The following is a 72089-nucleotide window of genomic DNA, read 5'->3' as shown; positions in this document are numbered from 1 at the left end:
TTTTGAACATGGTTCCCTCAAAAGTGTTTCAGAAATACCTTACGAGTTATGGAGAGGACATAAAGGTAGTTTACGTCACTTCAGGATTTGAGGATACCCAACACATGTGTTGGTGCAAAATCTAAAGAAATTGGAATGTCATTCAAAAGTATGGCTATTTATAGGCTATCCTAAAGAGACAAAAGGTGGTTATTTTTATGATCCTCAAGAAGATAAAGTATTTGTATCGAAAAATGAAACTTATTAGAGGAAGACCACATTAAAAATCATCAACCTTGCGGTAAACTAGTATAAAATGAGATATCTAAAGAAACTACAGACAGGCCAACAAAAGTTGTTGATTGAGTTAGTCCTAAGAGTTGTTGATGCAACTGGTACTTCACATCATTTTCAGCATTGAGAATGCCTCGAGGTAGTAGGATGGTTGTTTAACAGCCTGACCGTTACATGGGTTTAATAGAAATTCAAGTCATCATACCTGATGATGGCTTAGAGGATCCATTGACTTTCAAAAAACAATGGAAGATGTGGATAGAGACCAATGGATAAAAGCTATGGACCTTGAAATGGAGTCAATATACTTCAATTCAATCTGGGAACTTGTAAATCAACCAAATGGGGTCAAACCTATTGGTTGCAAATAGATCTACAAGAGAAAACGAGACTAAGCTAGTAAGGTACAGACCTATAAAGCTAGACTCGTGGCAAAAGGGTTTACCCAAAGAGAGAGGGTAAACTATGAAGAAACCTTCTCTCCAATTGTCATGATTAAGTTCATTAGAATATTCTTGTCCATTGCTACCTTTTTTTAATTATGAAATCTGGAAAATGGATGTCAAGATAACTTTTTTAAGTGGTTATCTTGAAGAGAATATCTATATGTCTGGGTTTATTGAACAGGGTCAAGAGCAAAAGGTTTGCAAGCTTAATATATCCATTTATGGGTTAAAATAAGCATTTCAATCCTAGAACATGATATTTGACACTGCGATCAAATCTTATGGCTTTGAACAGAACGTTGATGAATCTTGTATTTATAAGAAGATTGTCAACAAAACTGTAGCTTTTCTGGTTCTATATGTTGATGATATTCTCTTCATTGGAAATGAAGTAGAATTTCTAGCTGACGTTAAGAACTGGCTAGCTACGCAATTCCAAATGAAGGATTTAGGAGAAGCACAATATATTCTTGGGATCCAAATAGTTCGGAATTGCAAGAACAGGACGCTAGCATAGTCTCAGGCATCTTAACGTCATAAAAGCAAATCTAAATTGAAGAACATTAAAATAAAATCTAAATTACATCAAGATGCAAAGAAAACATAGAATTGAAGAACATTAAATTCATTTAAAGAATTCTCGAGAAATTAAACATAGTCCTCTTATTCGATGAAATTATATAGAAATTACCTCATAAATTCATAGACAAATTCATGAAGAAAATTTGATCCATAGATTACAACCTAAAATAAAAATAAAAGTCTAACCTAAAAATGCTTAAAAGATAAAGGAAAAAGAAGAACTAGGAGTCACTCCTTGGTCTCCATCAAAATCAGCATCCCCCTTTGACCTAAATTGAAGAAATATATATATAGAAATCAGGTACAGCGTTGCAACTCTCCCTAGTGTTGAGGTAGCATTGAGACATTGGGCGCGACGCTGCCTTGCACGTGCACGGTGGAAGCACTCCGTCAAATCTCGTAGTGTTGCAATGCTCTTGGGTAGTGTTGCAACGCTGTCCTGCATCCACGCATTATGTCTTTCAGCGTTGCACGGGAGCGTTGAGCAAGGGGTGCAATGCTCCAATCAATGGCAGACTTGTAATTTTTGGTCTTTTTCCTATTTGGTGCACCCAACCTCCAAATTGGCTCATTTTTTGCTTGTTTTTCTTCTAGTTAATTTCTTTGCCTCCCGAAATGAATTCACCTACAGAATAGGATAATTAACATTAAAAACCCACTTACGAGCCTAAATTAAGTTAGGAATTATAGCTCTTCTTTAAGCTATCAGTATAAGGGGAAGAAAATTAGGAAACTGATTGATACAATGACGATTTGGTCCATATTCCCTATTTAAGCTCATGATTAGAGAATAACCCCAAAATCATAAAAGAGCTAAGTTCATATGTTTATATCATTGCACAAAAAGAGGGTACGACATAAATTATGAGTGCCAGAGACCTAGCCATGTCTTAAAAAAGATTTGGTTAGATATTCCATGTAAGGTCAGATATTTGAGAATGATCTTGGAAAAGCCAAGTTCGATATGGCTATACCAGCGTGAAAAAGTTGGTACACCATATAATGAGAAGGTTAGAACTGTTGGATCAACACCATCAAGTAACGGAAGAGTTCAGGATCCATAAGCACTTTAATTCATTAATTTTGGTTGAAAAAAAATGCTAAAAACAGAGTATAATGAGTTTCAAGAACATACCTTGGCCGAACCAACGAAAACTCCATTTTCAGCTGCAAAATCCTCTGAATCCTTATATAGACCGCCATAAGATCTTCCCTACTATCCTCTTGGTGCTCTAGATTGAGTTGTGGGACTCAAAATAAGCTGGAATCAAATGGAGTATAGAGAAAACTCACTGAACCAACCCATTGAAGAACACCTTCTTCATCCGAATTTTTCAGTAAAAATTCAGTCCGTTTTCCATCCATTCGTCACTCCAATCTCTTCAATGTATTGCACACTATCATGCAAAGAGATGTTCTGCATGGGATGCAGCTCATGCTTGGAGTAAACCAAAAGAGAAAGTGGGTTCCTTGTAAGCTATTTTCAAGATGACTTGAAAAAAAAACCCATTTTTTCAAGTTTATGTGATTTTTCAATTTCCAAAAATCCAAAAATGATTTTAAAATCATATTTTATTTCTAAAATCAAGATTTATTAATTTTCTAATAAAATTAATAAATAATTATTTAAACAATTTAAATAATTCTAATTAATTTAATATCCAATATTAAATTAATTTTTACACAAATTCATCTTCATATATTATATTTAAATCATATTTAAATATATTTTCTTCAATTCCATTAGATTCTAATTTGAACGTTTCAAATTAACTTATCACACTACTCTAGAGCTAATCCATTTCCGAGCTAGTAGGGGATCTCATGGACCTACAGATCATGGGCTCCAATGATCCGAGATTAATCGGCTAAACTCATTAGACCGATCTAACCCCCATTCGTTAACTAATGGGTCATTCTACTAAAGTCCATAGTTGAACTCCCCTCACTATAGATATATTATGTCCACTCAATATAACGATGATTAGTAAGTTAACCCTTCACAGGTTGTTCGTAATAACGGCTGGGTCAAATCTCAGTTTTACCCCCGAAATTACCTCTTGTTCCTTAAGTCCCCACTGATCCCCTAATGAACAATTTTTTTGTGATCCAATCACAAAACCGAGTCCCTCTCATGCCAAATGAGAGAGCGGGATCCCTTGTTCAAGCCTTAGAATCAACACTTAAGGGAACAACCTCTCTACTAATTCCCTCTTGCACCTTATGTTCCCAACGGTATATTCAGCCTCACCCCTGAAATGGTAGTCATATTGAGCCGGCGCTGTTGAGCCAACCCTCACCTATGCAAATCTAAGGGTAATCCCAGATAAACAAGAGTTCATAATTAGCTCAGAATTAAGGTCAAGTTACCTAGGTCATCGCTTTGAAATAGTCAAACTTAAACGGTAAACAGCGTATAAAGTAAGAGTGACTCATTTCGTGGTCTGATTTTGTACAAACTCTTTTGCACAAGGACACCCTCACTCCTCATGTCCAACATGAACGAATTAGGATCACTTTGTTTGTAGCACTTTACAACTCCTTTAACAACTACAGAGCAGGTCGTATCCAATAGTGTTACTAGAATAAGGTACCCAACCTTATCCATGTACTATAGATCATTTTGACTATTAACTCGAACTTGATTCACCTTTATGTCTCCACATAAAGTTCAAGTACTCATCCAATAGTCAAGGGACTTTTAGGTTCATTGGATTTCTATTTCAATAACACCTTTATTGAATTTTCAGAATAAGCTTCATTGTTTACATACCACGAGTTTTAAGACATAAAACCCAACAAGAACATCTAAAGAAATTACGTCAAGGGCAAGAGTAATACTCCTAAGTTTGCATCAACATACACGACTAATAGGTAGCTGATCATCAAAACCAAACTTAGAAGTGGAGACTAATGTTGTGGGTGAATTTTGGTTTGGCAGAATAAAGCCAAAATCAAGATAAGATAAGATTTGATCTAGCTTGTTTAGGATTAGGAAAAAACTGATATTCTAATCTTAGGAGGATTAAGTTAAACCCTAGGACAAATCCCCTATAAATATAATATTATGGCTCCATATGAGGTAATTTAAAACTTTTGGCCTCTTCTCCATTCTAAAATTCTCATCTCTGATTTTGGTATTGGAATTATTTTCTTTGTTTCGTAGGTTCTCTCTTCCGACAATTATAAATTTACAGTTATTATCACGTGAAGGTGCCTTTTCTCCTATCCAAAATTTAGCATCAACGATCTTAAATATGAATGAAATGTATTTTGGCCTTCTGTTAAACAATTTCATAATTTAACTATTAAGATGAATTTATTTAAAAGTCTATGGTATAATTTAAACCTACTAGAAAAGGGATTTTGGTTTAACCCTTTATATACATTTTATAGTATTTGGGAATTTGCAAACTTTGTATGTAATTTCAAGAATTTCCATAAATAAGAATAAATACTACGAATATTGCCACACACAACATTATTCTCAATGACTTAAAATAAGAAGAACAAATATATAGAACCGAAAGATACTGTCAAAGTCTACTAAATAAATAAGTGTCACTGTCTCAACTTTATTAATTCTCTTAGAATAATCATAATGAAATATAATTTGGTATTTATAGGTATATTACAAAGTCATCACACCAATAAGCTTGGAGTATTGTGGCTTGATCCACATCCAAAACGAACCTTAAAGTTGTCTTGTTTGAAAAGACTTTTTTAATATCTTTAATTTAATTATATTTCCTATTAATTAATCTAAAATGCTCTTCATCAAACTTCAGCCTCCTTGATAATTATTTAGACCTCGTTTGATAATATTTTATTTTTTATTTTTATTTTTAAAATTTAAATCTATAAACATTACTTCCATCCCCAAATTTCTTTCTTTATTATCTACTTTTCATCAATGATTTAAAAAATAAGCCAAATTTTGATAACAGAAAAAAGTAGCTTTCAAAAAGTAGTTTTTGTTTTTTAAATTTGGCTAAGAATTCAAACATTGTACTTAAGAAATATATAAATTATTGTAAAAAATGTGGATGAAATAAGCTTAATTTTCAAAAACAAAATAGTTACTAAACGAAGTCTTGATTTTTTGTTTTTTTTTCAATTAAGCTTATAGATATTACTTCCACCTCCAAATTTCTTATTTACTTTTTTCCCAATAGTTTAAAAAACCAAGCAAAATATTTAAAAACTAAAAAAAAAAAAAATAGCTTTCAAAAACTTGTTTTGTTTTTTAAATTTGTCTGCGAATCCAACCATTGTACTTAAGAAGATGCAAGAAAATAGACTTAATTTTCAAAAACCAAAAACAAAAAATGAAATGGTTACCAAACGAGATCTTAATAAATTTGAAATATCCTTTGTTTCTTTGTTAAACTTCTTATTGAGTCATTTAGTTTTGTGGATTGACTTTTTATCTACACTCTTTCTATATTTGAAGATACTTTTTCTAAGCACTTAAAAAAGATTTTTTTAATTAAAAAAATAAAAATATAGTGGAATGAACAATATTGACAAAAATAGGATTGTAAAATCGTAGATGTCGTAAGCAAATTACCCTTGGTCCCTTACCTTCCCATGGCACCACACGTTTTATTTTTGTCGGTTTATGATGCCAACTTGAATTATGTGAACGGGGTCCATGAGTTCATGCTTGTCTAGTAGTTGGTACATATTTCTATCTTTTCTTCCCAATTGTTTCCGTCCAACAGCCGCGGCCGTCGAGTTTTCCACCACGTGCCGCTGCCCACCGCCCGTTCTTGGACGCCACCTCTCTTCTCTCTCTCTCTTTTGTAATTTTGTAATTATTTTTTGTTTCTATTTCAGATCTTTCATTGTTGCCATTTTCTCTGCTGGTGGTTCAATTCGGCACCTCTTGCTGATTTCTAATTTCTAAGAAACGGGAAATTTTGGAGTTTCAGAGTGGGAGGGAAAGTTTGAAAAAGAAGGAGAAGACGAAGACAAAATTTCCGAAGACCTTCTTGGGTGTTTGTGGCAAAAATTATCTTAAGATTATGATAATCACTTCTTGCTATAATAAATACTATTTCGTAGTCTCCAATTAACTACAATCAATATTATTTCAAAACTATTTGTTATAGTCTTTACTATTTTACCTTCATCATTCTTTTATTATTTGCTACGGTGTTTATTATTTTCTTCTCAAATTAAAATAGTTTACACCTCAAACACGTACTATTATAATCCAAACTAAAATAATTTACCACCCAAACAAAAACTACAATAATCCAACTATAATAATTTAGGACTATAATAACCAATTAATTGTCCCAAACGCCCCATTTATTTTTATTTTGGATGCTTAGAAAATTGTGTTTGTCTTGAAAGTTGTGTGTCGTGATTTTAATCAGATTCTTTTAGCTTCACAAGTGAAAATTGTGTACTAGACACATGATTTTCCTATCCTTATTTTGTCAATAGTTTATCATTGAACTCTAAATGAAAAATCTATTTTTTTAACAATATAGTTTTTAGAAAAACTTTTGATACTACTCTATTTTTGTCATTCCTTAAAAAAAAATACATTATTCTTGAAATTGGCCTCCTAAAAAATCAATCTAAATAGACTATAACATTTAGGGAAAAAAATATTCCATATAACATTAACACTTTTACTAAAAAGAGTGTTATAATTTGACACTATAGAATAATAGTCAAATTGTACTTGTACGTTTAATCTCTTAACTTTGAGATTCAGGTTTGTTTCTCAATTTTTAAAAGTGTTGGATAGGTGTCTTGGTTTCTTATCTTGCATCTAATAAATCTCTAAACCTTAAAAATATTTAATAGATCTCAAATCTTTAATTTTGCGTATAAGAGATCTTTGATATATTAAAAAAAAATTTAAACTTAATTGATCTACTAAATATAAATTTGAATTGAGACTCTAAACTTTTGATTTTATGTCAAGTATATCCTTGAGTTTTATCGATTAAACCATCAAAAACACATTAGACACAAAATTAAAAGTTTAAAGACTTATTAGATAATTTTTAAAGTTCAAGGACTAGATACATAATTAAAAGTTTATAGACGAAAGAGATACTTTACAAAGTTTAAGAGACAAAATAAGCATCAACTTCAAAGTTTATAGACTAAACTGGTAACTTAACGTAGACTAATTTGCCAAATTTATTAGTATTCTTTTACATGTTGGCAAATACTAGGAGTTAAAAGACTTAATGTGTGTTTGAGGTAAAGACTATCGTAAGATTATAATAACACCTACAGTAAATACTATTTTGTATTCCCCAATTAGCTACCGTCAACACTAATTCAAAACCTCAATTTGCTACCGTATTTACTATTTGATATAGTTTTTACTATTTTACCTTAATCATTTTTTTATTCTTTACTATAGTATCTATTATTTCTTTCTCAAACTAAAATAGTTTACACCTCAAATACATACTATTATAACCCAAACTAAAATAATCTACACCCCAAACACAAATTACGATAACTCAACTATAATAACTTATGATTATATAATAATTAATTTTTTATCCCAAACTTCTCGTTGGGATAATATTATTTATGGCCTTTTCACACATCTTAATTATACAATATCTTAAAGCCTGATCTCTGCCCAATTAATAATATCTTATTTTCTTAGTTATAGATTTGTTACTTTATGTTTTATTAAAAGAAAAAAGATTCCATAATTATATAGTTTGTTTATAATATTGTTAGTTTAATCATAAAAGAAACATTAAATTGAAGCATCTACCTTCCATCTTCGAAGTTGCTTTATATAAAAGGCTTTGTTGACTAAAACTTAAACCACAAACCTTCAATATTTTAATCTTTTTCAATCACATCGATTAGTTTTTAAATACAACCACTCAAATGAAAGTTGCTCTTCAGCCAATATTTTGCTTAAATTTATTTGTTTAATAATTACTTTATAAAACTGATGTTTTTCTTTACTTCAAGTATTCACTAAGGTAAAATCATTCAAGTTACGGGTATGAATCATGAGGTAGATTTACCTAACAATTAAAGGTCCAAAATTCATTATATATATATATAAACTAACTGCATTATTGATTTCTAGAAGTTACATTCTTGCATCTCACATATTGTAAAAATAACTCTATAAAACATCACAATTTAACGATGGAAATATGTTTCGACGGACAGTCACGTTTTTTGTCTCACTACAACTATTTGAATCAAAATGGTTACATGACGAAGTGATATAATATTCTTTCACGTGTGGGTGTGTATGTTTGAATGATGGACAATCGAATTATTTATCTTTTAAAATCTCAAAAATTCATTTTCATAACTTATGGATTTTCCTTTTAAACCAAAAGCTTCCCCACGGAAGTCTAAGGAACTTTACCGATATAGCAATTAAGGAATATTGTATGTATAAAAAGTTTCCGATTCTTCCACTCAAATCATCACTCTTATGTTATAATAATAACAATAATACCAATAACTACACACCACAAAAAACAAAATGCCCTTTTATAACTAATTTAATCCCAGTTCTTGGTTTTTAAAAAGTAAACTTATCCACTAGCATTCTTTACAATCCACTTTTCAGTTTCCAATAACATTTTACAAATTATAATAATAATAATAATAATAAACAAAGAAGAAAGAAGAAAAGCTAGCCACTTTGTTAATAAAAAAAAACTTACTACTAACCAATATGAATCCACCTCAGGGCTAGTGACATGTACTACTTTCAAGTTTGGATGATATAGATTAAGTCATCTTATTCATGTGTCGAAAATTACAATAAATTGACGTTACAATAAAATGAACTCAGGTGCATATGAAGCTTCAATTTGTGCAAATCAAACACTAGAAAACTATCTTTCATATTACATCAAGTGAAGATTCGATTACACATGGAGATTACAAAGATGTTATTCAAAGACTTAAAATTTTGAATTTATGATATCTCTTGAATGTACCTTTATAGGTATTTTTATTTGCTTTGTAGGTTACATTTATATAATGGCTTATTATGATCATAAATTTGTAAGGTTACAACTCTTAAAAACATTATAGAAGGTCTTGATTTAATTTTGAGGCTATACAATGCCATTAATTTGTTTTTACAAGAAGATTCGAAAACATGCAGTAAAATAAGCTTTGATCTTCCTTTTGGCCCTGAGTTAAGTTTCTTTGCAATTCTATAAAGTTTAGTCTACATGTTTAGAATCATTCAAGCTTAATTTTATTTATTTATTTATTTATTTTTAGAATAATAGGAATAGAAAGATTTGAACCACAAATCTCTTAGCCGTTAACACATTCTTATGTCAATTAAACTGTTTGAAGATCAAGAATTGATGGAGTCAAAAGTTTTTTTTGATCCCTCATTTATTTGATTATCTAACTAATTTGTAATGATTTGAAATTCTCACACCTCCACATTTATTCTACTCAAAATGATAGTAATATTCTTCTTACTAACTATTCAAAATTTGGTTGTATATATTTAACTGAAAACATTTTCTTATATGCATTCTCTCTAGTTTCTCATAAATCACAATTGGTTTTATATGTATGAGATTTTATGGTTGGTGATATAGGACTATTTTCAAATAGAGAAAAATGAATTAACTTATTTATAAATATAGTAAAATATCGCTATCTATCAATAATAGACAATGACATTTTGTTATATTTGAAAATATTTCCAACGATTTTGTCATTTAAAATAAACACCCGATGAGATAGGTATTGTTTCATTTTATGCTTATCAATAATTATATTATATAAGAAAACTACATTTTTAGTCCCTAATTTTTTAGGAATAGGTTCATGTGGTCTTATAGTTTCAATTTGACCATTTCAGTCCTCTATTTTTTAAAAATAAGTTTAAATGGTCCCTATTAATATTTTCTACCAAATTAAGAATCTTTTTAATTATTTTAAATACAAATTTAAATTAAAAATATAAATTATTTTTCTCTCTCTCAATCTCAATCCCCTCTTCTCTCTCCTCCCCTCCCTCTACCATTTTTTTCGATGAATGATGTACTAGTTATGCTTCCTGTTGGAGATGATGCCCTAAACCCTCGTGTCCTGTAGTTCGTAAACACGGTTTTGAACAAGCGTTTGTGATGTATAATATATGATATTTTCTTCACTTATTGTCTATGAACATTAGATGTTCTATTTGCTTTACCACAAAACTAATGAACTAAAATCTCTTGTTGTCGTTTATAACTTAAGCATGTATGTGGAGATATACAAGCGGATCATGTCTTAAGTGATAACCAAAATGGTTTATAGTATATGGATATAGGAGAAAAACCTTATCTTGGTAACGCTATGGATGCGACCCACTTTGTAGAATGGTTACAAGTGTTGTGACTTGCTACAGATAGTTTGATCCTAATCATTCATGTGGGGACATGCGAGCGGAGACGTCCTATACAAAGGAGTTTGTATAAGACCAGACCACGAAGTGTTATAGTCTCGTTATATAACGTCGTTCATGACAAATACTTCACTTCACTAGGATGACCATATGTAACATGACCTCAATCCTGAATGAGTTGGAAACTTCTATCTTTGAGGGCGGTCCTTTGATTTGCATGAGTGTGAGTGGCCAGATCGCCTACTCAAACCTACCACTTTGGGGATTCGTCTGATTGAGGAGCTGGGAACTCAACTACAGAAGATGGAATTCACACCTTCTCATGGCCCTAAAGATGTCCACACATAGTAGGACTATGTTGTATTGTTCATTAGAGGGATCAGTGGTACTTAAAGAGTTAGGTGTAACTATAGAGGCAAAACGGTAAATTAGCCCAACTGTACTTACGAGCATCTATGAAGGGTTATTGTACTGCTAATTGGTTATATCCGATGGACACTGAAATATATCTGTGGTAAGAAGAGTTCAGCTTTCGGTCTTTAGTGGAATATCTGGTAGTTAACAGATGGTGGTTCTCGTGGTTAAAGAGTTTAGTCAGATATTCACGTACCATTGGAGCTTCGAGTCATAGGTCCATAAAGTCCCCTTGGTAGCTCAATGGATTCAAGTTGAGAATCAGTTTTTGGGTTAGTTTGAAGTATTCAAATTGATAAGAGAAAGTTTGATCATATATAATATGATTGAACTGGTTATTATATATGATATGATTGACATTATGTATGAGATACATTATTTGGAGGACAATGATATAAATATGATTTATATCTGGTGGAGTAGAAAAGACTATGGTTAATGTATTGCATATGATGTGATATTAAACCATAGGTTAATGAATATAATATGATTATATATTATTTTTTAATTGGACAATTATAGGATAATTGTGTCGACATTTTCTCCGTAACCGTGTGACAGTGGGAGGTTTCATTCAGTTTTTGTAACTGAAGAATAAAATGAAAATCGTTTTTATTTTGCAAAAGATCAAAGAATTCACTCACGAGTTAGGTACAGCCTATCACATAGCAAATCAAGAACCTAGCTCAACGTTTCTATATGATCATATACACGCGCGCTTCTTTCTAAATGATCGCATAAGATTTGCTAAACGATCGTCTAGCTTTTCCTAAACGATCGCGTACCCAAGCGTTACTAAACAATCGTCTATACGATCACAACCTTTTTCTAAACGATCGTGTACCGCTTCCTAAACAATCAAGCATCATCTATACGATAGATATCAACCTTCTCCCACTTGTTTGGTTGTGGTATACGATCTTCGCCTCCTCCTTCCCTCTGCCAAATCCAACAGAGCCTACACCTCCTAGATTCTCATACCAAGAATATCGAGGGTTCTAAGTAGTGGTGTCATTCCCATTGTTGTGTTCGTATGGAGGTCATTCGTGGGTAGATGACCGGTGATTTGGTGAACGATTGCTTGGATGTTCTAGCGAGAGCGAGAGGAGCAGTCCCTATTCGAGAGCGAGTTGTTGGGTGAAGAAGAGTTCTTCGACTGGTACGTATTTCATTCTCTTGTTATTTAAGTTTGAAAGCATGCCTGTAATGAGTTGTTAAATGCATATCTATTCCGTTAGATTGTAAATGCAGTAATTTTGTCCTAATGAGTTTGGAACTATCCGCTTCCACTCAGAGGTACTCTTGTATAGAGTACCTTCACTTCCCAACTTTCCTTTATGTCTCAAATTGGTTTCAAGCTTTTTTTCCCCCTCTAGTTGAGAATGTCAACTGTAGATTGGTCATTTTTCCCTCCTTTACAACTGGCCATTTTTCTCTTTTCTTCAACTGAACCGATGGCCCACGATGTAGAAGTACTTTTTTTTTTCGTACAAACGATGTAGATGTACTTAGGTCTTGTGAATGGCGGCTATCACCAACGGGAGAGAACCGATGAAGGATTTAGGCATGTGTCTTTGTTAACTCACAATAGAGTTATTGATTTTTGGTGAAATTGTTTGCTTCTTGGTTCATGAACATCCTGTGAGGTGTTTGATTATCTAATTAATTTGCAATCTAGTCTACCTTGTGATCAATTGTGGCACTGGATAGAAATTTGTGGGTGAAATCCGACGGAAATTCTACTGAGAATTAAAAGAGAGAAAAATGTGGGGAGGAGAGAGGAGATAGGATTGAGATTGAGAGAGAGAAAATATTTTTATTTTTAATTTAAATTTGTATTTAAAAATAATTAAAAATAGAAAATATTAAGAGAGACCATTTAAACTTATTGTTCAAAACTAAGGACTAAAATGGTTAAATTGAAACTATAGGGACCATACACACTTATTCCTAAAAATTGGAGAACTAAAAAGGTAGTTTTTTCTATTATATATAAGTAAAAAAGCTACCATTTTTAGAGTATAATTAATAAAAAAAAAGTTTAATTAGTTTTTTTAAGTATTGATAAATAATTCATTTTACTACTTTAAGTTCTATGTTATTTAAATGTATAGTGTTTTATTTAGAATTACTTTCTTTTTTAGTGCACGTATGGTGCACCAAACTTTAAACCTCAATATACTAAAAAAAAAAAAAAAAAAGATGAGATGAGTTTAAACCTCGAATACATGTAAATTAATATTGAATTAAGCTTATTTTGACGTTTAGAATTACATTTTTATTTATAAAATTGTGAAACTTGATAGATCAAACTTTTGAGATTTTTACACAAAAAATCTTTTCAACACCATGAATTTTCTAAATATCCTAAAATTAGAATTATTTAATTAAGAGCTTCTAGCTATAATTTTGGACTAAATTAATCTTTTCATTTTAATTTCAAGAAATTCTTAATATAAATTTGTTTCCTTATTACATTTTTTTGGTATTTAAGAATTTCTTTTCTATTTATTTAATTCAAAAATTTTCATAATTACATTTTCTTAGAATTCATGAGATATTTTTCTATATCATTATTTTTTTCCATTTAATGCATAATCTTCTTTTTAAAAGGGATCATATATCGCAGTGGAAGCGATTTATCGCTTTTGTTTCGATTTGGAAAGATGAAAATACATAATTAAAACTAAACATACAAATAACACATGTTTTACATTCAATATTAGGTTAAGCATAAAATTGAGATTAAGAAGATTTACCTTTAAAGACTTTTTTCAATGAGCCCCAACAACGATTCCTTTACCAAATTTATTTTTTCCTTGTTAAGGATGTCTCCAAAATGCCTTCCTTACTATGACTCTAGTAAAAATTGGCTTGTGAGAGCCTTTTTGAAAGATTGAGAGAATTGAGTGGAGAAAAATTTTCATGCAGAGAACTTTTTCTCCGTGTCTAATAAGGAGAGTGAGAGAGTGGATTTTTATGCATAGAGCAACCCTGCAAAGCATAGAGATCTTTCTTTGTATTTTAACGTGAAGTGAGATAACTTTTCACTTCAATCACTCTCCCCATTCCCCACTTCCCAACAGTCCTTGCAATTTAGGGAAGTTAATTAACTAAATATTTATTTAATTAAATAATATAATTAATTAAAATAATAAGTTTATTGATTAGCGACTCAGGCTACTCTCCCCTATGTTAATCAAAGGACGAGTTCTCATAGACAAGAGTTCATAAGTCATTGAGGATTAAGATCGAGTTACATATGATCATCTAGTGAAATATTAATTTCTTCGATCAACAAAGTTATAGAGAGAGATTAATTATTTCATGTTTCAATCTTATACAAACTCATTCTATAGGATACCTCCACTCACATATCTCTACATGAACGATTTGGATTACATCATTTGTAACAATTATAAAATGAGTCATATCCATAGTGTTACTAAGATAAAGTACCCAACTTTATCCATCTATTGTAAACCCTTTAGGTTATTATTTGAACATAATTCATTTTATGTCAACTACATACTGTTCAAGTTTAATGCAAATAACCTTGGATTTTGCTTTATTGGATATAATTATGCAAATTGAAGACATCAAATAAAAAAATATTTTATTAATCATCATAAATTTCTTTATATATTTACAAACCACGACTTTAGTGCATAACATCCAACAATCTCTCACTTGACTTAAAGCTAGTGAGACTGTCCAATATAATAAAGTTAGGGCATACACCATATCCCAATTACATCTCTCACTTGTCCTAAACAAGATGATGTATATCTTGTAGTCCTATACCCTCCAAATGACTCTTAAGCATTTTAGCCGTGAGAGCCTTTGTAAAATGATCAACAATGTTGTGCTCCAAAATAATTTTTGTAACAATCACATCCTTGCATTGCACGATTTCTCTATCAGGTGATATTTTCTTTTCCTCTTTTATGGCTTCGAGGTTCTTTGGATTCTACAATACCACTGTTATCACAATAAAGTTTAATGGACAAAGATATAATTAGAACGACTTCCAAATCAATTAAGAACTACCTAAGCCAAACAGTTTCTTTAACAGCTTCACAAGTAGCTATATATTCAACTTCCATGTTAGAGTCTACAATGCATCATTGTGTGATGTTCTGCCATACTATAGCTCCTCTATTCAAAATGAATATCGATCTTGATGAGGATTTCCTAGAATCCTTATCAGTTTGAAAATCAAAGTCAGTGTGTCTTGTAAGAATCAAATCCTTATTTCCACACACAAACATATAGTCTCTCGCTCTTCTTAGATATTTGAGGATTGTTTTAACCATTGTCCAGTGATCAAACACGCATTGAATTGATATCTATGACAATCCCCACTGCATAACTTATGTCAAGCCTTGTACACAACATGACATACATAAGACTACTCACATATGAAACATAAGAAATATGTCTCATATCCTTAACTTCTTGAGATGCTTAGGACATTGTTCCTTAGACAAAGTAATTCCATGTTGGAAACGTAAATTACCTTTCTTGAAATTCTGCATCAAATATATGACAAGTATTTTATCAATATAAGATGATTGAGACAAGACTAACATTTTGTTCTTGCGATTTCTTATGATTTGATTCCTATAACAAATTGTGCTTCCTCCAAATATTTCGTTTGGAGTCGAGCAAATAGTTAACTCTTAATATTAGTTAGAAAACCTGCATCATTCCCAATTAGTAGTATATTATCCACATACAACACAAGAAATGAGTAGCCATATGGTTGGCCATAAGGAACAACCAATGCCTAATTATACACGTTATAGGGCAATACATGTGTTTGAATTCACCAATGAAGCAATCTCGATGATTTATAACGATCAAGTTAAATTAGCAAGAATCCAATTAATGACCCAAGAGATTAATTGACTAAGTGATTGACCATTATAAAACAACAAGACAATCAAGGTATACTTTGAATTCTCTATTTCCTAACTTTCTACCAATTTTGTTACTAATTTGATACACAGACTTGTAGCTAAACATCACACTAATGTAAGATTTTTCTCTATTTTACAGAGTGATCATTCGATTTTTCTCTCACTCTTTTTAACTTGTTATTTGTTAACGGGGATACACATGTGAAAGGCTATTATTTTATATCCTACGTTTAAAAGGTAATGAGATACACTATACATAATAATGAGGATCCACTAATCATAAAAAAGCAATGACCAACAATTCTACATGCAACAAGAACAACAAAAACACACTTACCATGTGATCCACCAAAATGAAACACTAACAAAAACAGAGCTCACAAACTATATGATATCATCTTCTTGCAATACACACACATCATATACTAAAAAACAATCTGACTACCACATACATTTCTAAATGTCTTACTCGCATTAAATAATCTTTAGTGATACGCCTAAGGAACAGCAAAAGCCCTAATCAATAGATATATCAATATGAATAATGTTGACAATTTGAGGTCAATAAGAGGAATGAGCTCATAGATAGAGAAAATAAGGTGAAATAAGGTTACACTTATAGATCTCATTACTTTTCTTCAACTATAAAAATTATTATTGTTTTTGCCAACGTAATAAAACTTTTTCTTTACGGCAATGAGTTTCTCTTCACCAATAATAATCTATTTAGCTCCATTGGTGGAGCCACCAAAAGTTATACCAAACATTAAAAAAAAAAAAAAAAAAAAAAAAAAAACTTTTAGGATTTGATATCACAAATTATTTTAGCACTTTTTTAGAGGCCCTCATCGACAATATAATATGATATTTTTTGTAAAATTGCAAAAATTTGAAAGTTTTAATAAATGAGTTTTATACTACTTGCGTTGCACATATTTTGTAAAGTTCAAAATGATCTAAAATTGAAAAAGAAAATACAAGTTCAGTATATAAATGATAGGGTTTTGCTTCTTGATTAACTTGTGGGATAATAGATGGTAAAGTAAAGATGTCGGAAATTGAGTTCAGAACGGACAAAATATTTAAATAATTTCTATAAAGATATTGCATATTCTTAATCTGAGAAATCTAAATGATACAAAGACTTGTTTTTGGTCTAAATTAAAATTAAATTAAAATTTGAGATGGCTGGGAATTTGAAAATGTATGAAAGAAGTTAATATGTGTTTGGTAGAATCAATTTTATAAATAAAAAAAAAAGAGTACGGAAAAGAAACATTATTATTATCATTTTTTTATACAAAAACTATACACATTGTAGAGTGTAAATTCCTTAATTGAATCTGTTCAATTTGGTTCAGGTCAAATTTTTTTTTATCTGATATAGAACTGAATTGAATCAAATTGAACCAAATCAAATTAATTTGGTTTGATTCAGTTCACAGTTAATCTCATCTTAAATTTGATTTTTTTTTTTTTAAGATGTTGAGATTTGAGGTTTTCTTCATTAAATTTTAATTTTTAAGTTTCTTAAATTTATTGTTATATTTTATTTTAAGTTTGATGTCTATGTTACATATAAGATTTAAGTTGTTTGTTATTTTTAAGCTTTGTTTTGTGAGTTTCTTTTTTTAATATTGTTTTAAATTGTAAGTTAGTAGTATTGGTTGGGTTTATATCCTTGTCCTATACAAGGGTGAGCGACCATGTATTGTAAGTGTCACAAATCACATTTTGTGTACCACCATTTTAAGTATCACCATTTTATATACCACATTTTGAGTATCACATTTCTTATACAACATTTTGTGAATCACCATTTTTTTTCCTACTTCAATAAGAAGTTTGAATTTCACTCTCATTTTCATTTTTCTTCTCATTGTTTAACAAACATTGAGATATTGATTTGCTTCTGCAACATTTATTTTTCCATCAATTTCATTTTCTCAAAGTAACATCACGACTACTTTGATTTTTGCAACAGTGGTCTCAGAGTTATTATGATTTTGCAATAGTGATATCAGAGCCTTAGATTTAAAGGCGTGTGATTTTGTTTGAGAGTGTTTTTTTTTTTTTTTTTTTTTGTATTTGAAAAATGTCTTCCAATTTGGTGTTTCCTCTCCTCCACATTTTAATGATGAAAACTACCAGTTTTGGGTTGTTAAAATACAATCTTATCTCAAGGCACTTGGCCTTTGGGAATCAGTTTCAACTGATGTTGATCCTCAACCACGGGGAGAAATCCAACGTTGAATCAGATCAGAATACATGAAGAGGAGAAATTGAAAAAGCCCAAAGCTTTAACCACGATTCATGCCGCTTTATCAAATCCTATATTTTCTAGGATTATTGATTATAAAAGACAAAAGAAGCTCATGATAAATTGTACGAGGAAGTTGAAGGAAGTGCAAAGGTGAAAGATGTCAAACTGTTGACTCTCAAAGAGAGTTTGAGATGCTAATAATGAAGGATTTATATTCTATAAGGGACTACACAACAAAGTGATGACCATTGTAAACCATATAAGATTAGCTGGTGAAAATTTTCCAGATCAAAGAGTCATGGAAAATATAATGGTCAATGTTCCTGATAAATTTAAGTCAAATATCTCAACCATAGAGGAGTTTTCTGATCTAACAACTCTTTCTATAGCTGAATTGATCAGCAAATTACAAGCCCATGAACAAAGGGGTACAATGCGTAATGAGGAGCAAGTTGAGGGTTCCATGCAAAGTTTAAAGACAAGAAACTTGTTGGAGAAGATGATAGATATGCAATTAAAAATCAGTGAGTATGGAAAAAGGAGAAGCATCAAGAAAAGATGAATTTTCTCTTATTGTTTTTGTAAAAAGACTAACCATGCTGAAAAGAATTGTTGGTTAAAAAACAAGCAAGTCTATCATCATGATTATTGCAACAAGGACGGTCATACAGAGAAATTTTGTTATAGTAAACAAAACCAAATTCAAAATTCCCATCAACAAGCAAATTGCGTAGATGACAATGAAGAAACAAATTTTTTGTTTATGGCATCTCATTTCGATGAAAAAGTATCAACCTCGTGCCTTATTGACAATGAATGCACTTCCCATACAACAAAAGATGTAAATCTTTTTAGCCATATTGACAAATCTACCCAGTCTAAGGTGATTCTCGGACATGGTGAGACAGTACTAACTGAAGGCAAAGGTACTGTTGTCATGCATACTAAGTAAGGTGAACATAAAATATCTAATATTTTATATGTTCCATTGTTATCTCAAAACTTGCTTAGTATTGCTCCATTGTTGCATAATCAGTTTTATGTGATTTTTAAAGATCGAGTTTGTGTCATTTATGACCCTCAAGGAGAGAGATTACAAGGGTCAAAATGGTCGAAAATGCATTTGTTTTATGTGGTGACTCACTCTGTCAATATGCTTGGTGACATCAATGCTTTGGACACGAGGACGACAAAGCTTTGAAAATTTTGCATTCTTCTAATATGGTTGATGATTTTTCAAATTTTACCTCTATAAGTTTTGCAACAATTTTTCAAGGAAGATGCACGGTCTACCTTATCTAAAAGAAAGACTTGATTTGGCTGCTAGTGTCTTCAATTTGGTACAAGATGGGAGAATAAGATACATCAAAGTCAAGATTTTATTTATTGAAAGAAGCAGAGAAAGAAAGTGAAATCATCAAACAATTTTTCAACATTCTCACAAAAGCTCTACCACATAGGCAATTTATGTTTCCACACCAAAAGTTGAGTGTGACGAAGAAAAACCTCAAGGAAGAGTGTTGAGATTTGAGGTTTTTCTTCATTAAATTTCAATTTTTAAGTTTCTTAAATTTATTATTATATTTAATTTTCAGTTTGATGTCTTGTAAGATATAAGAATTAAATTGTTTGTCATTTTTAAGCTTTGTTTTATGAGTTTCTTGGGTGTCGAATTAGTTTATTAGTTTATTTATGCAAGAAATCTCATTATTAAGTCTCAATACTAATCTCTATAATATGACTAATAGTGTATTTGAAATGTATTTTCAAGTGTTTAATTTAAAAAATAAGTAATTTTAGAAAAAATTCGAGTGTTTGGCAACACTTGAAATAAAGTTTTTAAAAAATGATTACTTTTTTAAAAATATTGTTTTTTAGGTCAATCCAAACGGGCCCTAAATCCTTGATTTTAAAGTACAAACAATAAGTTGTTGCACAGTAAAATTCAATGATTAAATTGTTATAAAATTAAAAATGTGTTACTTTTACAAAAGCTTAGACACTGAAATTGATTTTTTTGGCTAAATTATAAAAAATGCTTATGAACTTTAGCACTTTGTACCGAAAATGCCCTTAAATTTTAAGAGTTTCAAAAATACCATAAACTTCCAAAGTGAATTAAATATATATATATATAATTTTATATGGAAACTGTTAAAGTTTTGTTTCAAAAATACCTCTAAACTTTCAAAAGTTTCAAAAATACCTTTAAACTTTAAAAAAAATTAAAAAAAAAATTCAATATTTTTCTCCCTTCCCTTCCTCAATACACTCCCCTCCCTTCTTCTTATAAACTAATTAAGAAGAAAGATAATAAATAAATCACCAAACGATTTTAAGACTTGCATATTTTAACAAAATTGTACTATAGTAGTTGTGTGTTAATAGTCAAATACTTTTTTTTTTTTTGACTATTTATCGTTTTGGTATATTTCAAGAGGAGATTTTGTTTTGGGAATTTTATAAAATTTTGTGGAATTTTATGTTTTAACTTAAAATTTTGGTTGTAGAGAAAATTGGTCTAGGCTAATAATTGGAAAATTAAGTGAAATATAAGAGTATCTATATGAAGAAAATAAGGATTATAATTTGTTTTAAAATTGGTTCTTTTCGAACTTAAGAGAACTTCAAACAAACTGATCACCATATTAATGGTAGAAGCATTTTTTTTTTTTAATTTTTAACGTTATTTTTCTCATGAGGAATTAACGGTTTCTGTTTAAATACTAATGGTGGAGGTATTTTTAAACTTTTATTAAGTTACAGATTAGTTCAAACGCTCGGGATCGAAGGGCGTAGCAGTTATTTCACAGGGAGTGAATCTAGCTAGAGCTATTTTTTACTCATAAGAATCTCCTGACCCTTATGATGTCCTAGTCTTCAATTTTTTATATCGGTGGAATTCCACCTTTCAACAAACCTCAACGAAGAAGTTCCTCTGCGATCTTATGAGGATGAGTTTTTATTTACTTTTGGTGAGGCTATCCCCTTAACTTCTCAAGATAGTCAGTTAATTCTTATGAAAGATATCTATGGCAAGGTGTGTGCTGCTGTATTCTTTCCTATACTTTCCACTTTGTAGGTAAGAACTATCGGTAGACGAAAGAGAACTTATTCAGACGAAAAGTGTGTAGTGCCATTAGCTAAAGAAACCCTACATTAGCTATTTAGGTGGAATCAGAAATAAACGAAGTCTAAAAAGACCGAGAAGGCCTTGGGAGAAGGTAGCGCACTAATTCGATTCTTAACGAATCCCCATGGAGGCAGTCTCAGAAAAAGTTGCCAAAGCTTCTCTCCCGCTTATTTCTTAGGGTGAGCTCAATCACGTCGAGCTTTCAACTACCATTGATAAAGGAAATCTTTAGATTATTTTTTGAAACTTTTGAAGGTTAAAGGGTATTTTTGAAATAATTTAATGGTTTTCATCCAAAACTAACGACAATGATATTTTTTGAATATTTTTTTTAAAAAATTAAAGGTATTTTTGAAACTTTTGAAATTTTAGAGACATTTTTTTACCCAAAATGTAAAGTTCATAACATTTTTTTTTTTTTTTTTTTTTTTTTTTTTTTTTTATAATTTAGCCATTTTTCTAAAAAAGTATCTATCTATCTATCTATTATATATATAGTAGGCCTGGGTGAGGCGCAGGCTTTTAGTTTGAGAGAGAGTCCAGTCCAGACTGGGAGTCAAAACCCCTTTTTACTCCGGTCTCTCTTTCTAGGTTTAGTATAAAACCTTGTAACAAACAAAGCCGAACCACCTCCCACCATCTTCTTCTTCTTCTTCCTCCTTCTTCAACCTTTCCCGCTTACACATTAGCGCCAACTCTTCTTCTTCACAATGAAGTACGTTTTGGTCACCGGTGGCGTCGTCAGTGGACTCGGCAAAGGCGTCACCGCCAGCAGTATTGGCCTCGTCCTCAAAGCCTGCGGTTTACGGGTCACCTCCATCAAAATCGGTTCTCTTCTCTTCTTTTCACTTCTTCTGTCTACTTCTTGTTTTCGTTTAACAACGATGTATCCTATCCTCTGTTATTCTGTTCTTCGCCTGCTGTTTTTGATTCCTGCTGCATTTTCTTCCTCCAACAGTATAATGTTGTTGCTTTTTATGAGTTTTCCCCCCTCTCTAAACTTGTTTGGTTTATTGTGCATGCTTTGGATTCTCTTTATTTGATTTTCAGCAGTGTTCTTTTCCGGATTTCGGGAAATTTTCATATGCTTGTGTTCTTTTAGTCTATGATGATTAGTTCTTCTCGGTGGCGTGTTGATGACGAGTCTTTTGCCTACTTTTTTTTTTTGCGTAGTTTCTTCTTATCTTTCCTATTGTTTCTCAGTGGTCTGGTGATGGTATGCATGTCTGTTTCAGTTTAATAGTTGATATGAAAAACGATTATGGTACGGTTTCTTGCATGTGTCTGAGACTCAGTTGGTTCTTAATGCCTTGTTGCGTTTGAATTTTCAGATCCGTACTTGAATATGGATGCTGGTACCATGTCTCCTTTCGAACACGGGGAAGTCTTTGTTCTTGATGATGGCGGTGAGGTATCTTCCATTCCAGCCATACAAAAATGACACTGTATTTTCCTTTGAGACATGGTGGAAAATTGATTGAATAAATTTCACCTTTCAGTTTTAGTTGAGGTATGATCGTTCTTATATTTATCGTTTCAGGTTGATTTAGACTTGGGAAACTATGAACGTTTCCTTGATTTAACGTTGACGAGAGAGAACAATATTACTACGGGAAAAATTTATCAGGTTATTGGAGTCACTTTCGTTTCAAGTGCATATTTTTATGTATGATAGGTTTTAGCTTGCTCATTGATTCTATCTATGCAATTATCAGTCTGTTCTGGAGAAGGAACGAAGGGGTGATTACCTTGGGAAGACAGTTCAGGTTGCTTCCTATGTCTCATCATCATGGTGCCAGTTTTCCATGCACAGATGTGACTCTTGACCTTTCCAGACTAAATTTTATTTTTATAATTTCATTGAACTCAGGTGGTTCCACACATCACGGATGCCATTAAAAATCATATTGAGTCAGTAGCTACCATTCCTGTGGATGGCCAAGAGGGCCCTGCAGATGTTTGCGTGATAGAATTAGGAGGGACTGTAGGTAACCCTAACAGCTACATTTGTCAGAAACTTTTCCCTATTAGTATCTTGATAATGAATGTTTTGTTCCATGAAATAATATTTTAATTGTCTTTTTTAGGTGACATAGAATCAATGCCATTCATTGAAGCTTTGCGACAACTGTCCTTTTCAGTTGGTAAGATTTTTCTCTATGTAGATTAGCTCTTGAGGCTAGTCGTCCACAATTCTTATGTGTACTGGTTGTTGATCAAGCTCTTACGAACAATAGCTTTTAATCATTTCACTTTTACTCTTAGGTCCGGACAACTTCTGTCTTATCCATGTGAGCTTAGTACCAGTATTGGGAGTCGTTGGAGAGCAAGTAATAATCTGTCTTTTTTATTCTACAAATAGTTTGTATTAAGTTTATGCTCTATGCTCGATATCTAGGATGGTTATAAATTTTCTCTCTATTTACGATAAATGTAGTTCTCACTATCTGTCTTAAAACACAGAAAACAAAGCCTACACAACACAGTGTTCGAGAACTTAGAGCTTTAGGCTTAACTCCACATCTGCTGGCATGTCGATCTGCTCAGGTACATTTTGATACCAACAAATACAAATACTAAGTTTGTTATATTTTTGAGGTGTTTGGCTTTCAGTTTGCCCTTCATAGGACTTGCAATGGGATGATTGAGGAGTTCCCTCCTCCATCCTCCATCTGGAGGTGGGGGTAGTTTTTTGTGGCAAGTTGGGTTGTGTGGATTGTTGAGAGGGATTTGGGGGAGAGAGACAATAGGACCTTTTGAGGAGTGGAGAGGGACAATAGTGACGTTTGGTTCCTTGTTAGGTTCTACGTTTCTTTGGCCGTCAGTGTCAAAATTCTTGTTGTCATTATCATTTAGGTCTTACTTTTCTTGATTGGAGTCTTTTTTCTTTTGCGGGGTTCCTTTTTGTGGGCTTGGGTTTTTGGATGCTCTTACAAAAACCCAAGCCCAGACTGTTAATTTGATTATGACTTTTTTTTTTCCTTTGGCCAACATAGTATGTTCAGAATGATAACCTTGATTCTTCTCTTTTTCCTCTCTTGTACTACAATATGTGCTGGTTTAGTTATACTTTTATATGTACCATGGTTTCCTGTTGTATTTGGCAATTATTTTCTTTATGTTTACTATGATTTTGTTGGACCATGCCCCAATTGCACTTTTTTTTTAAAAATACAATGATAATTAAAGTTTTGGCCTTCACATTCATTATGATGGTTTTGATATTCAAGGTGTAGTAATTTTTTTTTTTTTGGGATTATATGTAGCCTATACTGGACAATACGAAGGAAAAGCTTTCACAGTTTTGCCATGTTCCAGTGAGTTGTCAATTGAGTTTTTTTATTTCTGGATGGAATCACGTTTTCATGATTGATTACTAATTTTATGCACATAACTTTTTGAATTTTTCTCAGGCTGGTAACATTCTCAATGTCCATGATGTCCCAAACATCTGGCACGTTCCACTTTTGCTAAGGGTAGGGGTTAACCATATATACATGCATACACACTTGCACACTCCCACACTTACATACGTATGTATGTATATATGCATGTAAGATATGTGCATATGCATCTATGGATATGGCGCATGCACACGCTCACACTCACTCACATTCACAGATACACATGTACGTATTTATGCATGTAAGTTATAGTATGCATCTGTGGATATGTGTATTTATATTATGTGATCGTGTCTGTCTGTTTTTGGCTTAGTTACTTCTTGTTGGAAATTGCACTTACTGTTTCTTGGATTTGTGTTTGTCACAGAACCAGAATGCTCATCATTCAATTCTTAAACAACTCAACTTGCTCAGGTAGATTCCATATCTCTTTTTCAGAAAGCTGTCATTACATATTCAGATTGAGACTTGAGAGAACAAATCAACTCAAGGAGTTTATTCTTCCTAAGAATTCAATTGGTCACATTTTAGAAACTACCCATTATGACATACAGATTGCTGCTTGAGTTTTATATTTAATAACTACAAAGTTAGGCTTATGTATTATAAAGTTGGCCTCACTTAACTTATTGATGCTCGTTGTGCATCTCTCCATCTAGGGGAATCAGCAACTTATTGCCTTCATATTTTGCCCTTTAAAGACATTGTTGTGTTAAGTAGCATAGGGAAAAAATAATAATTCTCTAAAAGAAAATGTTAATAGTTGTCTAGGATATGTGTAAGCGACCTAAAGTGTAACTTGATTATGTAAGTTAAATTTTCTAATAACTGTTTATATCCAGTCCCAGAATTGCTGCAGCTCCTGATTTGCGTGACTGGACAAATTTGGCTGCAACTCATGATAATCTCACAAATTCAGTAAGTCTAACTTAGGCTGTAGTTTATGCATGTCTCATCTAATATTGTGTATGTATATGTTTTCTTTGAACTCTTAAGATAATTAATATTTTGGTTTTAGGTGAAAATTGCGATGGTTGGAAAGTACGTTGGTTTGACAGATTCATACCTCTCTGTTGTGAAGGTGCTATTTTTGTACTTTCAGAAAGAAATAAACTTTTCTTAGTTCTACATGCATGATTGTGGGCTACTGTCTAAATTTTCAAAATTTTATCGACTTATATATCTATATATCTATCTATCTATATATATATATATATATATGCCATAGTTTCTATAAGCGTTTATTCAATCCTGCTGATTTTAACTGCAAAATGAGTATTGTTTCATTTATGAGGGTGTTCTGGAATTTTCTAGCTATAAATAATAAGAAATCATGAAATTGTATTGCTTTTGTATAACCTGTTATGATCCATATCTATTTTGCAGGCCCTTCTTCATGCATGCATTGCATGTTCTTTGAAGCCATCGATAGATTGGATTGCAGCTACTGATCTTGAGGACGAAAGTTCCAAATCGGTATTTCTTTTTTGTACATGGCATCACAAATGCTCTCTATTATTCAAGAATTTCACCATTTAAATAATGCTGTTCTTTTGTAGACACCGGAAGCACATGCTGCTGCATGGGAGACTCTGAGGGTATGCTTTTCCTGGTTTTTTTAAATACTAACCATTGAGACATTATTGTGTTTTACGTACTTTTAGTGGTTTTGCCTCACGTATTTGGCTTTTTACTAGAATACATGTCAATATTGATTACTGATATATCTTTTTTTGGTGGTGTGGATTTTTTTTCTTCGTTCAAATGTCTTGAGCTGTCTTTTCAGTTGAGGGAATGGTTATTAAAATATATCTGAAATTACTTGGAGAAAGGTTTGAAACGGGTGGCTCCCTATCTTTTTATTAATACACTGTATTTGTGTCAATTGATGTCTTCATTTTTTGATTTTCAATAACTCTGGTTTTGAAAATGGAATGCCTGAAAGTCATAATTCATGTTGGTATATTTATGAGATGGACAAAGGGGGAGGGACTTGTTATCATCTTCGGTTTAAGCCTTTCTGATCCTCTCTTAACAAACTATTTTTTCTTTTCCAGAAAGCATCGTGTGTCTTGGTTCCTGGAGGATTTGGAGATCGCGGTGTGAAAGGCATGATATTGGCTGCTAATTATGCCAGAGAAAACAAAGTTCCATACTTTGGGATTTGCTTGGGCATGCAGATATCTGTAATTGAGTTTGCTAGAAATGTAGGTGTTTTTTTCCCCAATGACCAAATTTCGGTTTTTTATTTCATGTTTATTTTATTTCAGTTGTGGCTAATCCCCATCCTCGTGTTTGCTTTCTCTTAGGTTTTGGGTTGGGAAAAGGCAAACAGTACAGAGTTTGATGATGGGACGCCAAATCCTGTTGTTATTTTCATGCCTGAGGTGCTGATTTCTTAAATACATTTTGTATATTGCTTACTGTTAAGTTACTTCTAAAATGTAATCTGTTGGGACTTGTTTCCCTTCGCATTCATGTGTAGGGTTCGAAGACCCATATGGGAAGCACTATGAGATTAGGATCTCGAAGAACACTATTCCAGACTCCTGACTGTATTACTTCAAGGATGTATGTGGTTTCTTATTTCTTGTACCACGTTTAAATGCTTAATGATGAGTTCAATTTACCCTGGTATTACTTGTTGGAGTTATATGGGAAGTATCTGTATGGGTAGGATCAGTTAGCTCTATTGGATGCTTGTGGTACCCCTGTAATATATTGTCATTAGAAATCTAGGACATTATAATCCAACTGGTGTGTCCATGAATTTCATGAGAAATTATGGCTGATAAATGCCATTTAATTTTCTGTAGTCTAAATCTTTTGCACTTGGCAGTATTTCTCTGTTGCAATTATCCTGCTCTTTTTAATTGCTCTTGGATTGATAGGTATCATAACTCAAAATATGTGGATGAACGGCATCGGCATAGATATGAGGTAGGTTTTTTAAGTTTATTTGGCTGCAAAATTTGATACTTGGAGAAAGGATTGACACAAGTACAATACATTATGTTACAGGTAAACCCAGAGTTCATAGGGGCTTTTGAGGAAGCTGGCCTGAAATTTGTTGGGAAGGATGAGACAGGAAATAGAATGGAGGTAAGTTGTCTGAATGCGTTCATGTCATTCCTGCATTGGCAATTTCAAGTCATTTAGTGTGCTATAGGCCATTCCTGTTCTGAATCAATTGTATATCTTAATATTTAAGGTTTGATGTTATTTTGTTCAGATTTTAGAGCTTCCAAGCCATCCCTTCTATGTGGGTGTACAGTTTCATCCAGAATTTAAATCACGGCCCAGGAGGCCATCGCCTGTCTTTCTAGGTAAGATTTATTTCAAAATTACTTCTCTGTCAGCTTATCCAGTTTTGTCTGTTTCCCATTTTACAATGTAAAAGAGAACCATCCCTACGGCATCATTGACATATCTACCTAATAGTAATAGCATAGCATTTTCAATGCTTTATCTCCCAAGTGTTATCATTGTAAGTGATTTAATTTGATGGCCAATGAATATGAAGGTAAGTGTTTCAGGGTAGTGGAACTGGATGGAAAATAATATTTTTTCTGTTATCTGTTTAGATTACAACATATTTATCTTTGCCGTTGAAATTAAATGATCATTAACTTTTATCTCTACTTTTGCAGGTTTTATACTGGCGGCAACCGGGCAGTTAAACTTTTATCTTGAAAAGCAACAAAATGGAAGTTGATGCATAGTTGATCACTAGTAGTTACTCCTACAACATTCTTTGAAGGTAAACCAACTTTATGGAGAAACAAAAACTCTGATGACCGATTAAAGCAATTACTTTATTATTATTATTTTTATATTGAAAATAAAACAAGGTACATATATATCCATAATGATCTTACAGAAAAGGAACTTGATTCTTTTTGTTGGGTCAAAGGCGTACTATGAGGATGAACTTCCAATACGAGGTATTTATGCGGTAGGCTGTACAGTTTAATTTAAGGCAGTCGTATCAAAGACCATATAAGTAATTGTAGTGGGATACAGAAGATTGTGTTCTTTGCAATTATTGCGTTTGTATTCTTTGCAATTATCGCGTTTTGACATCCTCTGAGTTGGCACGGAGCTTAATTTACCGGTGAAGTTTTGATTTTTTTTGCATTCGCCCTATACAATTTAGCTCTCTCTTAGCATACAAGAATCTTGATTTCAAGTGTATTATGGATGAGACAACAATGTGGAGAACTGAAAAGAGGATTGTATTTTACACTATTTATCTAGTAGAACTCCCTTGAACTCTGCCCTTTTCGTATTGTTCCTGTCTTTAGTGCATTGATTCAATTTATTCTTGCTCACCTCTGATTTAAGTGATTCTTATATCAGTGTATAATACATGGTATGGCTTTGAATTGGTGAAACTTGGGGGAACATGTTGGGAGACCCCATTTTTTGGTATTTTTATAGGATAATTGTGGGATGGGGAATTGAATTTCTGACCTTTAAGGATGCTTTCCATGGACATTTTTTTGGGTAAATTTATTGGTTGGTTCAAAGTGTGGTTTTGATCTTTCATCTTATTTTAAACTATTAATTTTGATTACCAAATATTTTAGATTGTTTATATATTTGGAATACCACAAAGGTGAGGGTAACGGTTTCATCTTCCAATCTGAGTTCATTTCATGTTAGGCAATTGTTTCTTGAAGTTTGGTTTTGGGGTTTTTGATCTTTATATGTTTTTTGTTGACACGGATTTAGTACTTCAAATTCACTCCTATAACTTTCTAGAACTTATTTTGTTTTCCATATGTGAAATCTAAGAGTAAGATTATAATGATTATTTCTTGTTATATTAAATATTATTTTATATTCTTCAATTAACTACTGTCGATACTATTTTAAAATTCATATTTACTACAACATATATTAGTATATACTATTTACTATTTACTATAGTTTTTATTATGTTACATTCATTATTTTTTTATTCTTAGTTATAGTGTTTACTATTTTCTTTTTAAACTAAAATGGTTCACATTTCAAACACATGTTATTATAACTTAAATTAAAATAATCTACATCTCAAATACAAATTATTATAACTTAGCTATAATAATCTAGGATTAGAATAATTAAAATTAATCATCATTTTAATGGTAGATGAAATATTTAGCTCAATGGATTTTAATCAAGTTGGGAGATAAACATTATTTGTATAAATGTTAATAATTACCAACTATAAGATGGAATAAAAGTGATGAGACGTTATGGTTAGAACTGTTAAAGTTGTCTAAATTTTAATAATCAATGTTAAAGTTGTCTAAATTTTAATAATCAAAACAAAACTTTTTCAAGTGGTAAGGTTGAATGACCAAATAAAATTTAAATAAATGTAACCTATCTTAAATTCGAACTCTCATAGTGCATTTAAGAATCAAAATGCTGGCTGTCAAAACTCTATATAAATAATAATTAATTGAGTGTAGATTTGAATTTCCTCATTTTCTGCGAAATTAGGGGTTGAGAAATATGAATCAACAAATTCTTTTATTCAAGGAATGGCAAGTTCTAATCCCAAGGAGTCCTTTTTTATACAGATAGAAAAAAATAAAATTAATCAATTTTTTTTATTTAAAAAAAAAAGATCTGCCAAATTTTCATGGGTGCAGTGGGTTGCACTCAGGTTTTCTTCTTTACAAAATGCCACAATGTCACATTTTACAAAAGAGAGAACCAAAAAAAAAAAAAAAATATAACTCCCAAAACTGTAACAAATGAATCTTATTGTATACATATTTATAAAACAAACTCTCAAAACTTATAATCAAAACTCTAATTTTATTCAATGACTTTTATCATATTGTGAAAATGAAATCTGTCTTTGCATTTTCATTTGTTCATAGAACTCAGCTATGAACTTCTCAGCTCTTAAATCAATTGCATCTTCTTCATCATCTTTATCATCCTCTCGTTCCTCTCCACCATCATATCCTGAACTCCTCCGCTCACCATCGTAGCTACAAACTTCACTAACATCCTCATCATCAGTGTCACCATCGCCATCAAACTCGTATTTGAAATCAACCGCTTGTGGGGTAATGCAGGGAAAGTGGAAGCGCATGGAGGCAGGACGATGCATCTTGACATGGAAAACAGGCGTCTCATCGAACGAAAGCTCGTGATCGCCATAATGTAGGTGGCCACGAGGCGTCGAGTGACCAAGGCTCTTAATGAACTTGGGTACAAGGCGGAGGTCCATGAGAAACTTCCTCTTGAAAACCCCACCTTTTCTTGCCCACATCATTGCTAAACGTAGAAGATTCCATGCTCTACGACCCACATTGGAGTGTTTCTTTTGCATTTTGGAGAAGAAAATTAGAAGAGAAAAGAGAAGAGGCTTGTGGACTTTTGATAGTCGAAGGAAGTAATTAGACTTTGAGTTTTGGTGGACAAAAGAAGGTGAAAGGAAGTGATTTATATAAGTAATGGAATTTTGTACGCGTCGAAGATGCTTTAGTGGGCGGTTGCGTCTGCTAAGGGAACACGGTTGTACGCGGTATAAACCAACCTGGACACATATAATATATATTTATTTTCTATTTTTTTCTATTATTCTTAATATTTTAACCTAAATTGCTATTTTACCCTTGTGTTTTCTTTTTGTTTCAATATCAATTACTTCATATTAATCAATTTTCAATGTAATGCATTTTCCCTTCTTCCTTTCTCCTTTTAAAATAATGGAGATTCAAAACCCGATACCGCCGAAACGATGAAAATAATTAATTTGAACTCAATGAATTTGTTTTAATGATGTTTAAAAAATCATGAATGTAACATATAAATGCAATATTTCAATTACACGATCCAGCATACAAGACAATATACTCGAGTAGTTGTATAAAAAAGGAGAGAATTAGAAAAACTATTATTTGTGTTTTTTGTGTATATTAAAACTGATAAGAAAATCACACATCTCTTTGCAAAAAGTTTGTGCCTTCTGAGAAAGCACATAGCATTTCATTAAAATTGTATCTTTTTCTAACGTACACACCTTCACATGAAGAGTTATTGTTTCCAAATTTAAAAAATAAATTAATTTTATTCACATTTTCCAACTATGATTTTTTATTTTGATAATCAAAATATGTTGGAGAAATTATAAAACTACATAAAAGGCAATTGGAATTGCTTTTAAAGTAAGTGTTTAGCTTTTTTCCTTAAGATGTTAGCCAATAAATTCTCTTTGTGACGTCTAAAGAAGATTTATGTAAGGAAAGATAAACTATCAATTTAATTTAGATATATTAAGATGTGCCTAGTTCAATGACATAAATTTTGTACAATTGATCGAGAGGTCAGAAATTCGATTTCACCACATTATATATTTTCAATAATTGATAATAATTTTTCAAAAGAAATGAATTGTAATAAAGAGAAGTGGACCTCACAACTAGAAGTCAAGATACAAATAAAATACAACTACAAGAGTTAAACACAAGACAAATAAAACATGTAAATTAAACTCATCAAAACACCGCTAAACACACGTCAAAGAAACAAAACCCCAAGCAGTCGAACCTACATGAATTTTATCAATGAAAACTCAACGCCACTTAGAACAACATAAGCACACATCATATCGAACAATCTGACAATGGACGCAATGTGTAATGATTAAAAAATTATGCTCCTTCTAAATATAAGTATACAACAATACACCATACTACTTGTTGGAAATGGCAAGATCCCTCAGAATGACGAACAACAAATGGTCAAGGCACGACAGTCAAGCAAAGAATGAGTCGCGGGCTAGGAAGCACAAATACTTCTAACCGTACAGAGAATCGGTATCAGATACGGATACGATACGTATACGTCCAGATACTTGTCTGATACGTGATTTGAAGAACTGATTTTTTAATTTTTATTTTTAATTTTTCAGATACGGGTATTTGCTTCTAGATACGTGAAAGGGATACGTGGGTCAATTTTTTGTTTCAAAATTAAGTCAAACCATTAAAAAAACCCAACCTACAACTCATTTTATTTTAGTGCAAGTTTAGGAGTGATTTTAAAATCATTAAAAATAACTTTTTTCATTTTTTAAATCACTCGAAAACACAATTTTAATTACTCAAAATTAATTTAATTTTCAATTTTATACTTTTAAATGCAATTTTTATATCATCAAAATTAGTTTTGAAGAATTCAACATGTTTCATGGTGATTTTGAAAATGACAAAAGTGATTTCAACCCTTTAAAATTACTTCCAAACATAAAAGTCCACTTAAATTGAGCAATCCAAAACAAAATAAATTAAAAATGATAAAACATAATTTTTTTATAAAAAAAAACCCGAAACGTAATTAAATCTTCATTCTTCCCTTTTTCTCTCACTATTTAAATCACGATTCACACCTTCTTCATCCTCAACTTCATTATTCAATCTTCATCTTCTACTTCTTTCCCACTGTCTACTCTAGTCACTCAACAATCACTTGACGTTATGGATTTTTTTTCAAGTTTTCACTCTCTTCTCGAATCTATTTTAATCTAACTTAAAATATGTATTATAGAAATTAATTAGACGTTATATATATATATATATATATATAATACGTATTTTCAACGTATTCGTATCTTAGTTTTTTTAGAAATTAACGTATTGTCGTATCGTATCGTATCTGTATCATGTATCCGTATCTGTGTCTGTACTTCTTAGGTCGCGTTTCGCAGCTCTATCCAAGTGTGCAAGCAGGTTTGGAATATTACGGAACACACACACTACTCGGAAAACAGACAATGGAAGAGTAGGAGGAGAGGAAAGGAGTACATGTGTTAAAATAATAATCACACACACCCGCGCCGCCCGACCGGACAGCGACAGCATGCGTGGGACATCCACCAAACCCACATTGGTCTATCTCCTCACTTCCTCCAAAACATGGGTACCTGTTAGGGCCCAAATCCAAAGCTCAAGATTGTTGGACAGTGAGACTTCCAAGTTAAAATTTTTCAATATGGAATTCTCCAACCAAAGGATAGTTTCCTCTCATTTTCGAAAATTAAATTTTTACCCAACACTACTCTCCGAACCTTTGACTCCGATCTATATCAGCACTAACATTACTTTTATGTACGTCTTTAATATAATATAATATTTTTTATTTCAAGAATGAGCTTTCGGTTTGCTTGAATTTTTTGGTCACAGGCTGTTTGGCGGCAACGGAAAATATTTCGTCTTCTTAGAGTGTTTTTATGCATTAAAAAAAAAGAAAGAAAGATATGAGTGATTGAGGGAATGATTGATAAATTGATGTTTCTTTCTTGCTTCTTTCATTTTGATTAAAATATTTGATTTTTTTTTCTATGAAGAAATTAGGGTGGGGCTCATGTATTAATAATATATTTATTGTTGAGTTATATAAAATCATTAATCAATTAAATATTGTTTAGTTTATGAGATGTTTGAAAAGTATAAATTTGTATGGAATACAGCTGTTGGGAGTTTATATAACTTGTATATGGGCAATGAATTTAAAAAATCTATATATTAATTAATTTGTAAGTTTCTAATTTATGAAGTTAGTATTTAGTTGGAAGTTTAAGCAAGTCTATTTAGTTTAGGATTATTATAGCTTTTAAAATATAATTGTTGTCAATCATGCTTTTAAAAAAATAATTGTAATACGAAGAAAATTTTATAAAATGAAAAATAAAAAATAAAGTTCGTTGCAATATAATGTCAAGAATTAAAATAAACAGTTATTTTAATTAATTAAAAATTCTTATAAGATAATTAATTAAAAATTCATATGATCTAAATTACAATAATATATTTACCGTCAAAATATCTTCATATTTTGATAAGAAAAGCAATTTAAAAAAAAAAAAAAAAAAAAAAAGCATATTGGAACAAGTGTTATTTCTTTTTAAGACTAAGTATTCTCTTGGAAGCTAAGTTTTGTTTGTTTTATTTTCCCCTTCTTCCTTCAAGAATGCAAGATTAATCTTGAAAAAAAGAAAATAATTTATTATAAGTATGAATTTTCTCTCTTAAACCAAAAGTATTTAGAGAGAAGCAATTTATCATCATTACTATTATTATTTTGAGTTAAAAATATATGAGATGAAGACTCAAATTTTTGACTTCTTAATGAGTTAAAAATATATGAGATGAAGACTCAAATTTTTGACTTCTTAATCAATAATACATTCTGTACGACAATTGAGCTATGATTACTAATTTCTTATGATACTATTGGTTTCTATATTTTGAAGCTTTTAATTTCTTTATTTTTAATCTACCTTTGGATTTTTAGTCAAAGTTAAAAAATTGCCAAAGTAAAACATCGTTCTAGAAAAACTTTGACTAAAGTTTTAAAAACAATGAACAAAAACAGATGAATTCTTATAACTTTTCAGTTACTAAATTTACTTAAAAAAATTTTAAATAAATTTTTGTACTTTCAATTTTTTTCTTCTCTAAGTTGAGCTATTGAAATTTTAATTTGTGTGTGATTCATCATTGACTTATTTAAAATTTTTAAAAATTCAAAGATATGTAAGACACAACATTTGATGTTTAAGATTCTTTGGAATAACGAAAAGTTTAATTTTATGTCTAATCTTTATAATTTTTAATCATGTCACATAGACTTATCAATTAAATACAAAAATAAAATTCACAGAATTGGTAGATGCTTTTAAGTTCAAGACCATTAAACACAACACCAAATGTTTAGCATTATCTTTGTCGAAGAGTGAATTTTGGCCTAACGGAATAAAATTTAAAATCAAGATAATATAAGATAAATCAAAATAATAAGAGATAATCTAAAACAAAACAAAATAGAATAGAATAAGATTTAAATTTGCGGATTAGAAAAATCTCATAGCCTAATCCTAGTAGAGACAAATCCTAGAATAAAATTCCATATATTTACACCATGATGACTCCATCAATTGACTTCTTTCTCTATTTTATAATTTTCTTACGGACTTAGACATCAAAGTCAATTTTCTTTATTTTGCAGGTTCTCTCTTCTCAAATTACAAATTTATAGTTGTTGTCACGTGAATGTCAAATACGTTTTGTCTTAGCTAAAATTTGGATCAACAACTTTGCAAAATTAAGAACATCATGGCTACGATTACTTTCTCATGATCCCATTAAGGAAGAAGTTTCTTTATGGTGGAAGCCGTGGATGAATTAGATCTCCGTGATTAAAATCATGAAGGAATTAGATCCTCATGTCTTTAATCCATGTTTAAGAAATTTACATCATAACGAACAAGATTTTATGAAGATATTGGGTACTTAGTTAAAAAATAAAAAGAAACAAAAATAAAAGAAGAGAGAATTGAGAAAACAGACAAAATAAGGGAAAATGACAGAAAAGAAAAACCCTAGAGCTTTTCATTTTTCTTAGACTCTTTCTCTTTCCTTTATTGCGTGGAACAAAGCTAGCTGCAGCCTCCAAAACTTCTCGTCTTCAACAATCCTCACCTTTTTAGGCAACGTTTCCAACGGCGGCAAAGCGACGATAGCAAACAACTAGCCCTATCTTAGAGGTAGTGGCCAACGGATTTCGAACGATGGTTTCAACAGCCAACGAGTAGTTTTGAGCGTCAACAACAGCGACAAGCGATTTTGAACAGCAAATGCAAGTGACTTCGAGCGGTGCACAGATCTGAGTAAGCAACTCTAACGGCAGCGACAAGCGGCTACGAACGGTGACGACCGGCGGCTCCAACGACGACAGCGGGTGGTTTCCATTGCAAGCTTCGAACGATCTGCGATGGTTTTGGGCAGTGGCAGCGGCGAATGGCTACGAACAACAGCTTCAACCACGACCAGATCGAGCAACCACTCCGATCGAGGAAGAGACCTACATGCGTCGCCCGGATCTCTGTCCCGCGCCTCCTAGATCCGGCTCCACCCACTCGCGTGTACAGACACCCAGATCCAGCTCCGCCAGGTCTCCAGCCACGCCGCTGCTTTTCATCTCATACCGCTGTGCCTCTGTCGTTTCTTGTTTCATCTTCGTCTCTACCAGATCTAAAATTCTTGATCTGTTCAGATCCACCCATATTGAAGAAGGAAACTCTCTCTTTCCTTGCCTTTGATAAACACAGCAGCAAAGGCATTCCTCCAATAGTAGCGGCGACAGCACGAGTTTTCCTTCGGCACAATGTGGATCGAGAGTTTACCATGACATCATAAGCATCTGCAACATTTAGCAATTTTCATGGAAGATTTTTGAGGAAATCTATGTTGCGGCCATGATAGAAATATATTTAAAGAAAGTTGAAGACCGACAAATATTCTACCATTTGATCTCAAAATTCTGTCAGTTTATGAAGTTTTGACTTGAAAGTTCTATATTTGTTGACAAAGATAATGTACGAAGATTATCATAAAATTGTCACAAAAAATGGAAAGGGAAAATCAGTGCCTCTCTTAACTGTACTTTGATGAAGTTGAGGTCATAACAAGCACAAAACAAGACTCAAACTTGGAAGAGAATGGTAACTCATTTAGAATTCAAGATCACAATAAATCCGAGACAATTATCATTTGAGCAAATCTCAATGCTTCAACTCCAAACACCTCTCCAAAATTGAGATTATGAAATATTCTACATCTAAGAGCTGGAGGGGTGTTTTGTGTTGGAGAGTTAAATTGTCTGTGTTTGTTGTGTCGTTGGTAATTTTGTGTTTAGGTGCAATTGAGTTGAGTTGGGTATCTCAGATTTTGTGAATGAGATTGCTTGTTTTTTTGGTTTTGGTTTTGTTTTGTTTTGTTTTTTTATCAATATAAATTGAAAAATCTCAAATTTTTATCTCAATTTGTAAAACATAAACATATTATTTTCAAAAACAGTAATAATTCTAATTCTTTTCAATCGGTAAAACATACCACCAAAATACATGTCAAATTGCTGCTCACTTATAAATTAATATTGGTATATTGTATGTATGTATATTGAATCTTGCTAACTTAACATTTTTATTTAACATATTTTACATATAAATATTGAATAACTAGATAACTTAAGAGTTTATGTTTATATAATGTGGATTGTATATGTTGACTGAAATTGTACATAAAATTTATCTTCCATTTCATAATGATGGTGAGAATGTGATAGTGTAGTACAATTACATTGTGTAGGAACATTACAAAATTCTATCAAATGACTGAACATGTGACCACTCCAAAAAACAAATTCAAAAAATATATATTTTCGGATTAAAATATTATGGGGTCAGTCTAGTGGATCTGAGCAAGTAGGCATGTGCAGTACCGTAGCCATTTCTTTTCTGGTACAGAGAGGAAGAGGTTCGTCTTTTGTATGTCCGTGCCATTTATATCAATTAGATCACATCTATCATCCTCAGTCAACCCTTCAATACCAAATATGGCCTGAACTACCTCATTCCAACGTCCAAATTTCATCTCATATTTCTCGACTTGCCACGCAACGAGTTTGCCCATATGCGTTGACTGCATATCAGGGGTTGATCGCATGATGTCGATCATTTCATTCTGGAATGTTAGTCATTTCCTCTTGCTTCCTCTGGACGACTCCATTGATACGCTAGCTAGCCAGGGGAAATATCTGGTACACTTGCTCTCCCTGTGGACATATCTACTTGATCTTTTTCCATTGTATCCTCAGAAAATTGGGATTGTTCATTATTTGGGGTAGGGTATTCTTGTGATCCTAGCCGAATCTCTTCCTCCATTTCCCGGAACAAATTTGACGTCATCATCACTAAGGGCTCACAAGATTGCCTAATCGCCTATCCTTCTCAAATACACTTGATAGTTCATCGTAATGAGGGAATGACTTGTTCTACAATCCCTTCGCGTCAGGATGACTCTGCATTGGTATATGGAATCTATATTAGAAATTATACAAAAACATGTATGGTGTAAATTATTCATTCCCTCCCGCTCTCCCTATCGGTCGAGCTCTACTCAATTACATCGAGCCTCCATCGATAGCGGCCGTGAGCGCAAGGCATTTGGATGTCCAATTTTCGAAACGAAGAGAAAGGCTTGATGTTAATTAAGTAAGGTAAGCGAGTTTACGAGCTTGGGATTTTTTTGGAGATTGGATGCAGTTACTAATTCATGATCTGGCATGTACATAATGAAAACTTCACTCGATTCTACGAGAATTTTTATGAAAGCCTTTTATTTACTTCTCTTCGATGGAAGTTTTATTTTCCCAGAATGTATCCTAATTTTTGGCCTAATTCTTCTTTTGATGATCGATTCAACCTCTGATAAAAAAGATATGCCTTAGTTATATTTCATCTCTGCGGGGACTCTATTTCACCTACGGAACCAACAATTGCCAACTGGATAGAAGACGTTGATCTTCTCCGGGAGTCCCCCTCTGATTTTAAAAAACTTACTCAAATCCAGACGTCGAAGATCTCCCTGTCCATCTGAACCTCGTTCCATCCAAACCTTGATTGATTTAACATCTTTGTTACTGCCGAATATTGTTTCTTCAAACTTCTAATCTTGCATTCGATATTATTCTGGTTTAGGCTACACTCGAAAAACTTCTCCTCCATTATTCGCTCCAAGTGTTGTAGATATCTCGGCCGAAAGAATCCATTGTCAAACTTCCAACTGAACTCCACCAAAGAGATTAAGACATTCACCAACCCAACGTCCTCGACTTTCATCTATGTGTGTTTCAATTTTTTTCCATCACATGCCATTCTAATTCATGCATGCATATGTCATAAAGGCATTATTCAAAATTAAACAACTTCGTGCGACATTAAAAAAAGAATCATGATGTCAAATAATTGAATTAAAAAATGTTCACGACATAAATGGATCATGGGAATGTTGTTCAACAAGTAGATCAGATGTTCAAATATGTTTTTCTTCAGAAATATAATCATGATCTTTGCCATTGGAAAACATTTCAGTAAGCAAATCATCTCTAAATTGGATCCATTCGTTTGATGTCTCAATATTCAATATTCTCTCCCTTCATAATAGCAGAAGTAGAATTCTCGTTCAACGACTCATCAAGTAAAGTATCGATCCCCATTTCCCTTGTGATTAAGTTGTGAATCAAGCAACACACAATTATCGTTCGACATTGGACCTGTATCGGGTAGAAGGAGTTACCCCTAAGAATTGCCCATTGCTCTTCAACATTCCGAATGGTTGCTTGATAACATTTCTTGTCGACGAAGGCTTAATGTTGAAAAATTCTCTCGTTGTTGTCGATGAGTTGCCCACACCACGCCAGTTAGAGAGATGGTAGCGTTTCCTTCTATACGAAGTAAAAAATCTTTCAGCATTAGGGTAGCTAGCATCACACAGGTAGTAGTACCTTGTACCATTTCTGGGATTGTAATACATGTCTATTAATGGAATAAGTGAAGGTTGCTATGTACATGAGCGATTTTTATACCCTTTGGAACCCTCAGTCCGTGCGGTCGCACAACTGCATCCCTTAGGACCCTAGAGTTGGTGGCCGAGCCCTCCCATCCTGGCATAACGAGATGAATTCTCCATTCTGGTCACAGACCGCAAGAATATTTGTGGCGATTTTCCCCTTCCTCGTCCAATATCTTGGTCGATCTACAGTATTAACATTCACTTTCACGTACGTGCCGTCCAATGCCCCTAGGCAGTTCTGTCGAAAATTGTTTAATCATGATAATTTGAGAAGATTTCAGCACAATTTATTTCGGATGCATTAATAGAATGGTACCAAAACTTTTTTCTACCTTAAACCATTTCCATCGTCCATCAATACATGCACTTGTTACCGGTTCGGGGATTTTCAACAAGACTGTGTGTAGCTGTATTACTGCTCTAAGAATTGCATTGAATTATCTCGAAACCGTCTCGCTAGATCTCGAAAAATATGTGCGTACTACTCTATTCTTCATATCGTGGGCAAGAATGTGTAGGAACATTGCCACCATCTCTTCAATACCAACACGTCTTCCTGGCTCCAAACATTCCATCATTCTATCATGTTGCACAAAATTATAAACATCCTTCTATCCATCCGACTACTCTCACGACACGCCAAGTCACTTTCGTAAATGAGATGGAAGAACATCAATTGCCAAATGTAGTGTCTAACGTTTGCTGGTTGTTATTCTATTCTTTTATTATTGTTAAATTGGTTTAGGGCCTAACAAAAACATAAAAATTTTAGCGAACAAATCTTTATAAGGAAAGAAGGAAGCATACCTTATATGGATGGAATAAGTTGAAGTTAGAGGTGGAAGAAGGAAGTAAAATATATTGCAACTGTCAAACAACACATATGAGAAAGTAAAATGGTTTAAGAAAAAGTTGAAATAAAAAGGTTAGAGCAAGGATGTACCAACACAGTTTACCAGAGGAGTCTGTGGAGAAGTCTAAAAAAAAAAAAAAAAAAACATGAAGAGGGATTGAGATATAAGTAGAGGATAAAGTAAAGATGGTTGGTGAAGAAAGTTAGGTACACTTGCACCTAACCTCAATAAGTTCAAACATTAAGTACAATAATCCATAATAAAGAGAGTCAACTCAGAAATAAATAAATTAAGTAATGGTCAAGTCAATATTAATTCGGTGGTTGATCTGAATATAGACATAAATACTATTGGGGTTGATGCCATAAAGTCTCGTGTCCTGTAATTTGTAAACAGTTTTACGAACGCTTGTGTTGTATAATGTATGATATTTACTTCACATCTTGTTTTTGCTCAGTTGTATGTTTTATTTGCTTTACCACAAACCAATAAACATAAAATCCCTGGTTATCTGTATGTAACTCAAGCATGTATGTTGTGACATACAAGTGGATCATGTCTTGAGTGATAACCAAAATGGTCTGTAGTATATGGATATAGAATGGAAACCTTATCCTGGTAACGCTATGGATGCGGCCCACTTTGTGGAATGATCACAAGTGTTGTGACTTGTCACAGATAGTCTGATCCTGATCATTCGTGTAGGGGACATGCGAGCGGGGGTGTCCAACATAATATCTCACACAAAAACGACATAATAATAAAGATTAGAAGGCCTCAAGATTTGATATAACTATTTCATTGGAATAAATCCAACTCCAAATAAAGAAAATAAAAAATTTAACGCTTGTACAATTGAAGTTAAATTTAAATGTATGAAAATTGAATTTTGTTGAATACCGAAAATAAATTCAATGGAATGAAGAAAAAAATCCATTCATTAGATGTAGAACAAAAAACAGAATGAATATGTATGGAGGAAGAAATTACAAAGCAGTCCATAAAACATAAGGAAAAAACAGAGAAACATTACTTTTTTTAATCTAAATATCGAAATGAAATAAAATAAAATCATAAATCATACTCAAATATGAGACTGTAGATTTTTGAAAAAATCATCATTGGCCTTTAGGGGAAAAAAGGATAGAAAACAAACCCGTTGTTGGGATGGATTGACCCCCCACCAAGCTCCAATAACATGGTTAATATCCCTACTAAGAATTCACTTGCCGTCCAATTTTGATGGAAAAGCATAAGAAAAAGGGCAAGGGAAGGACACATGCTTTAATATTGAAGCGACAAGAGGAAATCTGGAAGAAAAAGTATGGAAGACAGTTAGAAAACATAATAGATATCAGCAGGGGAAGGAAGAACAGAGACATAGTAAATATAATATAAATAGATAAAAAAATATAACCCATTCGAGCCAGTGGAAACAAATTGTAAGAGATAAAAAACAAATTATAGGAGTAAATCCTAGTTAGTCACAAACATACAAGCCAAAAAGATGTTGAAGAATGGAAGCTAAATCAGAATAGTTCGGAATCAGATGAAGTATAGAGCCAACAAGACTAGGAAAACCGAACATGCAAAGAAGAGAAATGCATAAAAAAAAAACTAGATCTACTATAAAAAGATGCCAAAAATGGAACAGAAGGAAAATCGAAAAATTTTTAGATCTAAACAGAAAAAAACTAGATCTACTACAAAATCGTTCATATATACTAAAAAAGTAGTTAGATCTACTAGAAAATCGTTCATATCTACCCGATCTAAAAAAAAAAAATAGACATACAAAAAACCAAAGAAGAGAAATGCATTGTTGAGCACGAAAATTCGAATATGGAATGAAGTCTGAGAGGAATACAACCCATTCGAGCCAGAGGGAGAACGAAGAGACGAGATGAAAAAGACAAATTGAATGGCGAAAGAAGAGAGAAGATGAGAAGAGAGAAATGAGTACGTGACGAGAAGAGAGAGAAGGGGGGAGGGAGAATAATTAAAACGCTACAAATGGGGAGTGAAACGAGGGGAGAAAAGGGGTAAGTAAAACGATAGTTTTAAAACCCACTGTTTTCATTTAAGCGGCCATCAAACACGGGGTGGACTTTTTAAGCACACCCAACCCAACTCCATGGGCTATCAAACAACTCCTAAAAGGAAAATTGCCATGAGGAGCCCAATTGGGACTCAAACAATTTTTTGAGCAAAGATGTTTGTGAAAAACTAGAGGTTGGCCACACCATAGTCAACTAACTAAATTCAAAGTAAAAAAATATGGGAATCAACTCTGGTTGGACTAAACACATGTGCCAAAGCTCGTCGTAGAAAATAGGTAGGTTAACTTCGTATAACGGTATGTGGAAGAAAATTAGGGAATTGGTTAGATACAATGACAATCTAGCCAATATTCTCGATGAGGCTTATCTCCAAGGGTTAGATCCAGAATTGACAACAAAAGTAATATCATACACTTATGCCCCTCCAAAAAAAAAAAAAAAAAGAAAAAGATGGGTACAGTGTAAATTCTGCACTTAAAGTTGCTTCACTGTGGTGGATGTGTGCCGGGGATCTAACTAGTTTTTCAAAAAGAAGATTTGGTTAGATATTCCAGGTAAGACCACAGATCCAAGAATGATCTCGAAGTAGCCAAGTGCAATATGACTATACCAACAATAACAAGGCCGATACGCCATATAATCTGAAGCTGCTAACGAAGCAATGAGAGTTAGAGCTATACTCCCAAGTTCGTATCGAGAGACCCAACTTACAAATAGTCAATCCACGATGTCCCAACTTGAGAGTGGGGACTAATATTGAGAAGTGAATTTTGGCCTAATAGAATAAAGCTAAAATCAAGATATTATAAGATAAATCATAATAATAAGAGATAATATAAAATAAGATTAAATAAAATAGGATGAGAATTGAACTTACTTAAGATTAGGAAAATCTTATATCCTAATCCTAGCTGGTTTAAGATAAATCTTAAGTTAAATCTCCTATATATACATCATAATGGCTCATAACTAAAAACTTTTGACGTCTTTTTTATTCTACAATTCTTTTACTGACTTAACCATTAGGGTCATTTTTCTTTATTTTTCAGGTTTTCTTTTCCTCAAATTATAAATTTATCGTTGTTGTTACGTGAAGATCAATTACAATTTTCCTTAACCAAAATTTCATTGTTTTTCCTTTGAAACAGGTAAAGCAGACAGAATAAACAAACAACTTAACATTCATAGTTCTATATCATGGTTCAAATATGCAAGTAACAAATAATATGAGATGAATAATTATTCACTTTCACAAGCAAATGACTCTCTTAATTTGATAATAAAAAAGTAATACATATTTTGAAATGGGCATAAATTAATTAAAAATGGAGTAAATATACTTTGATCTTTGTAATTTATATCAATTTAAACTCTGAACTTCATAAATGTATCAATTTAGACCATCTATTATATTTTATTTAGATACACTTATTAAAATAATACTTAAGAAAATTCAAGGTTTAAATTAATATGATTATTAGTTTGAGATTTAAATTGATACAACCATCAAAATTTAGGTTTTAAAATTGATACAATTATATGTTTATGATTTAAATTGATATAACTCCCAAAATTTAAGGGTATAAATTGATATTTGACAAAAAAAAAAAAAATCAACTCAAACTTATTAACTTCAAATGCATGAGAAAATTTAAATCCTACCACATAATCACTGGATTAATTAATATTAAAGAATTAAGGGTGTTTCTAGATTTATTTATATCTAATATTTGTTTAATTAAAAGAGGTAAAAAGAAAAAAACAAAATTGAGGCATGTGGATTAAAAGAAACCGTGTATACGCCGTACGGAATCTTTTCTCACTACTCTCAATAATTGTGATCCAAATCTGTGTTTTTTTTTTTTTTTTTTTTTTTTTTTTTTTTTTAAATTTTAAATACATTTCTCAATTTCCAATGATAAACGCAAATTAAGGAGAAAATATTTGGTTTTGAAATTGAAAGGTTTTTTTTTCCTTCTAAAAAATAAAAAATTGTAGAGTTGACCAACTGAGGTCAAATTAAAGAAAACAGCCGATTTGCTGTTCATTACGCGACTTGGCTACCACTCAGATCCATAATATTTGTCTCTATTATTATTATCAATAATAATAATGAGTTTAAATTTCATTTTAGTCCCACAAGTTTTCATAATTATATTATTGTTGTGTTCTCATTCTTCATTCTTTCAAAAACTATCTAATAGAAAAATCGATAAAACTCAAATTCATGATCATTCTAAAATGGCTATAGAAAATAATCAAGATAAATGATCTATGCTCGATTAAAAAACAAATTCTTTTATTTCTATTGACAAAATATGATATATTGTTTTTTGAAAAAGAAAAAAAAAATGATATTTAAGATACCATTATTTGTATAATTAAAAAAATATGTATAAAAAAAGGAACACTTGAAAATAGGGCAAAACAAATTACATAATTGGGCTCATAGCCCACATGTTTATTGTTTGTAAAAGTGGCAAAAACGAAACCCAACCCACATAAAAAAATGTAAAATATCGCAAATACCCTTACAACTAATATACATTTGATATATTATTGGTATACACTTGATACACTAATATACTTGATAATACTCAATAATGATGCACTTGATTGATATAGTTGATATACTTGTTCATCATGCACTCATTTATACTATCGATAAACTTGATACACTTGATTGATATACTTGACAATAATGTACTTGATTGATAAAATGCTGATAAATTTGTCAATCGTTCACTTATTTATATAGTTGAGAAAGTTAATACACTTGATTGATATACTGTTGATAAACTTGATAATGATGCAATATTTTATAATGCTGATATACTATTGATACACTTAATTGATATACTATCGATAAACTTGATAATAATGCACTTGGTTAAATTGATATATATAATGATACATCTAGAGTAAATAGAAAAATAAACCCTAAACTTCTTCTTCTTTGTAGCAATAGACCCCCCTTCATTCGACCGTCACAGTCCAGTTGTTGGTTGATAGTCACCGCCTTTTCTCTATATCTCCTCTCCATCTTTCTTTTCCTTAGCATCTCTTTTTCACCAACTAGTACTGCTCCTGACCATCTTCCGCTGACCACCGCTCCACCTCCTTATCCCTTACCTCCGTCGAGATTGCAAGACCAGTATTCGGTCACCGCTTTCCCCTCTCTATCTTTCTTTCTCTCTCCCTATCAACTGATTGTTTAGGGAAAATACGTAATAAAAAATAATTAGAAATCCAGTTTTGAAGTTTTTGTCATATTGAAAAAATATCAAATATTGGCGATATACCTACAAAATAACATATTCAAATTGCCATCCATTGCAATGTTCCATAAAAATGATCTAAACTGGGACTAAAATAACCTACACCCAAATATAGTTTGTTATGATCCAAATTATTTTAGTATGAACCCCAAACACAAACCATTAAACATAACCCAAATTAAAATAATATGCAGTCTAGATACAAACTATTATAACCCAACATATTATAAAAACCACATATTATAATAACTAACTCAACATCCAAAACAATTTCTAAAGTATTATAATTACTTTGAACTTAGATTATAAATTGCAAAGAGATTTGGTTTACATTCTTTCTCCATTATGCAACTTAGATTGAAATGAGTAAATCCTCAATTTCAGATGAGAAAAAGAAGGCTAAAGAGACATAGCATTTTGGGGACCATAACCTTATATTTATGAAGAGTTCACATAATCACCTTAGAATCAATTGACTAGTTTCTTATTAGTAGGTCACATTTCTATATAGAAAATTATGAGTCCATATATAATCAAAATCACACAATATATCTATTAAATAGCTGAAATTTAATTGCCATTTTTGATACCTATATATGAATTAATTATTAAATTATTTCCAACATTTTAATCTTAAAATTTTGTGTTTATTCTATTATAACCTCTAAAGAACTTTCACAAAGCTTACATTTTTTACCATGAACTAAAATGAAAAGCTCTTTTGATTGTTCTTACCTTTTAATTTATTCTATCATTTATCAAAGGTATAATGTGACTTAAAATATGTATATCAATATTGAATACATATACATGAAAATGTATTATTGGGGTGGGGTGGATGTGGGTAATTTATGCAAGAAAGGATCAAAAATGACGAAAAAAAATTAAAATTTGAAAGTTGAAGGTACTAAAATTAATTAAACTTTATTCACATTGTAGGATCGGTATGCCAATCCTAGAAGAGTGAATAGAGTTTAATTAAACTAATTTAAAATTTTCTACTAATGTGGGTCCATTTAAACAAATTAATAAATTTTTAGCTAACAAATAGTTTAAACAATAAATTTATGCAAACAAATTCAATTAAAAAAGATCAATAAATTGCATAAACATATTCAAGAACAAACTATAACAATTAATTATATGCAATGAAATATATTAATAAATTTTGCAAAATTAAATAGGAGAGGGATAGAGAAATTAACACTGGAAATTTTATAGTAGTTCGACACAACCGGCCTATACATCCACTTTCCAAGATCTCTTGGGTATGTCACTACGAACTTGACTCTTTCCTGACTTAGAGTCAAACCGTTACAATGTTCTTTTTTTAGGGAGCAAGAATGAACTCTACCATTTCCATGGTTGAGGATCAAACCATTACGACCATTCTTTTTAGGGATCAAGAGCAACCCTTACAATGAATTTGGAAATTAAGAACAATATGAAAAAAACTCCCTTGAAGAGCTGTTACAAAGTTAGCACTCAATGAATCAATCTTCACAATATAAAATATCTCTCTCAAGAAGAAGATGAAAAAAAGAAAATTAAAACTTGGAGAGAGAGCAACAATGATGACTTAATGAGTTATGGATGATTAAAAATAATGAAAAATTGTTGTTGTAATTTGGAGAAGAATAGAAGTTTAAATAAAGAGGAAAAATTATTGACAACCACGTTTAATTTGGACCATTGGATCTTGGAAAAGAAAAATAGATACAAACAAAATATAATATTAAATTTTTTTTCTTAAAAACTCAACAAAAAGCAAAAATCCTCCAATGTATAAAAAACTAGCCATTAAATTCATTTTTCTTTTAAATTCATTGTTTCTTTAAAACCAATCGAAAAATCAAAATCCCACCATGTGTCACTTCTCCATTACTCCAAGTAACACCTTTCAATTGGTCCACTCCAATGAGAAAACTTATGCAACGTCATCAACTCAAAATTTTTTTATTAAGCTTGTTTTGGTCATATCTTCTTTGTTTGAACTCCGATTTGAGTGATTCAAATTGCATTAAAATTTTTGTTCCAAACTCTACACAATGGATACTTAAACACTCAAATTGTTAATAAATAAAAGCAAGTTTTTTATAATCAAAATATTAATTAATTAATTTGAGATTAAGGGCCGAACTCCCCATTTTTGATGATGACAAACAACTAAAAAAAATGAAATCCAAATTGGCGTGTGATATAAAATATGAAATTGATCACAATCAACACACATACATAATGAACATTTCTCAATTAAAAAACAACAAAAATATTCAATATTAATAGGAAAATTCTTATAAATAGAAAAATCTTAAAAATAGTTACACTTATAGCAAAAAGTTCCAAGAGTGCATATACTTTTGAATGCTTTTGAATCCAATAAAAAAAAGGATAATTAAAAAAAGTAACATAAAACATGAATGCTTCTTCTAAAATCATGAATATATAATTTTACATTTCTTCTCCTATTAACATGCCTTCTAAAAAAAAAACAACATTGTAAGTTCAAGAGATATCATAAGAAATCAACCAAGCTCAAGCTAATTCAATTTTGACCAATTTCACAAAATTTTTCCGTGTTAAAAATCAATTGAGCACTTCCACTTAATAAGGGACGAAAAGATATTTAGCACATAATCCAACTTGATGGTAGAAATATCAAATAAATTTTCATAACATAATTTTACTGGAAGTACTGTAACGCCTCAGGCCCAGGATTCAGACCAAATTCTTATGATTGAGCTACCGAAAAGGAAGGTACACCTTGTTAGTATAGGTAGTAACTTTTAATTCTTTTAAGCCTTTCTTAACCATACTTTCATGTCCTTAGGATCCCTTTCATTCGGATGTGATATCGGTTCATTCATATACCCCTCCTGAACTCGGGTCATTACATGCCCACTAGCTTTTGCTTGGTTCGTTACCGAACCACATCTTACTAGGAGAGGTTCCGCTCTGATACCATCTGTAACGACCCGACCCCCTAGGATTTAAGTTAGGCCGTTCTTAAATATATGCATGCATGGAACTTAAAATGACACTCTTTTATGGTGAAATAAATGCTAAATAAATAGGGTAAGTGCAAAAGGCTTTTATTAATTCAAATATTAAAAACAACAATAGGGTACCCATAAATCATAAATGATAATAAATAAATCTCAAAATGATTCTTAATTGTAAGTTTCAAACATCAAAACTGGAAGTTAAGAAAAACATGAAAAGAAATCTAAATCTCATGGGTGGAAGCATAAAACTAATCCCAGTGGCTCGATCCGAATTTCGCTTGTCCATCGTCGATGCATCTCTACCCTTACCTGAAACAACAACATGAGAAAGAATGAGTATAAAATACTCAGTAAGTAACCCCACTACTGGGTCAGATTAGGCATCTATGTCCTCTAGATGCCTACCTCTGGTGGAACATATAAACTATCCTAGTCCTTATGGGACACATACATACACGAAAAACTGAGTTTTATCCTACTATAGCTAAATATACCCACAACCTCTGGTGAATTCCGAAGGAAACACAAACTAGTGAATCCCAAAGGAAACACAATATCGGGTGAATCCCGAAGGAAACACAATATCTGGTTAGTCCCGAAGGAAACACAAACTGGTGGGCATTCTAACTAATCAGTAAAATCACTATCACAATCTCGACATCACAATCTCAACATGATTCTATAACATACATATACATCTCATCATCATGGTTCTACAATATACATATAAATTTCTTCATCATAGCTTTACAACATATGTATGCATCTCATCCTCCTCAGATTCAACAGGATCTCCAATAAAATTAATATACTCAAATCATACTAGTATTCAAACATCTCTATGCGTAACTAGCCTTTTAAACTCTCATATCAGTAAGGTATACATAAACATCAAACTATCAAAATATCCTCAGTAAATCATATTTTTCAATTCCTGACTCCAGTCATTTCAAACCTCAGTCAATGAAGACAAACTTAAATATCATGCAAATTAATAATCCTCAATAAATCATAATTATCATTGTCGGGCACTAGGGCAGTTTCAGTAGTAAGATTACTTACCTCAACTTGATAAAAAAATGCAAAACAAAATCTCCTTATAACTTCTTTAGCACACTTGAATCAACCTAAAGTTGTGGCTTGGTCCAAGACAAATTTCAATACTCGATTTAATTAGCCAATCGATCTTCACCAATTTTCTGAAAAACAAAATGGTATCTAGCTTGATGGTCAATGTCTCAAAACTTCCAAACTTTGAATCTAAGTTTCAAACCAAAGAGAGGTTACTAATTTAACCCAAAATCAAAGGGGTGAACTTCACCTCCCAAATTATAAGGAAAAATAAGTCTTACCCAAGGTTTTCCTCGACGTAATGGTGGCCAACGACGCATCGACTTGTGATTGCCATAGATAGGCAGCGTTTGTTGCTGTCGGATGACATAAATTGTTTAGGCTAGCGGCTGGTAGTGAGGGTCTTGCACAAGGAGGGTTTGCGAGAGTGGGAGAGAAGGGAAATTTCTAGTTTACAGATTTTATTCAGTAGTGATTACGAACAAACCAGAGCTTCAAACAATGATCCAACCGTTCAAAATGAAACGATGTCTCGAACAGATGACCAAATTTGAGCACGATCCAACGGTTTAAACTCTGGAAATCGACAATTTTGTGGAAGTTGTCGCTGAAAAATCGAATTGCTTTCTCCCCAATTTTTGACCTCTTTTCACTCTCATTTAATTTCGAAAAAACCTCAATTCTTTTATTTTTTTCCAAATTTTGAAAACATAAATAAAATATTTTATCACAATATCTCCAAAATTTCTATTAAATTTAGAAGGGCATAAGATCCATCAATTTGATACAAATTAAATCCTTCAACATATTCAAATCAATTCAAAACCACATGAAATTAATTATCTCTTTCATTTTTTTTTTTAAGTTGGACCGAAAATCCAAAATCAAAGGGAAGCAAAATTCAATATTTTCAAGATAATCAGTTCGAATATCTAATCCATTAAATTCAATTTAACCAATAAATTTTTTTCAATTATTTCAATTTAACCCCAATTTGTCAAATGAAAGGAAAATTTAAACTCAATAATTTTAGATAATTAACTTAAATTTTCCTGAAATTCGAGATGTTACAAGTACAATAATTTCCCTTAAAATGATAAATAATAAGAATAAGAGAGGCACACAACAATAAAGTAATATGAGAATCAATTCCATTCAAACATGAAATTCATATATAAAAGTGTATAACTCCCCTTAAAACTCTCCATCTATAAGAAAAATTAATAAATACCAAGGAAATAAACCCATTCAATCAATTGAAATATCAAAATATAAAATATTAGAAAATAAACATCAATAGTTGAAAAACATATAATGATACCACATAAAAGCAAATCCAATATCATCAAAATTCAATGTCACCCAAAGAGAAAATATTATCAATTAAATATAAGTATGGTAGCAACACAAATGAATTTAAACCAATTTTAAACAAAATGCTACTCGAGATTACGAAAACCAATTTTATGAATACTCCCCCTGTGGAAAAAATTTAACAACTCTTCCATAAAATATTGCAAATCACATACATTTTCAACACAAGACACATATCAACTCAAAATGATTTTCATTCACAATCTAAACCATAGAATATGTATAACTTCATGATCAAAAGACATTTAATAAAACTCTAATAAATTTCAATCAAAAGATAAACAACATATTATCTAAACAATGACAAACTCTTGTAAGACTCAATATCCTTTTGCTCAAAACTTTCCAAGAAAATATAAGGATAGAGCAAGCATCTAATTTGACCAAAAAACCAAATGATAAGCCATAAGGACAAATGCATTCTCATGACATTAAATCCAATAATCAATGCAAGAAATCAAATTCAAGCTTTTCAAAAATTATGATTTTCATAAAGATACCAAAAAAAAAAAAAGTTATCTCAGTAATTAAAAAATATATAAAGTTACCAAACAAACCATTTTTCTTTCTTGGATTCAAGCACGAGATACAATAGTTGCTTCAATTTGAATTAATTAATAATTTGAAGTTCAAGCAACAATTGCTTATTAAATCACACCTACAAAAAAAGTTCAACTAAAATATTTTTGTACCCATTTCTTGGGTCTTCAGTGTTAGTGAGTAAAGATTTTGGAACCCATTTAAGATTAGTTCTAAAATTACTAGCTTCCACTTTCGACAAATAACAAGTTTGATATTTATGACCAACTTTACCATATGAATAACAAATCACATTATGAAAGAATTTATCTTTGACTAATTGATTTTGTACCTTATTTCTATTCAAGAAATTCTTTCTTAGGCAATTTTCAATTTGAAACAATTTGGTCTAATATGACCTTTAACTCCACAAAGATGACAAATAGGTACAAAATTTAATTTTCCATGCACATTTCTAACATTTCCATGTTTAAGAACAAATTTGGCACTATATATATATTTAGATTTATGAGCATATTTTGATCTAGCATGAATTTATTTAGGCACGAACTTGATTTTTCATAAATGTATCTAATATTTCCATGCTTTGGCACAAATTTAGTTTCAATAAAATGAGGCACAATAGGTAAAACTTCTTGAGACATACAGGGTGACTTTAACAAAAAGTAGTGCTTTTAGAAGTAGATGGACAATTTTCATTCACATGGCCTAATCCCCGTTTATCATTCAAAGGTTTATTCAAGTCAATAATTTTATCTAATTTCTATGCACCAATAGTCAACTTCTTTATATTTTCTTTAGCACATTCAAGCTCATTTAGAAGATTTGATTTTTTTTTTCTCTTAGAGCTCTAACAAGTTTTGTTCTATAAAAAATATCATACTCAAGAAATGTAATTTTATCAACTAGAGAAAATTTATCTTTTTCTAGAGAAGAATTGCTAGTTTCCAACTCAACAATTCTATTTTTCAAATTAGCAATTTCATCACTTAATTCAAAAGAGAAAGATTCAATTTTCTCATTTTTATCCCTCAAATCGTTCAATTCAATTTTCATTTTCACATAATAAAGATTTGACTTCATCATTCTCATTTTCAAGCAACTTAATTCTATCATTCAAAACATGTTTCTCATTACAACCATCAACAACTTCATTATGCAACATCACATTATTAGCTCCATTTTTCAAGCATGTATTTTCATCTACCAAAGTTTTATTCTCTATAGATAAAACTTTAAATTTCTTTGATAATTTTAAATATTTAGAGCCAAGCTTTTCAAGATCACATTGCATACTTTCAAATGCATCAAATAATTCATCATAAGAAGGGGTTTTATGATTTACATCATTTTCATCAACGGAATCTTCATCCAGATGAGCCGTTAAGCACAAAGAAGCTCCATCACATTTTTCTTTCTCTGATTTACGGATTTTTCCTTGATTTTGAGAATTATAATTCTCCTTCACATCAGTTAAATCATTAGTAGTACAAGAAGAATTTTCGACACTATACATATTATCAAGAAAATTCCAAATGTCATATGCATAATCAAAATGTAAAATTGTATCGCATATTTTTCTATCTAATGCACAATATATGATATTTATAGCTTTGACATCAAAAGTAAGCAACTCATTATTCAATTGTAATTTTGACAAATCATGCTCACAAACACTTACAATTTTAAAATCCATAGCAAACATAAAAGTTTTTATTCTATCTCTCCAAACATCATAATTTCTACTACCACCAAAGAATAGAGGTCTATCAACACAATGATCTAAAGTTGCCATAGCTCTAGCAATTAAGCTAATTTTCAAATAATTTCTCAAAATATTAATAAGATGCTTTACGTATCAAAATAATACTTGAAAAATAATTTACATAGAAGAGCTACTCGCTTTGATACCAATTGTAGGAGTGAAAAACTCAAGCAATGGATATCAAACCAAAATGATTTATGAAAAAATATTTTTGATTACAAACAAGAACAACTGGCTCTAATACCAATTATAAGATATTGCAACCCTAGAGCGGATGAATAGAGTTTAATCAAACTAATTTAAAACTTTCTACTAATGTGGGTCCAATTAAATAAATTAACAAATTTTTCGCCAACAAATAATTTAAACATTAAATTCATGCAAATAATTTCAATTAAAAAAGATCAATAAATTGGCATAAACAAATTCAAAAATAAACTATAGCAATTAATTCTATGCAATGAAATATATTAATAAATTAATTGCAAAATTAAATAGGAGAGAAATAGAGAAATTGACACTGGAAATTTTATAGTGGTTCGGCACAACCGGCCTACATCCACTTCTCAAGCTCCTTTTGGATATGTCACTACGAACTTGACTCTTTCTATAGTTTAGAATCGAACCCCTACAGTGTTGTTTTTTTTTTTTTTTCGGAAGCAAGAACGAACCCGATCCTTTCCACGGTTGAGGATTAAATCGTTACAACCACTCTTTTTAGGGATCAAGAGCAATTCTTACAATGACTTTGGAAATGAAGAACAATATGAGAAAAACTCTCTTGAAGAGTAGATTTACAAAGTTAGCATTCAATGAATCAATCTTCACAACATAAAATATCTCCCTCAAGAAGAAAATGAAAAGAAGAAATTAAACGTTGGAGATAGAGCAACAATGGTGGCTTAATGAGCTATAGAGGATTGTTGTGATTTGGAGAAGAAGATGAGTGTAAATAGAGAGAAAAAATTGTTGAAAACTATATTTAATTTTGGACTATTGGATCTTGGAAAAGAAAAATCAATGGTGGAGATTTTAAACTAAAGTAGCCGTTAAACGTAAACAAAATATAATATTAAATTATTTTCTTTTTAAATTCATTTTTTTTAAAAAAACCCAACAAAAAGCAAAAATCAAACACGTGTCCAAAACTAACGACACAAACATAAAATAATATTAAATTCATTTTTCTTTTAAATTCCTTTTCTTTTTAAAACCAATAAAAAAAAATCAAAAGTCTATCATGTGTCACTCATCCATTCCTCTAACATCTTTCAATTGGTCCACTTTGCTGAGAAAACTTATACCACATCATTAGTTCAAGATTTTTCTTTTATGTTTGTTTCGATTATATCTTATTCGTTTGAACCCTGATTTGAGTGATTCAAATTGCATTGAAACTGTTGTTCCAAGTTCTACACCAAGGACGCTTCAAAACACTTAAATTGTTAATAAATAAAAATAGATTTGTTATCATCATAATATTAATTAATTAATTAATTAATTTGAGATTAATTACCAAAGAGTCAAACACAAAATATGGACAGAAATAGAAAAACATGAGAGTTTAAAATAAATGAGATGTAAATCTAATGGAAACAAAAAATTGAGGAGAAGAAAATAATAAGAGATATTTAAAATAAATTTTTAAACGAAAACAGAAGATACGTTACTTTTCTAAGGATTTATTTAAGAAAAACTTATCAAAGTTCCGTCAATATTTGGTTAGAATTTTTATTCTTAATATATATTCATTAGGCAATGCCACATGATTTATTTAATTAAATTGATCTACTTTAATTTAATCGAGAAGGTAAGAAGTGTAAATTTCTGCAACCCTACATATTTGTTGAACTAAAAATAAATATTCATTTAATTAGGATGGATGATTAAAATGTTGATATAATACTTGTTCATACGAGGTTTTCAGATAAACTTATTTTATGGAATTCGAACTTTTGTATTTATTATAATTTGATATAGAATTTTGACCGTTACAAATGAAGAGAATTTCTTTTGGATGACTTTCGTGGGCTTGGGCTTAGTTGGTTCATAGACTTGACCATTGTGCTCAATTTGGGTCTTATTTGACATTTGGGTCAAATTAAGCCTATTTATGAGTTCAATTGAACTTTTAGTCCAAATAATAATATCAATTTGGACCTAATTAATTTTATTCAATCCAACTGTCATAATGAAAATACGACGTCGTCGGTATTTACCAATTTATGTCTTTAGTTTCAATTTGGGACATATGTCAACTTTTAATTGGATTTAATTTGATGATTTGAAGTATACTTTTAAGACAATGTTTGGTGATCTATACCTTTTATAAAGTCAAGGATCATATGATATAGGAACTTATTGCTACAATTTGAAGTTGAAAAGTTGAGACTACATTTAATGCATGTGAGTTTCTTTATTCTAAGAATACAAGTTTACTAATTTACACGTAAATTGAAGTTAAGTATAACTTTTATAAATTATCACAATTCCACGAATAAAGAATGTAGAGACACAAATTCAAAATTATTACATGATTTCCTTTTTAAATCAACAATTATAGTATAAGAGAGACTCACCCATCGAGAGAACTTAAGATTTAGCGATGTGTATATTTGAGTGTTAATTTCTCTTCCGATGAATAAGAAATGAGATTTCTATTTTCTCTCTCAATCTATAAAATGATATTAGAGTCATGTTCGTATCTATCTCGACTTTACTTTTTTGGTACTACCCTAAAAGCTCATACCGATGAAGATAATTGTTTTCACTTATATACCCATGACCATTCCCTTTCCTAACCAATGTGAGACTTGTTTGCATTCTTAACAATACCTTCTCAAACAAAGTACCACTCTTTGAACCTCCCCTCACCTGTCCACTTCCAACCGCAAGCAAGAGCTTTCTCTTATCAAGGCTTAGAGCAAAGCCAAATAGAATATAAACACAAATCAAATTGTGGAATGTACTTGTGTCGATCACCTGTCACACCCTTAATCTCCTCTCATCAAACAAAGATATACTTCTCTTACTTGGCTACTCAACTTCATAGGCCTAGACTCCATCCAAATGCTTGTCATCTCAAGCACTTTTTGTTCCGATTTGAAGATTCATCTACAAGACTCACTACTTTTATTCAAAACTGCTGAGGATCTCACCCACACAGCTAGGTTTAGACCATATCTCTTATCTCTACAATGCATGGTATGATATTGTTCACTTTGGACATAAACCCTCATGACTTTGCTTTTTGTACCATCTAAAAGGTTTCATACCAATGAAGATAATTGTCTTCACTTATATATCATGACCATTCCCTTCCTTAACCAATGTCGGACTTTGTTTGCATTCCTAATATAAATAATATGTATTGTCATTCTGATCCATGGTTAAGCTAATCAAACAAGGGATGGGGTTTGGTAAAGATGAGTTGATTGGATTAAAAGTGATTGTTTGAGAGTAAACATAGATGGATGACTATTTAAGGGGATGCTTTTTGGAATTTCTTAGTTTGAGAGAAGGATCATTTGAGTTCAGCCAAAGATTCATATTGATTAGATAAGGAGTCAAAGATCTTATGGTATATTATACAAATGAGGACAATTATCTAAATGAATTGAGGTCTTTAATTTGGACCGATGGTTCCAAAAGTAAAGTTATGAAAACTTATGCATAAAGTAGATAATATTATATCATTATAGAAATACGTGGAGAGTCGTTTTCTTAAGAAAACGGTACAAAAGTTTTAAATATATAAGTAGAAAAGATAACAAGACTTCGTGAAGTCAAAATGGCATCGTACAGTTGTGAGAAATTGGGAAGCAGAGGTCATTTTGTTGTTTAATGGGGTCCTATCCTAAAGGCTGGCATACACTTGGGCCAAACTATGAATGACGTTTCCAAAACAAACAATTGGGTTTGAAAGATTCATAAGAGGAAGCACTAGAAAACACAAAAATCCAGCTTTAATTCTTATTTTGGGTACAAAACAAACCAAATTAAATGCCAACATGAAATGCCAGGAGACTAACTTATTAGGTTAACGCCATAAACCTGGCTGTACCTAACATTGATTTATCCAATTTTCTTTTACATATCACAATAACTTATCACAAATAACTTGTTCATAATTAGTTTTAGGTGAAATCAATATTAACTACTCGTTAGATTAATATTAGATTCGTTTTGTTACTATAATGTGTTTGACTGATTTTATCACAAGACTTCAGTGTGGTTGGCTAATTTTATTACAGGTAAAACTCGAGCAACATGTTGTGCAGTTATTAATATTGTTACATGTCTCGCAGCAGATTTGACAGAATATCTTTTCCTTATTTGTCTGCGTTGATTTGCAGATTTTCGTGGCTGCTTTTCTTTTTTTCCAGCATAGAATATTTATTTACTCGTAAAAGATATTCTCAAAGCTAGCCTTATTTATATTGTATTGCTATTCATTTTTAGGGTTAGCCGCCTTATTAAAAAAGTGTACATTAAGAGTTTTGAGCGTAGGGTTTGTCTAAGCCTTAACTTCCAAGTATTATTATTGAAAATTCTTGTATCTGCCTTTGAGTTTTTGGTTTGACAGCCATTATAAAACTCGGGAGGAGTTTGATTTGATATTGTATTTAGGAGAAGCCTAAGTACGTTGAAGATAATGAAATCTCATATTTAGGGGGAACCTAAATATGATGAATATGAGGGGATCTCACTCTTAGGAGAAGTCTAAGTATGTTCTATTAGGGGATCTCATACAAAAGCTTGGAGAAGCTTCTTTGTGGAAGTGAGGAGAGCTCAAACTTAGGGGGAGCCTGGGTTGAAACTAAAGAGGTAACTGTACGTAAATCACTGAAGAGGAAGTCTATCATATAAGTACTTTTGTTGTAATTACTATACTCTTTATATAGTGAAGTTTCATTCCACCGAGCACACAGCCTCCCAGACGTAGGTGAATTTGCACCGAACTGGGTTGTTAATCTCTGTGTCTTTGTATTTCTATTTGCTTTTATATTGCCAACTTATTATACATCTTGCCCGTGACATTGTGTTTGACATTGTATCCTGTGTTAGATCCACCCTAATTTTTTTTAATTGGTACCAAAGCAGGTTGACTGTTGTTCATTGAGTATTCAATGGAGTTAATCAGGGAGGGTGGATCAACTACTCATCCCCCTGTGCTTGATGAATCTAACTACTCCTATTGGAAAGCCAAAATGATATTTTTCTTTAAGTCCATTGATAACAAGACTTGGAAGATAGTTGTCTTTAGATGGACACATCCTTAAGTTACTGACAAAGATGACAAGATCTCTCTCAAGTCCGAAAAGGACTGGATTGAAGTTAAGGATGAGGCTTCCCTAGGAAATTCTCGTGCTTTAAATGCTATTTTCAGTGGATTTGACAAGAACAGTTTTCGACTTATTGTTAGACATATTTAAATAATAATATGTTTAATTAAAGTATGGGCTATGTATGTGGATTAATAATTTATCACATTGGGTTATTTTATTAGATTGGGCCCTATTATGTGATCTAATTGATTAAGACCCTAGATTTCTAAATGAATATGAACTTAATGGGTAGAAGCATATTCCTAGTTAATTAGGGTTTAATGGGAACCTTAATTGAACTAGTATATAAAGAAACCTTAGGCTATGGTCCCCAATATACCAAAGCAATAAGCACTCAGTCTTTCTTGAATCCCATCTAGAGAGAGATCCCACTTAGGGCATTTGGAGCTTTGGTTGAGGAAGATAATAGCCGCCACTATAGAGTCATCATAAATCTTTCAATGGAATCCGGTATGCATATATTCTTGACAATTTGACATGAATGATTCTAGGGTTTATCTATTCAATATAGATATAGAGGATTTATGCTAACACTTATCAATATCTATGTTTCTACTAAGGAAGTGTGGGAGATCCTTGCTGTGGCGCATGAAGGCACCTCTAAAGTGAAGCTGTCTCGTCTACAGATTCTAACTTCAAAATTTGAATCTTTTAAGATGTTGGAAGATGAAAGTATTGCCATGTTCAATGCTCCATCTTGGATATTGCAAATTAATCCTTTGCTCTTGGTGAAAAAATGTCTGAAAAGAAACTTGTTCCAAAGATTCTACATTCACTACTAAAAAGATTTGATATGAAAATTATTGTTATCGAAGAGACCCATGATATTGCTACCATGAAGATGGATGAGTTGTTTGGATCTTTTTGAACCTTTGAATTGAATTTTGATAAAAAATGTGATAAGAAAGGTAAAGGTATAGCCTTGCAATCTGTTTCTAATGAAGATCAAACTTGAAAGGCAAAGATTGGAAGAAAATCTTGCTCATACTATGTTCCTGTTAACTGAACAATTCAAAAAATTTATAAAACGCTTGAACAGGAGGTCTGGGAACTTTCATTCTTCATATGTCAAAGACAACAATAGTAACAACAACTCTATTATGCACAAAAATTTTAAACCATTTGGAAGAAAAAGAGAAAGGAATGCAATTTAAGCAATACTCAGGGCAATAAAGATTGAAACTTCAACTGTAGAGAATGCGATGGGTTTGACCACTTCCAAATTGAATGCCCAAATTATCTGAGAAGACAGAATAAAGGATATTCAGTGACTTTGTTAGATGATGAGTCTGATTCAAGTAGCGAATCTGATGAGGAAATTCGTGCATTGACTGTTTGTGCTGCATCCAACAATACTGAAGAACCTAAGATATCTAATAAAATTTTGAGTAAATACTTAAAGGTGTTTGATCATGCTTCCATCTAGATTGATAATTCATCATTAGAAGAAGTTTATGAAAAGGGAGAGGAAGACTTACAAGTTTTGGAGTTGCAGAAGGAATGAATAGAAAAATTAATTGAAGATAATCATCATTTGTTAAGCATCATTTTTGAGCTGAAGTAAGAGTTGAGGGCATCAAAAGTTGAATTTGAATCGATGTTAAAGTTTGTTCACATGCTTGATTCAAGCACAGATGATTTTAACGAGATATTATCCTCTAGTAAACAATCGTCTGATAAGTATGACATTAGATTCAGTCTGGATAGAAAACACCTTTACAAAGGTGAATCATCATCTTTGAATCATTTTGTTCCAGTCCAGGATTCACCAATGTTGACCTCTATATCTAAGACAAGAAGAATGTCTCTAGCTCATGTAAATCATAATGAGAGGAAGAAATGGATTTTTCATTACTGTGGTGAAAAGGACACATTCGACCCTATTGTTTTTGCTTGTATGGAAGAATCAATCATTCATCATCTTGGAATTATTCAGGAAGAATGTGGCCCGTTACAAAGTCTAAAAAATATGTACCTAGAAACAAAATGGAATGGAGGGTTAAGAAAGCGAGTCACTAGTCTGAGACAAGATGTCAAGTGACTCTTACTTACGATCATCTATCAAAGAAGATTGGTACTTTGACAGTGGTTGCTCCATGCATATGACAAGAGAGAAGAAATTTCTAATCGATCTAAAGGCATGTGGTCCTAAACATGTTATTTATGGTGATGGTGCTAAAGGAAGAATATTGCCAAGAAAAACTTCAATATCCTGGACTTCCATCTCTCAATGAAGCTATCCTTGTGGAAGAATTAATAGTAAATCTCATCAACATAAGTCAGTTATGTGATCAACGCTTCAATGTTAATTTCTCAAAAGATAGATATCTAGTGACTGATAGTGATAATTCTCTTATCATGATAGGTACACAATCTTCTAGTAATATTTATTTGTGGACTTTTACTATTGTTCATCATATCTATAATATTCCTAAGCACAATGAAGTTGCGCTCTCTCTTCAAAAAAGCAAAATAGTCGAGTGCAAAAATAGTATTTTTTCAGGAGAGGACTTTTGATATGATGCAACTTCAGATTCTATAGACTAAGCCTAAAATGAGTATGGTCAGAGATCTTATTTACTCTCTAGGATATGATAATAAATAGATGAAAGCTAGGGTAGTAGCTCAATTTGAATCCCATGGGGCATGTTTAAATCTTTGCAAAATTATTTTATAGCAACCAAAGATATTTGATCAAGGAAAATCAAAATAGGTTAAGCTAACTTTTGTAAGTAGGAAAATGTTCATTGTGATTACCGAAGAAACTAAGGTTGTGAGTGGTGACTAAATTTTTAATAATGCTGATTACTGTGATAGAACATAAGAATTATATTGATCATGTGCTAGAATATACAAACATGAATGCAACGGAAGCAAACAGAATCAATAAGAACTCTCATTTAATTTGAGTTTTAAAAGCATGTTTTGATAGAAAATCAGGAGAGAGTTTCTTAACAACATACTTTTGATGAATTCTCCAAAATCCAAGCTTCACGTGATTTCAACTCCAATTCTCTAATGAACCACCAAGAGATCTTCTTTACTATTCTCAGCCTTGAATTTGAGTGGTGGAACTCCAATTAGAGTGAATTTATGAAGGGTGTATGTGTGGGTTTTTTGGTGAAGCTGAATTTCTGCAACAGTCTTCTAAAGAACTAAAAAATTCTTCTTTCCAATCTCCAATTTTAGAGCTTTTATACACAAAGCGCATGCAAGCACTCAAACCCAGCTCAATGCCAGCAGCAATTTCATGAAAAAGTGGGATTTGCGTGTTAATTTGGGAGGAACACCTTCTACTTGGTGTAAAAATGTGGGAAAAACCCACTTAAACCAAGTTTTCATTTTTTAATTTCATATTTTAATCAAGTCCAAAATTAATGAAAAATTGATTTAATTAATTCATAATTAATTAAATCTATAACACCAAAATTCAATTTCTTAAATTGAATAGAAATTGAAAATCAATTTGATTTTTAATCAATTAAACATTTTTAATGTATTAAATAATTTAATATCAAATATTAAGTTAATCACACACCCAATTTAAAACATGAATCCTATTCATGTAATTAATATTTAAATATTATAAACTCTATAATTTCGTTTAATTTCAATAAATCAAACGTTAATTATACAAATCCTAATTTGAATTTGAACTTATTCAAAATCAAATCCTAATTTCAATTTGAACATTTTAAATCGAAATTCAATTTGAACAATTCAAATTGATATCATTCCAAATTCACTCAATTTATTAATTCAAGGTGTTCATATTTTACAAGCTAGTAGAGGGATCTTATGGACCTATAGATCATGAGCTCAAAAGATTTAAGATTAATTGGCTAAAACTCTTTAGACCAAATTAATCAGTATTCGTTAACTATCAAGTCACAACACTATAGCTCGATAGCTACACTATCCTCACTGTAGATATATTTGTATCCACTTGATTTAGCCATAATTAGTAAGTCGGCCCTTCACTGGTTGTTCTTAATAACGACTGGGTCAATATGTTGTTTTACCCCCGATATTATGTCTTGCTCCTTAAGTTAGTAAGTCGGCCCCAATCCTCATTCTACTGATTCTCTAATGAACAATTAGTTTGTGATCCAATCACTAAACCAAATCCCTCTCGGGCCAATGAGAGGGTGGGGCCCATTGTTCAAGACCTAGATTCAGTACTTAAGAGAACAATATTTCTTCGCATGAATTCCTTATTACACCCTATGTCCCCAGCTATCTACCCGGTCTTACCCTTGAAATGGGAGGCATATTGAGCCGACACTGTTGAGCTGGCACTGTTGAGCCAACCCTCACATATGCAAATCTAAGGATAATTTCGAATAAATAGGAGTTCATAGTTAGCTCAGGATTAAGATCGAGTTACCTAGGTCATTAAACAAAATACTCAGTCTTTAAAACGGTAAACAACGTTATAAAGTAAGAGTGACTTATTTTTTGGTCCGATCTGATGCAAACTCATTGCACAGGACGCCCCCACTCCTCATGTCATTACATGAACGAACCAGAATCACTTCGTTTGTAGCACATTTACAACAATTTGTAACAACTACAGAGTAGGCCGCATCTGATAGTTTTACCAGAATAAGGCACCCAACTTTATTCATATACTATAGATCATTTTGGCTATTTACTCAAACCAAATCAACTTTTATGTCTCCACATAAAGTTCAAGTATTTATATAATAGCCATGGATCTTATTTTATTAGATTTAGACTTTATAAGTGTAATTTATAGATTCAATGACAACTTTATTGAAGTGATGTTGAATATGTAAGAGTATATCAACATACAATGGAAGCAATAAGGATCAATAAGTATTCAAATTAAAAGAGGGTTTGTAGTTATACCTTTGTAGAACTCTTCAAGATCTTGATTAATAACAGTTGTCTTCTCCAAAGAACATCGTGAACCACCTCAAGATCTTCTTCACTATTCTCTTGGAGCTTTAGAATGAGTTGTGGGACTCAAGAATAACTTAAAGCAATGAATAAACAAGGAGAAGCTCACCACACCACACTACTTGAAGAACCTTTCTTCTAGCCGAATTTTTCAGTAAAATTTCTATTGAATGCCTGCCTCAAAATCACTCTAATCTTCTTTATTTATTGTAGGTGAACATGCAAAGAAGAACACTGCATGAGTTGCAGCTCATGCTTGGAGTAAATGAAGAGCAAGAGAAGTGGTGTTTGTGTGAGCATGTAGAAGATGGTAATGGAAAAATACTGATTTTCCATTTTGTGCATGTTTTTCAACTTTTCAATTTTCTATTATCAAAACCGATTTCAAAATCAATTTTGATTTTAAAACTAAAAAATCTATTAATTTTATAAAATTAATTTTTAAATAATACTAATTAATTTAATATCAAATATTAAATTAATTTTTTGCATAAATCCATCTTCATATATTTAAATCATATTTAAATATAAATTCTCCTATTCCGTTTAATTCTAATTTGAACGTTTCAAATTAACTTATTAAGCTACTCTAAAGCTTATCCATTTACGAGTTAGTAGGGGAAACTCGCGGACCTACAGATCATTGGCTCAAACGATCTGAGATTAGTTGGCTAAACTCATTAGATCGAACTAACCCCTATTCGTTAACTAATGAGTCACTCCACTGTAGCCCATAGTTGAACTCCCTTCACTGTAGATATATTATGTCCACTTTATATAACCATAATCAGTAAGTCGATCATTCCCAGGTTGTTCGTAATCATAGTTGGGTCAATATAACTGTTTTACTCCTGTGAATACATCATGTTCCTTAAGTTCCCACTAACCCTCTAATGAACAATTTTGATTCATAACACCTATGAATCAAATCCTTTCTCTATCATGAGAAGGCAGGGCCCTGATTGTTCAAGACCTGGAATCAGTACTTAAGAGAACAACCTATATGCTAACCCTAAATCGGGTAGGAGTGAATTTCATTTTGCAAGGTTATGTCCCCAGCTATTCATTCGGTCTAGTCCCCAAAATGGGAGACTTATTGATCAGTGTTGTTGGACTACTCTCACCGTTTACATATCAAAGGATAATCCCGAGGAAATAGAAGTTCATAGCTAGCCTGGGATTAAGATCGAGTTAACCTAGGTTGCTTAATAAATGAAATAGCCAATTTTAATAGTAAACAGTTGTTATAGAGAAAAGTGACTATTTTCGTGGTCCAGTCTATATGCAAACTCATTTCATTGGAGCCCCCACTCACATGTCTCAACATGAACAATTTCTGGATCATGTCATTTGTAGCACTTTATAACTTCTTGTAACAACTACAAAGTGGGCCGCATTCAATAGTGTTACTAGGATGACAAACCCAATTTCATCCACGTACTTATTAGACTATTTATGTTATATACTGTTAATTTGATCTTGTTTATGTCACTACATAAAGTTACAATATTCAGACTATAGCCATGGATATGTTTATTGGATTTTTATAATAGAATGTAAAATCAACAACTTATTATTATTGATGAATAGAATGTTTAACACGAACTGCGAGTTGTAGGACATTCCCAACAATCTCCCAGTTGGACTAAAAGTCCAGTGAGAACAAATATATACATTATAAAGTTGAGAAATATAAAGGGAAAATACAATAAACTAGGGCATCTCTAATACCATAGATATTCTCCCACTTGCCCTAGATTACACTACTTGGAGTCCTAGTCCAACTAGGTGGCCCTCGAACACTTTAGTCGAGGGGGCCTTTGTAAATGGATCAGTAAGGTTGTCTTCAGAGGCAGTCTTCATGACGATCACATCTCCTCTATGCACTATTTCTCGGATGAGATGGTACTTTCTTTCAATATGTTTCCCACGTTTGTGACTCCTTGGTTCTTTCGAGTTGGCAACAATACCACTATTGTCACAATACTGTGTGATAGGCAGGTGAATATATGGAATTACTTCCAAATCAGCCAAGCATTTGCATAGCCATACTGCTTCTTTAGCAGCTTCACATGCAACCACGTATTCCGCTTCCATTGTGGAGTCAGTGATACAACTTTGCTTAATGCTTCTCCAAACTATAACTCATTTGTTAAGAGTGAAAACTAATCATGAAGTAGATTTCCTGGAATCTACGTCAGTTTGGAAATCAGAATCAGTGTATCCTGTAAGGATCAAATCGTTAGGTCCATACACAAGCATATAGTCCCTCGTTTGTTGGGATTATACCCTAAAGTCTTGTGTCCTGTAGTTTGCAAACAGTTTGTACGAACGCTTGTGATGTATAATATATGATATTTGCTTCACTTCTTGTTTTTGCTCATTCTGAATGTTTTATTTGCTTTACCACAAACCATAAACTAAAATCCCTGGTTATCTTTATGTAACTTAAGCATGTATATGGTGACATACTAGTGGATCATGTCTTAAGTGATAACTAAAATAGTCTGTAGTATATGGATAGAGGAAGGAAACATTTCCCGGTAATGCTACGGATGCGACCTGTTTTGTGGAATAGTTACAAGTGTTGTGACTTGTCATAGATGGTCTGATCCTGATCATTCGTGTAGGGGACATGCGAGTGGAGGCGTTCTATATAAAGAGTTTGTATAAGACCTAACCACTAAGTGTTAACGTCTCGTTATATAACACTATTTATGATAAAGTCTTCACTTCACTAGGATGACCATATGTAACATGACCTTAATCCTGAGTGAGTTGAGAACTCCTGCCATTGAGGGCGGTCCTTTGATTTACATGGAAGCGAGCGGCTAGGCCGCCCACTCAAACCTACCACTTTGGAGATTCGTCTGATTTGGAAGTTGGGAACTCAGATACACAAGATGGAATTCATTCCTTCCCCCGAAGTAAGGGCAAGTAGATAGATAACTCTCTTAAGAGCTGATTCCAAGGCTTGAACAATGTGGCGCCATACACCTTCTCATGGCCCGAGAGGTGTTCACACATAGTTAGACTATGTTGTATTGTTCATTAGAGAGATCAATGATTCTTAAGGAGTGAGATGTAACTACAGGGGCAAAACAGAAAATTGGCCCAACTGTACTTACGAGCATATGTGAAGGATTATCATACTCATGATTGGTTATATCCGATGGATACATAAATATATCTGTGGTAAGAAGAATTCAGCTGTCGGTCTTCAGTGGAATGCCTGGCAGTTAACGAATGGTGGATCTCGTGACTAAAGAGTTTAGTCAGCTATTCACGTGCCGTTGGAGCTTTGAACCATAAGTCCATAAGGTCCCCTTGGTAGATTGGATACAAGTTGAAAATCAGTTTTTGGGTCAGTTTGAAATGTTCAAATTAACAAGAGGGAGTTCGATTATATATGATATAATTGAACTGGTTAATTATATATGATATGATTGACTAAATGTATGAGATACATTATTTTGGAGGAAATTGGATATAAAGATGATTTATATCAAGTAGAGGAGAAAACATTATAGTTAATATATGATATCAAACTATAGGTTAAGAATATAATATGAGTATATTCATTATTTTATTAATTAGACGGTTATGAGATAATTGGCCGAAGTTTTCTCCGGATTCATGCGATAGTGGGAAGTTCAATCAGTTCTTGTAACTGAAGAATAAAATGAAATAGTTTTCATTTTGCAACGGACACGCTAGATCGCTCACGGTGTGATTTCCTTGTATCGCTAAGTGTTGAGAGCCTATACGATAACGGCCACTTAACTAAAGATCTCGTTTTCTAAACGATCGCTTGTGATTATCTAAATGATCGCTTACGTTTACTAGACGATCGCTTAGTGCGGCGAACATAGCTAAACGATTGTTTACCTTTTGATAGACGACCGCTTAGCATTTACTACACGATCGTGTACCCCGACATAAACGATCAAGCACCCGACCATACGATAGTCTTCCCTTTTCTCCCACTTGCTTGTTCATAGTACACGACCACTTTTCCTCCTCCCCTCTACTAATTCTATCAAAGTCCACCCTTTGGATTCTCACTTCGAGAATACTGAGGGCTTCGAATGGTGGTGTCGTCCCTAGTTACCTCGTTGATCGTGCGCTGCTGATCGTGTAGACGACCATAGTGTTGCTGGGTATTTGCTTGCTGGACGAGGAGGAACGAGAGGAGTTCGTTCACGTTGGACCGAGTTCTATTGAAGAAATCTTCAACTGGTGCGTTCTCTCGATCTTTTGTATTTATCTTTTAAAGCATGCCAACAATTAGTGTTTTCAATGCATATTTGTATGTTAGAATGTATGTGTGAAAATTCTATCACAATGAAATTGGAAAGATCCGCCTCCACTCATAGGCACTCTTGTATAAGAGTTCCTTCATCATTCTCTTTAGATACTTGAGGATGTTTTTGACAGCAGTCCAATGACTGTGTCCTAGATTGGATTGGAACCTACTGACGATTCCAACTGCAAAGCATATGTCAGGGCGTGTACACAACATAACGTACATCAACTCCCAACTGTAGATGCATATGGAATTCTTGTCATTTCCTTAACATCTTAAGGTGTCTTAGGACACTGTTCTTTTAACAAATGAATTCCATGTCTAAAAGGTAACATACCTTTCTTGGAATTTTGCATATTATATCTTGACAACATCTTATCAATAAGATGGCTGAGATAGTGCTAATGTTCTATTCTTTCGATTTCGAAAGATCTGTATTCTTAGAACATACTGAGCATCACCAAAATCTTTCATTTGGAATTGTGTTGCTAACCATCTTTTTACGTCAACAAGGAAACTTGTCTCATTATCAATAAGCAAGATATCATCAACATAAAGAACTAAGAATGCTATAATGTTGTTGACTATCTTTTTGTACACACAAGGTTCGTCAACATTCTGTTCAAAGCCATAAGATTTGATTGTAGTGTCAAACCTTATATTCCAGGATCTGGATGCTTGTTTCAATCCATAAATGGATCGATTAAGCTTACAGACTTTCTGTTTCTGTCTTTTTTTGATGAACACTTCTGGTTGAGACACAAAAATACTTTCATCAAGATAGTCATTCAAAAAGGCTGTCTTGACATCCATTTGCCATATCTCATAGTCATAATATGTGGCAATGGAAAGAAGTACCTTTATTGATTTTATCATGGCAACAAGAAAAAAAGTTTCTTCATAATCAACTCTTTCTCTTTGGGTAAAACCTTTTACCTCCAGTCTGGCTTTATAGGTCTGTACCTTGCCAGTTTGGTCTCGTTTTCTCTTGTAGATCCATTTGCAACCTATAGGTGTAACCCTATGTTACAAGTTCCCAGACAGAGTTGAAGTACATAGACTTCATTTCATCGTCCATGGCTTTTATCCACTGTTCCTTGTCAACATCTTCCATTGCCTTCTTAAAGGTTTATGAATCATTTAAACTATCATCTTGTATGATGTTTTGAGTATCTGTTAAACCCATATAGCGTTCAGGTTGTTGAATAACCCTCCCACTACGTCGAGGCATCCTCAATTCTTGGGATGGATGTGACGAGACAACAACAGTTGTTAATAGACCAACTTGATCAACAACTCTTGTTGATGTTTCTGTAGCATCTTTGGTCAGTTCTTGTAATAATAGTTTACTACAAGGTAGATTATTTTTAATATGATCCTCTTTCAAGAATGTAACGTTTGTCTTCTTGAGGATCATAAAACAATCCTCCATTTGTTTCTTTGGGGTATCCTACAAATAGGCATAATTTTGAACGTGTTTCCAATTTCTTAGGATTTTGTACCAACGCATGTGCTGGATAACCCCAAATACGGAAATGACGTAAACCCATTTTGCGTCCTCTTCATAATTCATACGGTGTTTTCGAAACACTTTTTATGGAACAACGTTTAGAATAAGTACTGCAGTCTGTACTGCATACCCCCAAAAGGATTGAGGTAATTGAGCATAACTCATCATAGACCGAACCATGTCCAACAAGGTTTGATTTCTCCTTTCCACAACACTGTTTTTTTGTGGTGTTCCAGGTGCTGTGAGTTGGGATTGAATTCTATGATCTACTAGATAGTTATGGAATTGTAAATCTATATACTCACCACCTTGATCAGATCGAAGTGTTTTGATTCTCTTACTTAACAGATTTTTGGTCTCAGCCTTAAATTCTTTGAACTTTTCAAGAGTTTCAGACTTATGACTGATTAAGTAAATGTAACCATATCTAGAACAATCATCAATAAAACTGATGAAATACTGATAACCTCCTCGGGCTTTAACATTCATCACACCATACAGGTCTGAATGTATAAGTTCGAGAGGCTCTTTGGCACGAAGACCTTTGACAGAAAAATATCTTTTAGTCATTTTTCCCTCAAGACATGTTTCACACGGAGGTAAAAAACTATCTTTTAACCGATTTATATGACCGTTTTTTACCAACCTCTCAATCATGTTTAGATTAATGTGACTAAGTCTGAGGTGCCAAAGATAGGCATGAGCAGAAATTTTTTGCCTCTTATTATGAGTCTCAGCCGTTTTAAAAATCTCTATATTAAAAATGGCTCTTGCTTAAGTTGGTTTTAATATGTAGAAGTTATCTTCAAGTCTTGCATAACAAATATGAACATCTCTTGAATAAACAAACATTTCATTACATTCAAAAGATACTCTGTACATATTTTCTAGTAGACAGGAAATGGAGATCAATTTTCTTTTCATCTTAGATACATAGAATACATTCTTAAGAAAGATAAAAAAATCTCCAAAAAATAACTTGACATCTCCCACTGCTTCAGCTGAAATGACTTCACCCGTTCCCACCTTGAAAGTCATCTATTGTTTAGAAAGTCTTCTCCAAGAACTAGTTTCTTGTAGAAAAGTGCAAACGTGATTAGTGGCGCCTGAATTCAATATCTGGGTAAGGTGAGAATTCTCCACTAGACACGTTTCAACAACTAGTAAATCAGATTTACCTTGTTTTACCTTTTCTACTTTCTTCTCAACCAAATACTTTGGGCAGTTTCGTTTCCAGTGCCCAACTTCTCCGCAATGGAAACATTTTCCTTTGGGAGTTTTGTTTTTGTTTTTCTTTGCAGTGGTTTTCTTTTTCCTTTTTTCTTTCTTCTTCATTTGTACGGTTTTGTCTTTAGAAGAAGATGGACCAGACTTCTTATCATTAGTGGGTTTCGTTCCAGACGTAGACCTCTTATAAAACTTCTTTGAATTTATTTATTTTTCCTTCAGTTTCATCATTGATTGATAAGTCTGTAACTCATTCAACAACGTTGTCAAATGATAAGTGATTTTATTCATAACAACGTTTGTTCTGAACGACAGATAACTCTCAGGGAGAGATTTCGGTATCATGCTCACTTGACTCATCTCATCTATCATCGCCCCATGTGCCTCCGCAACATTAAAATGAACCATCATATTGAGAACATGTTCTCTTACGTTAGTTCCATCTTTCACGCGCGTAATATAGACATACATAATAACTTCATACCTAACAGAGGATGACGGTTGCCCGATCATCTCCTATAATGACGCCATTATCTCACAGGCAGTAGGCATGACTTCATGCTTCTTATTGAGTACATTAGATATAC

General features: G+C 32.2%; 2 protein-coding genes across 3 annotated transcripts; one reads left to right on the top strand and one right to left on the bottom strand.

The window, feature by feature from the left end:
- The first annotated feature begins 21953 nt into the window (after positions 1–21953).
- On the top strand, positions 21954–29107 carry LOC120087202 (CTP synthase-like). 2 transcript variants are annotated; one of them, XM_039044108.1, is made up of 23 exons: positions 21954–22243; positions 22747–22826; positions 22956–23042; positions 23131–23181; positions 23286–23403; positions 23503–23559; positions 23681–23745; positions 23879–23962; positions 24682–24732; positions 24829–24891; positions 25187–25233; positions 25662–25737; positions 25838–25900; positions 26206–26295; positions 26379–26417; positions 26877–27026; positions 27129–27206; positions 27305–27390; positions 27711–27759; positions 27841–27921; positions 28052–28145; positions 28470–28579; positions 28700–29107. In XM_039044108.1, exons 1-22 carry the CDS (start codon positions 22126–22128, stop codon positions 28532–28534), a joined length of 1692 nt encoding a protein of 563 aa, XP_038900036.1. In that variant the 5' UTR covers positions 21954–22125; the 3' UTR covers positions 28535–28579; positions 28700–29107. The 2 variants fall into 2 exon arrangements, with proteins under 2 accessions (XP_038900036.1, XP_038900037.1); XM_039044109.1 differs by having other exon boundaries at positions 22191–22243; positions 22747–22821.
- A 1217-nt stretch (positions 29108–30324) lies between these two features.
- Positions 30325–31338, bottom strand: LOC120086700. The gene has a single exon (XM_039043463.1). The coding sequence runs from the start codon at positions 31154–31156 to the stop codon at positions 30638–30640; it is 519 nt and encodes a 172-aa protein (XP_038899391.1). The 5' UTR covers positions 31157–31338; the 3' UTR covers positions 30325–30637.
- Positions 31339–72089: the final 40751 nt, after the last annotated feature.

The sequence above is a fragment of the Benincasa hispida genome, chromosome 9 (assembly GCF_009727055.1).
Source record: "Benincasa hispida cultivar B227 chromosome 9, ASM972705v1, whole genome shotgun sequence".
Classification (NCBI taxonomy): Eukaryota; Viridiplantae; Streptophyta; class Magnoliopsida; order Cucurbitales; family Cucurbitaceae; genus Benincasa; species Benincasa hispida.
The sequence above is the reverse complement of the archived record's forward strand: the minus strand, read 5'-3'. Positions and strand labels throughout refer to the sequence as shown.

Bases quoted from the DNA above. Each gene is read 5' to 3' on its own strand.
- LOC120087202 (XM_039044108.1), top strand. From the start codon at position 22,126: ATGAAGTACGTTTTGGTCACCGGTGGCGTCGTCAGTGGACTCGGCAAA. The intron at 27,027-27,128 runs GTAGGTGTTTTT...GCTTTCTCTTAG, and splicing joins TAATTGAGTTTGCTAGAAAT to GTTTTGGGTTGGGAAAAGGC. The intron at 27,207-27,304 runs GTGCTGATTTCT...ATTCATGTGTAG, and splicing joins TTGTTATTTTCATGCCTGAG to GGTTCGAAGACCCATATGGG.
- LOC120086700 (XM_039043463.1), bottom strand. From the start codon at position 31,156: ATGCAAAAGAAACACTCCAATGTGGGTCGTAGAGCATGGAATCTTCTA.